At 46.6% G+C, this 62,500-nt stretch overlaps 2 protein-coding genes across 3 annotated transcripts in view; one reads left to right on the plus strand and one right to left on the minus strand.

Annotated features, from left to right (window-relative positions):
* The window catches only part of wwc1 (WW and C2 domain containing 1), a 77,336-nt gene extending 75,491 nt beyond the window's left edge, over positions 1-1,845 (plus strand). Inside the window, exon 23 of the mRNA XM_063203134.1 lies at positions 1-1,845. This exon is cut by the window's left edge and continues 558 nt beyond it. The gene's annotated coding sequence lies outside the window, so the exon portion shown is untranslated.
* An 11,857-nt stretch (positions 1,846-13,702) lies between these two features.
* Positions 13,703-42,997, minus strand: nfrkb (nuclear factor related to kappaB binding protein). 2 transcript variants are annotated; one of them, XM_063203129.1, is made up of 26 exons: positions 42,802-42,997; positions 40,506-40,654; positions 39,425-39,626; positions 38,690-38,817; positions 37,995-38,175; positions 37,366-37,470; positions 34,938-35,011; positions 34,603-34,687; positions 30,719-30,956; positions 29,964-30,078; positions 29,393-29,519; positions 28,952-29,029; positions 28,711-28,790; positions 28,553-28,593; positions 26,913-26,973; positions 26,277-26,451; positions 25,248-25,354; positions 23,834-23,957; positions 22,878-22,957; positions 21,810-22,009; positions 19,266-19,542; positions 18,488-18,667; positions 16,734-17,732; positions 16,023-16,129; positions 14,503-14,638; positions 13,703-14,093 (listed from the first exon to the last, which is right to left on the minus strand). In XM_063203129.1, exons 2-26 carry the CDS (start codon positions 40,632-40,634, stop codon positions 13,968-13,970), a joined length of 4,155 nt encoding a protein of 1,384 aa, XP_063059199.1. In that variant the 5' UTR covers positions 40,635-40,654; positions 42,802-42,997; the 3' UTR covers positions 13,703-13,967. The 2 variants fall into 2 exon arrangements, with proteins under 2 accessions (XP_063059199.1, XP_063059198.1); XM_063203128.1 differs by having other exon boundaries at positions 37,366-37,473.
* Between the last annotated feature and the right edge of the window lie 19,503 nt (positions 42,998-62,500).

Below are 62,500 nucleotides of genomic sequence, written 5' to 3' on the forward strand. Positions count from 1 at the left end.
CTCACGCACCAGTACATTTGACCTTTGACCTGTAGGAAGAACAAGAAGTGCTGCTCACGCGTTGTAAAGCCTTGACCAGGGGCGGCATCACGTTCACGTTTAAGCACAAAGATGTGAAGTTGGTAATCGATAAGGTACTTAGGCACTGTTTCATGACGGAGCACTCTGTGGTGCTACTATTTGGTTCATCGAATCCCTCTCTTTCTTCTCTCGGCTAGTCTTGAGCACATACACACAGGGTTCATTTAGCTTGTGCTAACACCAGCTAGTCTGGCGCACACTCACTGGGTTAACCACAAGCTGTTGCTAACGGCGATTAGCCTTGTGCACATCCATTCAGTTCAACCTGAACGGGCAGTCACGCTAGTTGGTTTTCAGCACCTTCATTGGGCGTATCCAAAGATGATAAAAAGAGGAGCACTAAACTGTGAGTTAGCATCTATGGGCGCCAAGTGGGAAATCTTCCATCTTTGCTGTATCCTGAGCTCATGCTAGCACTAGCTAGTTTTCTGAGCACTTTCAGTCAATTTATCCTTAGATGATGCTAATGCTGGCTAGTGTTGAGAGCATACTTACTGGATAGCAGTTTGAGGTGTTCCTAGTGTAAAGAAGCTCCTCTGGGCTCAGTCTGCTGCCTGTGCTATGACGGAAATGAGCGGTCTTGCACCGTTTAAGGATCTTTGGTTCAATCTGAGCTATGGCGAATGAGCGTTGGCCAGAGCCAGCCCAGAACTGGCCGAGATGCTCAGAGCTATGCTGGAGTGTGTTTCTCTACAGCCTTGTTGCTTACTGGATTAGCGACTTACTTGGTTGCAATGCAATTTCCCATTGGTAACCTACTAAGTTGTTAAGTGATTAGCAATGGCGATGCTGGGGTGTGCTTCTCAACAACATTGTTGCTAAGTAAGATAACAATTTACTTGGCTGCAATGCTAATTGGTTAGCTACGATATTGCTAACTGGTGAGCAACGATACTTTTGAGAAACCTGTTAGCAACAATGCTTTCGAGAAATGGGCTCCTGGTTGTGTCCTCAGGCCCCTGTCTGACACTATATCTGGAAATGATGTGTATGAGTGTAGTAATGGGATGAGAGGGGTGCACTGTGTAATCCTCCTCTCCTCTCCCCACCCTTCTCTACCCCCCTTTCTATGACCTTTCACCTTCGACCTCCTGACCTCTCACTGACTCCCCCTGAAGATCCCTCTTGGTAGCGTCCACTTTAGTGCACTCGCTCACTCTCCTCCTCCTCCCTCCATCCTCAGGTAGAATACGGGATAGTTCATGCACTTTAAAAAAAGAAAAGAAAATTCCAGAGAACGAGGGAAGGGGTACAGGGAGAAAATGTGGACAAGTATGGATTATAAGCAATACTATGAAACTACGGAATTATCTTAAAGGTCCAAGAAAAAGTCTATTTGCTTTAGTCTAAAACGTTTCGGCGAGTTTGACCTGGATGAATGAGATCCTTCACAGGGATACAACCGTATGAAACCTAATGACATCATGAAGCATGACAGGTTATATCTCACCATGTGAACTTTGCCCTTTTGTACAGTGTGTTGACCTTTTGACCTTTACGTTGAGCTCCTTTTTACTTTTGCCCCTTTGCTGTAATGAAGAGCTCCCCCATCGTGTGTTCCCAATGGACGCTCAGGAGAATGATTGATGAAGAATTCCAAGCACCTACGCTCTATTCCGCTGCTGACAGGCATTCCGGAATACAATTCCACTGGCATTCCGCACTCCCACCAGCATTCCTGATGCTCACACTGACATTCCTTTTGCTCTTACTCGTGTGTGTGTGTGTGTGTGTGTGTGTGTGTGTGTGTGTGTGTGTGTGTGTGTGTGTGTGTGTGTGTGTGTGTGTGTGTGTGTGTGTGTGTGTGTGTGTGTGTGTGTGTGTGTGTGTGTGTGTGTTGGTTTCACTCTCTTTCTTTCACCCTTCACTCTTTTTTCTTCTTTCGTGTTTTTTTCTGCCATGCTTCATTGACACTTCAGCAGAACTCAACAGAACGCTACCATCCATGACTCACTCACAGCAGCAGTTATTGAACACACACACACACACACACACACACACACACACACACACACACACACACACACACACACACACACACACACACACACACACACACACACACCTGCAGGAGCAGTAAGACTGACAAGTCTCATAACGTCTGTGTGTGTGTGTGTGTGTGGGTTATTACATGTTCTCACACACACCCAAACATGTTCCTTCTGTCAATCACACACACTCGCATGTTCTAGTACTGAGTGTGCCACTCAATATAACCCACACGGTGACACCACAAAGTCGACTGCTAGATGAGGGAGTGTGAAGCGGTCTGAAATGATATGAAGTTTCTCACCACAAAGCTACAGTAAACACTGTGGATTAACATCACATTGCTGGGTGCATGCGTGTGTGTCAATGGTTTCCGTGTGTGTGTGTGTTAGCGTGCATGCGTGCGTGCGTGCACATGCACGTGTGTGTGAACCTGTGCGTGTATGTGCATGCATTTAACAGAGACATGGGCACAGATAAGAAGGGTTAAGTGTGATTCTTGTTGAGTGTGAGAAAGAAGAGGCAGCTTGTTGTCGTGTTGGAATGTAAATGTATGTGTAAGGAAAATGCTGAGGGTACATGTCTGTGTTCGTAAAGGAGAAAAGGAGCAGGCAGGCGGTGTGGAGAGCTGGGATGTAGATGTTTGGATGTAGTATGTCTGGACTGGTGTGCATCTGTGTGTGCAAATGAAATCACTCACAGCACTGTGTTGTGATGTTATGTGATGATGATGTGAAGTGTGTGCTTGCATGCGGCTGAGGGGAAAAAAGACTAGCGGTTGTCATAGAAAACAGGGGAGTGTTTTATGTCTACGCCTACTTGTCCTGCCTTGAAAGTGCATTGAATCGAAGGTATCTATTGTCCACATGGAAGTGGTCCATGCTGAGATGGGTCTGCTGTTCCCTCCAATGCTTAGTAGCTCTACAGCAGGGATGTCAAACTCAGGCCCGGGGGCCAAATTTGGCCCGCGGAGCCATTTTATTTGGCCCGCGAGATCATTTCAAATGTGTACTGTATTACAGTTGGCCCACATACACCATTAATATATGGAAAATATGACTTCAAGGCAAAATTGTGTGCATCACAGGAATTATGAGTCGGTCCAGATTAGTGTGTAGGCCCTTACTAGCACATTGCAGTATAGTTTGAGTACATATGATGGGAAGGTGTTATTTGCCTAGCTTTACGTCTACTGTATTCACAATTTCAGCGTATTTTAAATATTGAATTCGGCCCACGACTTCATTGCCGATTTTGTTTTTGGCCCGATTTGAATTTGAGTTTGACACCCCTGCTCTACAGTATCTGGGTAGCGGACTGGAATAGGGGTCTACAGACAGCACCTGCACTGGGACTTAATTATGTATGTGGGCGCCACACACACACACACACACACACACACACGCTCTCGCTCGTTCACGTGTGCTACATGCTTGTGCGTGCATGCACACACACCACTCCAAATAGTTGCTTGCTTTTGACGGCTGTCCGGGTTTGGTTGACGGTGTGGAAATATGAATCTGAATCTTTTATCCCCACAGATGTCGCAGTATTATTCGTCAGCTTCATGAAGGTTGACTTTCTAAGGTTAGCAGCATATTTTACAGAACCAAACTGGGACCCAAAATATAAGCATTTTTAATTGAATTGATGTTGATGACCAAGTTTTTTTTATTTATGGATGTATATACAACAGCATGCACCACAGTTCAGGTATAACCGTAATTTTAATTGATTGATTGTGGTGTAGATTGGTGTGGAACCATAATTTAGACCCATAATAATTATTTCCTTGTAGCAGCTTTTGTATTCAAAATTCACAATGTATCTTTTTAAATATTTTTAGGGCTTTCTCTTATTTTTGACAGGATAGTGGAGGAAAGACATGAAATGGGTGGAAGAGAGAGACAGGGAAGGATCTATAAATGAACTTGACTGGAATCAAACTCGGGTCGCCAGCGTAGTAACCCAGTGCCCTACCATTAGGCCACGGCAGGGCCCACAATGTGACTTACTAAGACTTGATTTCGACTTGACTGGGCTCTAAAGCCATATGCTGAAGATGCCCTTTGAGACGAGTGCTGCTAGCTGACTCGCATAGCTTCTCAAGATCGTCCAATCAGAACACAGACAGAACACATCATACTGTTGCCAGGCAACCTACACCGTGTGTCGTTGCTTTAAGAGACGCTGGTCAATTACTAGTCCCTTTATGCCCCCATCTCACTGACCCCCTGGGCACCTGCATGCATATCAGCACTGCTGTCTGACAGAGCCCCAAGCCTGCTGAACTCACACAGCACATGAAGGGCAAATCTGGCAACGCGGAGTGTCAAAGCTTCACATTTTTATCAGTTTGGCCAACCTTAATGTTTTTAGCTCCACCACCAATGAAAAGGGGAACACCACGCATAGGTATGGTATGCCATCAGAATATGTGTGCCAACTGTTTGTAGCTCTGTGCAGTAATGCAGTGATAGACAGACACCCATTGATCTGACCTCTGAGCACTTCCTAATGGTTAGTGAATTGGTGTTGAGATCGGACGGTTGCCAGGTTGGTGTTGTAATCTGATGGTTGCAGGTTTGAATCCCATGATAGTAGGAGGAACGTGGTCTGCTACACCTCCATCCATGGCTGCAGTGCCATACACACAATACACACAATACACACTGAGTGCTAGCAATCATTATTATGGACCAAAACTAGAGGAGGCAAAACTTCTTCCCTGATATGTTTTTAACTCTCTTCTTACGACTTAAAGAAGCCAAAAAGTCAGCCAGCTCTGTCCCCAGTGCAGGTACTTAGGTAGGTTAGGTGTTATGATCTTTGTGTGTCTGGAGAGGGCGTGTGGAGGGCTGAGCTGACCCTGGGTCAGTGGCGACAGGGGACGCGGTGCTTGACGCAGGCAGAACCGTATCATATAGTCAGTCCTGCTGACTGGGGAGGGTTGCTTAGCAACCACACTGACCTTGCGGCATTTGGTAGCTGTGGGACTTTAGATAAGTTGCTGGGGGAAGTTGCGTGCGTGCATGCGTGTGTGTTTGTGTGAGTGCGTGCGTGTGCGTGCGGGTGCATGCGTGTTTGACTCTGCCAGACTGTTTTTGAATGGAGAACTGGTTGTGAAAGTATGTGGGTGTCTTATTGCTTTGTACTGCATGGATTGGGTGTTTAAGGAGCTGGCTAAAGGCTGTTAGTCTGTTCCGTTGGTGTGTGTGGGCAACTAATGAGAAAGTGTTTCCGTCGCCTTGTGAGTGAAAAGGTTCAGACTCCCTCAGCACTTGAGAATTCGTATCCACCGGTCTGACTCATCACACTCACACTCACACACACACACAGACACACACAGACACACACAGACACACAGACACACACAGACACACACAGACACACACAGACACACACAGACACACAGACACACACAGACACACACCGCACCGGCTGCCTGCCCATATTGACCTGTCTTTCTGTCTTCTACTTAATTCCTGAAAGCTTCACATCATTCTCACCCTGCACAGCAGGGGCCCCATCAGTCAGAACAAGAACTCAGAAAAGCTTTACAAATGACCAAATACCTATCAAACAAATAAACGGACAGCCAGAAGTGGTATCGTTATCGAAAAGAAAATCCTTATCTCAGTGTCACTGGTAGTCTTTGTGGAATGATGTCTCCATCTGTCGGTCTCTCAGCCTGTCTCTCTTTCTGGGTCACTCTGCCTGCCTATCTGTCTGTGTCTATGTGCCTGCCTGTCTTCCTGTGTCTTCCTTGCAGATGTATGTGTCTGTCTGTCTGCCTGCCAGCGTGTCTTGTCTTTCCTGTCTAATCTGCCTGTCCGATTGATCCTCAGATATATATATATATAATAACAGGAATCGGCGTCCCTGCCGTCTTCTGGCATTAGGTGCTATTCTCTGCCAGTGTTGTCCATTGTGTTGTTCTATTGCCTCCTAAAACCAACATGGGCTGCGGCCAGCCTCAATTTTTCAAGAAAGAGGCCGCGCCTTGCGCTTGTGATTCTCTATTGCACATTTTGTTATTGTGCTATTAAAAAAAACACTATATGTAAGGTGCAGCCTTCTTTTTTCAAAAATCGAGTAGAGCATTTGGGGCAGCACCCTCACAATCGAAGTATTGGAAGAGTGAAGCCTTTTCCACGCTGAAAAATGGACTCTGCTGGACTCTGTTGCCAGCCTGCCTCACCCCAACGCAATAAGATCCCTCTGGTTCCACTTTCAGATCCCTCTCAGGGACGAGAGGATAACATCTCCCCTACTCAGCAGTTCTGGAGAAGGGCAGGAAAGCTGACGAGAAAAAAAGACCCCCGGCATAAAATAAAAAAAAACCCAAAAGCAAGTCCTTGGGGTCGATGGACAGATGGTCGGGTGGTTGATGACTAGAAGTTTGTGACTGGAAAAAAAAAGACTAAATGTCATATATACTCTCACATGTACCGCTCTGAGCGTAACTCACATCCAAACAGATGGGTTGTGTTTCCATGAAGGCTGCCTAAAAATTGAGCACCACATCCGTCTCCACTCTCGACATGTCTGATGTTGGTGATTGATGCAGAACTGGAATGTATGGAATTCTTTTTTTTTTGTACCTCATACACTGAGTAGGACATTGCAAGGTTAGCTATAGGACAACTGTAAATCAACATTCCAATTTTAGAGAGGTTCAGCTGTGACCGGCTCTCTCTTTGCCTAAAATCATCTCTCTTTTTTGTTTTTTTTGCTTGTCAGTCCGTTCAGTGTTTCTGCTCGTATTGTAAAATAACACACAAAAGTATAGACCCTGAAATCGCAACTCATTTAGAACACTAAGCACATACAATACAACAGTACAAGAGAACACATGTAGAGCACAACGGACACAGAACTAATAGATGGGAGAACGTGCTCACTACATGCACACATGGAGGATTTAGACCTGTTCTTGGGGATGCAAGTGGAACACTACACAAGTGCAGAGACTGTTCTAAATGGAGGAAGACGGACTGGCCTGCAACCAGCCATGTTCTGACTTCCATGAAACTGTAGTATGACGGACGTGATGAACTGCACATGCCTGAGCAGGCCTAATGACTGTGGCATGACGTGCCAGTAAGATCCAGATTGATTGATGTGATCATTAGAACACTTCAAAGCACATAGCACACGGTCAGTGTAGACTTTTTAAAAAAACTGATTCAAATGTCTCTTCACAGCATACTGTATTGTCCAATGTCCACAGAATTATACTAAAAGAGTACAATTCACAGGAGCATCCTGGGTTTTTTTTTTTTATTATTTTTGTTTTTTTACTTTCTTTTAAAAAAAAAAAAATATTGTTTTTTTTTGGGGGGGGGGGGCATTGTTTTCTTGCCGATGACTCAGAGGTTAAGGTGTTTGGAGGGGAGATTTTGGATTCTTATGGTGAAGGGTCCCTCAAAGTTCTGGTTGAGGTGCCTACTAGATGACAATGTGGCAGCGATATAACCCGCCTCTCTTGTGTGCTTCTGTCAGGACAGGAGCAGATCACCTTCTGGTTGAATAGGGTGGCAGCAGGCCAGGGTTGGAAATGTTGTGTGTACCACTAACGTCAATGACGTCTAGCGTTGCACCACAAGGCCACAGGAAGGAGGGAACTAGTTTGCCCATAGAATGTGAGCTTCCATTCCAAACACCCTGGCCCAATAGAGGCCAACAGAGGCTTGTCCAGTGAGAGTGAGCCACTATCTTTCCAGTTGTCCCCCTGCATTCTCCCAACTGATGAAGAGCCACCCAGAACATGCAGATGGAGTGTGTATGTACTACGTACGCACATTACCTCTGAAGAGAACAGTTGTGAAGGACAGGGTTTGAGTCATGTCTCGGGTCATAGGATGTTACTTGTGTTAAAGTGCGCTTATCCCAAGTGTACAGTTCTGTTTTTTTGTTTCTTTTTATTATTATTATTATTATGATTTGATTATCTTGGTTCCATCAACAGTCATAGACTTTAAAGGACCTGAGACTTTTTCTTCACTTTTGTCAGATTAAAAACAAAAAATAAATAAATGGAATAAATAAAACAAATTGATCATCGTCAGATCTCATTCTGGTAGTGCAAACAAATGATTGTCCTTATTAGAGGTTGATCTAGAAGTTTCCGTTTGTTGTCAATATTATTTTTTTAATCAATTGTGTTAAAATGGTGGCAAAGACTTCGATCTTTCCATTCAGACCGACAGGTGTGAGAAACGCGGCATGTATTTATTGCACTTTTGTGATTTGGGTTTGTTGTCCTTTTTTCTCATGAGACTCCTAAAAGCTGTGAATGTGTTTTTGTTTTTTTTGTTTGTTTGTTTTATTTCCTTTTTTTCCTCATCGACACTGTACTGTCAAAGCAGAGTTGTACATAAGTCACCAGCACAAGAATGTTTTGTAGTTTCACAAGTATAAAAATGTTCTTTTCTTCTAGTTTATCTGAAGTCGTGTCATTTGTGTGTGTGTGCGTGTGCGTGTGTGGTGTGTGTGTATGTGTATGTGTATGCGTGCAGGGCTTTTGATGGCTTTCGCCAGGACAAGGACAAAGTCATCTGAAAGGGCTCCCCATACAATATAATGAAAACCTAATTTTGGCCCGTGTGTTTGCCCCATAAAGCACCAGGGTTTGAGTCTGACCTTTGTCCCTTTCCCATCCTTCCCCACTGCTCTCCCATTAAGTTCTTGTGTCTCATATCAATATAGCAATGCCAAAATCTTTTTTATAAGAGGTTTCTGGGTAATATGGTACCTGTGCTCTACTTTGCTGGTTTATATCTGTGCTATGCTGCATCCACCAACGTAATTATATCAAAGAATTTCAATATGGTAAGCAAGATACAACAGTTAAGTGTCGTCAGTGCAACAAAGCGTGATCAATTCCAGTCTCCTAAATGGGCAAGACTTCCCCACTGAAATCCAGTCAGACTGAACCTCCGCTAGTCTCCTAAAGGGAAGTCATATGACAACAGCTTAGAACTTTACGTCTCATCACTGTATGCATCTCACTGCGTCTTATGGAAGACACCAAGGGCACCGTGACGAGTTTTAAAATGGTGGTGCATTTTTCCTAGCCTGGGCGAAAGCAACTGTTGACTCCGTCAAACACAGTTTCCCCCCCTCATTCTTTAATAATGTTACTGCTGCTGCACTTGACTCATTGGTAAGCAGTAAGAGTTTAGAAAGCCTCATTTAGGAAGTTCAAAAGTGGGGATGCAAATGCACCACTGCATCCCCCTTTCCAGCACCAATGCAAGACACTTCTTATAAACCGCCTCTTCATCGATCGTCTCAGGTTGCATTGTTCTTCAGTCAGGTATCTACCCCTGAGCACTGGCCCGGGGCACTGCCAAAGCCCTAATGCACTCTGGGTAAACCCATCATCAGATATAGATGTATTAAAGTGTACACAGCTTGTGGAGAGATTTCACTATACTCAAACATGATGTTCAGTATGCATGGACTCCAGAAATTCACTTGATATTTTTTGTAAAATAAAGACTGTGCTGTTGACTGAATAGCTCATTGTGCTGTTCGACAATACCTTCCATATTAGGTATAAAGAAAAATGCAAGGTAAGTTAATGCCAAATCCAATTGTTTACAGCTGCAAGCTGTGTTCCTAGTCATTAAAATTCACACAACGTAAAAAAAGTGACTATCCCATCTCTCAAAAATAAAATTGTGTCAAGGCAGCAGACGAGGGAAATAATTGGCTTATTTCCCTCCAAAATCCTCCCAGATCAAGTCTAAGCCAGTGGTTTTCAAAGTTGGGGCCGGGGACCCTGGGGGGGCCACAGCAGATTGGCAGGAAAAAGTATAGTAAAGCAAAATGAATAATTGAATAAGCAACGTACATCAAAATAAAAATAAGCTACACAATATCCCCACTAGTTAAACTGCTTTATAACAACCCGATTGCATTGTCATTCTCAGAAAATGCTGGAAGTGGGCTTGCCTTTTGGGGCAGAGATGAGCAGTTTTATTTTTGATATATCTATCCCCAAATTAAAAACAAAGTACTATTGAGAAAACAAAGCTAAAAGAAATGTTGGGAAAAATCCATCCACCCAGTCAGAAGTTATGGGCCAAACAATTCAGCCATCTTGAAAGTGTTGTAGCTCCGCGTTTTGGGGATATACTAAATGACATACATGGTATTTTAAGTTGGCTAAGGAACACTGCATATGATATAATTTAGAAAATCAACATGGGTCCGAGTGAGATTCGAACTCACAACCTCCATATCTGTAATCCAGCACCTTTGCCATTGATACTAAATGACATACATGGTATTTTAAGTTGGCTAAGGAACACTGCATATGATATAATTTAGAAAATCAACATGGGTCCGAATGGGATTCGAACTCCCAAACTCCATATCTCTAATCCAGCACCTTCACCATTGAGCCAAGCAGCTGGCTTTCTTAAACATTCCAGAAAGACATCAGATTGCATTGAAGAGCTGAACAATAGACTTGTAGAACTGTAGTTGCAGGTGCTCGTTAAGAATAGAATGTTGAGATGGAACCCTATATTGGCTGCACCTGTTCTGATTGACTGTATGGCAGTTATTATGGTGCTATAAGGCAGAGGGCAGAATCAAAAACAGTTTCTAGGTCTTTAGCAAAGAGGCTTGAGACAAGAGGGCTTACTCACGTCATAACAGCGTGGTACGAAATGATGGCGAGGGGAGTACGGAAATTTTATTCTTCTTCTATGGTCAGTATTGGAAGCATCAGGGAAGCATGCAATGACACTTCCGCGAGGGTTGGAGTGTGGAACAGGTCATAGAACAGCGTGAATGTTTGTCAGCTGTCCTTAATTACACCCAGCAATTACTGCTGACCAACAGCTGCCGTTAATTTGGCCACAAATTATCCATCATGGTGCCGCCCCCACTGACCATGCGCAAGGGAGTACGGAAATTGTATCCATCGCACCCACTGACCAATGACCATGCGCAAGGGAGTTAATTTTCCATCCACTCGTGTCCTCAGGCAACGCCCCCGTACTACACCGTTGCCAATGCATTTCCCCCCCAAGAGATTGTTCTTCTGTTGAGTTCTTCTGATTTGGGCGAGCCGGAGGCCGTCCTCTGCTGAAGCTGCTGAGCAGGTACTGTCTGGATGCGCACCTACACACGCACACACACACGCACACACACGCACACACACCAATACAGCAGTGTTACCTACCCATGCATGCGCAGCTACTGTAGCCTATACACACACATTTGAATAGTTTCATTTGGGATGACTAATAGTTTTTAGTTTCGCACAATGCAAATTATGTGTTGGCCTACACCCAAACGTATACTGTGTGTGTGTGTGTGTGTGTGTGTGTGTGTGTGTGTGTGTGTGTGTGTGTGTGTTTACCTGTGTGGCCTGTCTCTGGTGTGTGTGTGTGTGTGTGTGTGTGTGTGTGTGTGTGTGTGTGTGTGTGTGTGCGTGCGTGTGCGTGTGTAAATTCCCTGTCCCTGCCTCTAGTGCATGTGTGTGTGTGTGTGCGTGTGTGCGTGTACCTGTGTGGCCTGCCCCTGCTGCTGGAGCTGCTGCAGCTGCTGTGCGGTGACAAAGCTGACGGGTTTGTTCCCCGCTATCAGCTTGGTGCCAGCAGGCATCGTAGTCAAGATGATGTTCCTACCCAGAGTACTCAGGCTGAGGAGAGAGAGAGAGAGAGAGAGAGAGAGAGAGAGAGAGAGAGAGAGAGAGAGAGAGAGAGAGAGAGAGAGAGAGAGAGTACGGAAATTGTATCCATCGCACCCACTGACCAATGACCATGCGCAAGGGAGTTAATTTTCCATCCACTCGTGTCCTCAGGCAACGCCCCCGTACTACACCGTTGCCAATGCATTTCCCCCCCAAGAGATTGTTCTTCTGTTGAGTTTCTTTGGTCTTTAGCTTGCTGTTGTGCAGTGCACAGAAACAGTACAGTAGTGTGGCACGACTCATGTAAGAGGGCCTTGGAAGGAAGCTACCGGACCAATGTATTGTCATGGAAGTCCATTGAACGTGCAGGTCACCCTTTTTTCTGTGTGTGTGTGTGTTGTAATTAACTTAGCCTAATACTGGGATTTGCCTCATTCCATCTGCCTATTTATGGAACTGGCGGCCTTTCCTGGCTATTTCTCATGTTTAGTATAGGGTCCACCCAGATCATCTTGCTTACAGGCCCATCGCTCTGTTGTTACGCCACTGACTGGTATTTGGGGGGCCTTGTCATGTAAAAGTTTGGGTAACACTTTACTTGTCGCCGGTGTCATAAGCATATCATTACAGTGTCATAATAGTGTCATAGCACAGTTATGCATGTGTGACAAACATTATGTCCATGTCATAAACATTTTATGACTGTTGGCGTTAAGTGACATTTGGTTATGGCAAAGACAATCCAAGGTTGTCTCTGACATAACCGAATGACACTAATGGCCAACAGTCATAACATGTTTATGACATGGACATAATGTTTATGACTTATCTATGACTGTCAGAAAGTCAAAGAATGCATCAGTGGCACAGGTGCTGGACCAAACGTAAGATAACTGAAAAGAAAATAAAGGTCCGCAACACTGTAAATGCTCCCAGAAGATTTATTGGCACTAAATAGTGCCAATAAATCTTCTGGGAGCATTTACAGTGTTGCGGACCTTCATTTTCTTTTTATTTTCTTTTCAGTAATCTATGACTGTGTCATGACACTATTATGACACTGCAATGACATGCTTATGACACCAGCGTCAAGTTAAGTGTTACCAAAGTTTGGGAACCACTGGTCTAAGCCCCCCTCCTCCTCCTCCTCCTCCTCTCTGGCTTACCCAAACTGTATCCGTCCAGCAGAGGGGGGGTGCAGTTCCAGCCATCACACAAACTGTAAATAACTTTGCTCCTCTTTTTAGTCCCCTGTGATAGAGGCCAGCGGCAGGAGTGCCCAGTCAGCAGTTGGGTTTCTTTAGTTTGCAGTTAATGATTGTGCACTTGGCGAACGGGACACTGTGGTGGGAATGGGATTGATGACTGCACTGTACAAACCTTTAGAGTGAAAGTGAGACAATGCAACGCAATGCAAGATGCTTTTTTTTCAACCAGGGGCCTCATGTACAAAGACTTCCACAGATTTCCTCCTGAATCTTTGTGCATGTAAAAATCTTAGAAGATGCATGTGCAGTGCACCTAAAATTTCAAATGTATGTATCAGTCCATGCATAAGCAGGTTTTCATGCTGATTTGTGTGGTGTAGTCAGCCTCGGTACATCTGAACATATGCGTGAAAGGTTACTTGCAGAGATTTTTTTGCGCACCAACAAGCTTTATACTGTACATGAGGCCCGAGGGCAGTAATTGAACTTGCCTGGTTGTCATGGCTACCAGAGCTTGCATCACACTTCAGATGGGCAGGCCTAGGCTATCATTGAACATCCATAAATGCTTTCTACAGCAAGGCGTGATTCTGAAATTCCACATTACTTAAGATTCTAAAGCGAAATTTGAAATATCCATCCATTTATCAACATTCCCTGATGTTCAACATTCCCTGATGTTAGTTGGTTGGCTGGTTGTGTTTCCACAGAAGTGTGACTTCCACACTGTGTTACGTTTCATACCACAAAAAAGGCTCACAGGTTTAATCATCTGAAATGATTGGTATTTATTTCTATTATATCTGCAAGTCAGTTGGACATCAATAACAAGCTCTTATTGAAAAATGTGTTATCACAAAGGCCTTCTTTTACACAAAAAAACTGAATTCTTCCAAGACTCACAAATTCACACACATACACTCAAAATACACACTCACATACTCATTCAAGTACACATACACACACACACACACACACACATACACACACACACACACACACACACACTTTTTTCCAGTGGTGGCTGAGGGGTGTCACTGGGGGTCTGGCGTCTTCTTGGGCGAAGGTGCTGTTGTCACGACGACCGTAGAGACTGATTTGGGCGAGCCGGAGGCCGTCCTCTGCTGAAGCTGCTGAGCAGGTACTGTCTGGATGCGCACCTACACACGCACGCGCACGCGCACACACACGCACACACCAATACAGCAGTGTTACCTACCCATGCGCAGTTACTGTAGCCTATACACACACATTTGAATAGTTTCATTTGGGATGACTAATAGTTTTTAGTTTCGCACAATGCAAATTATGTGTTGGCCTACACCCAAACGTATACCGTGTGTGTGTGTGTGTGTGTGTGTGTGTGTGTGTGTGTGTGTGTGTGTGTGTGTGTGTGTGTGTGTGTAAATTCCCTGTCCCTGCCTCTAGTGCATGTGTGTGTGTGTGTGTGTGTGTGTGTGTGTGTGTGTGTGTGTGTGTGTGTGTGTGTGTGTGTGTGTGTAAATTCCCTGTCCCTGCCTCTAGTGCATGTGTGTGTGTGTGTGTGTGTGTGTGCGTGCGTGCGTGTACCTGTGTGGCCTGCCCCTGCTGCTGGAGCTGCTGCAGCTGCTGTGCGGTGACAAAGCTGACGGGTTTGTTCCCCGCTATCAGCTTGGTGCCAGCAGGCATCGTAGTCAAGATGATGTTCCTACCCAGAGTACTCAGGCTGAGGAGAGAGAGAGAGAGAGAGAGAGAGAGAGAGAGAGAGAGAGAGAGAGAGAGAGAGAGAGAGAGAGAGAGAGAGAGAGTAGAGATACCAAAGAGAGAATGGAGAAGGGGGGGGGGGGTTCAAGAGGCGAGAAAGAGCAAAGTACAGAATAAAACAGATAGATAGGGGAAAGATGGAAGATAGTGAGGAAAACAGAGAGAGTGAGCAAGGAAGGGGAAGAGAGAGAGAGAGAGAGAGAGAGAGAGAGAGAGAGAGAGAGAGAGAGAGAGAGAGAGAGAGAGAGAGAGAGAGAGAGAGAAGATAGAAGGGGGAAAGATATCAAGATAGAGAGGGAGACAGAGGAGAGGGATAGAGAGAGAGGGATCAAGGGAGAAGAGAGAAAAGACAAAAAGATGAATAGTCCTTCATTAGATCGGGGCCTAAATTTCCTCAGTGATTACACCAATAAAGCATTGTTAAGTAGCCATCAATACAGAACACACACGCACACGCACACGCACACGCACACGCACACGCACACGCACACGCACACACACACACACGCACACACACACACCAAGGGAAGGGGGAACTTGTGAGAAGAAAGCACAGATCGATTTGAGGGGAGAGAAGCACCGAATAGGCAGATTAACGACAACAGAGAGGACACAGAAAGTTAGAGAACAGACAAACTGGAGGAGGAGGGAGGGAGAGAAACGGAGAGAATAGACAGATGAAAGAAGAGAAAGTGAGGGATGACTGGAAAGAGGGCAGAAGAGGACACATCTCTCTCAGCTCCACTTCATCCTCGTAATTACTTCCTAGACATTCGTCTGTTCTGCATGATTGAACACGTACGCACACGCACACACAGTCTCAATACACACACACACCTGCACAAACACACGCACGTCACACACACACACACCGTTTCAAAAATAAGCACACACTCGCAGTCTCAAAACACTCACACAATCACACACTCACACTTCATTGCCCTCACATTTCCTAGCTGAAGGCCTTACAGCTCACATACAAGGAGACATCCAGGAGACTGCCGCCCAAACAGATTTCCAAACCTGAGTTCAATTGACTACACACACACACGAACACGCACACGTACACGCACACACAAAATCTCTCATCATGCATTCTGCACTCACTGCAAACATTCCCAATTAAACCTGTTCAACTGTAAAACCAAAAATAAAGTAAACAAAGTACTTAAAATGTGATATTTGTGATGCACTCTGTATATAATAAACACAGAGGAAGCGAAGAGAGTAAATGTGAAGAAGACAGACAGACACACACACACACATACATCTGTGCCCACACACACACCCACACACACCCTCCTTATGCATTCAGCATGCATCTTCTAACTACAGTGGGTCCTCACTTGGTGCTGATGTTGCCTTTAAGGAGGGGCGTGGTCACCACACTCTTGCTCTTCAGTGGTTGGCTGAGCACCGAGAGGGGCACTGTGATGCGAGCAGGAAGCTTGCCCTGGATAGGTCAGACAGAGAAGAGACAAAAACGCACGCACGCACACGCGTACACACACGCGCGCAGACACACACACACACAGAAAGTTAATATGATTATGAACGTTATGTAACAATTACAACGTTATGTCCACTCAAGTGCCTCATTAACTAGGATGCAACTAGGATGCCACTGACACATTACATTAAACTTCCATTCAGAGGCACACTGACAGACAAGAACCAAGAAACCAAGAAATGAATGAATAACCTTCATTACATTACATTTAGCAGACGCATTTGTTAAAAAAAAAAATGTGACATACAAAAGAGGAAAAACATCAAGCCGACGTTCAATCATAATTTTGAATACTCATTGACATGTATACGGCATTCAGTTAATTTGATCAAAGATTTCACATGCTTTCTATACCTCACAACCTTATATTAAAAGACAGACAGACAGACAGACAGACAGACACACACACACACACACACACACACACGCGCGCGCGCGCGCGCGCGCACAGATAGAGACACACACACAAGCACACTAATGGAAACACACACAAATGAATAGACACACACACACACACACACACACACACACACACACACACACTTACTGCTTGCGTGGCGACCACGGTGGCGCTGACCGGAGCCTGGCGTACGGTGACGGTCCCCGCGGCTCCTATGGACAGAGGCGTGGCCGTGACCCCCCCGGCAGCCCCCGCCGTCACCACCCCCTTAGCCCCTCCCACCACCCCCACCCCCGAGCTGGTGGCTATGGCAACGCTGGCCGGTTTCCCGGCGACAGACACCACGTTACCGGTGGTGGTGACGTTGACGCTGACGGTGCTGCCGGCTGTTATGCTGATGCCCTGGACCCCCATCCCCATGGCGCCCATCCCCATGGCTCCCACGGAGGAGGTGGCCTTCTGCGGGGAGATGACGCCCAGTCCGGGCATGATGCGGATGGTGGTGCCCCCTCCCGGCCCCGGGGCCTTACCCACCGTCACCTCCGCCCCACCAGGGGACACCGAGGTGGGGCTGACTACCGTAGCTGTCCCTGCGGCGCTGGCGAACCCGCGCCCCTTCTGCTGCTCGCCGCCGGGCACGGTCACAGCCAGTGCGGGCATGAGCCGAATGGCAGCCGTCGTCGAAGACACCGCGTCCGACGACGACACTACGTGACCTTTCACCCCTCCTCCTCCTCCCCCAGGTCCCGACGCCGCCCCCGCCACCACCACCTTGGCGTCCACGGGGCCCGTGATGGTCGTGGAGGGCCCCGTGACGTGTAGCGTGGCGGAGAGCGCCTTGGGGGCGGTGCCCGCTGTGCCTACTGTGCCGGCGGCGGTAGAGACGGCGGTGAGCATGTCGGGGGTGAGCTTGACGGTGGCCATGGGGCTCTTGGTGAGCGTGGCCATCATGTCGGGGGTGATGCGCAGCACCGTCTGGCCCTTGGCGTCCGTGGTGATGGAGGAAGGGGGCAGGCGCAGCACGTCCTTGCCCTGGATGCGCAGGTTGGTGGCGGTCAAGGGGATGCCCGCCGGCGATGCCGTGGAGGTGGCGACACTAGTGCCGAGACCTGCTGCCTGGGCCTTCAGCTGACCTGTGATGGCAACCTACGGAGAGAGGGAGGCGGAGCGAGGAAGAGAAGGAGAGAGAGAGAGAGAGAGAGAGAGAGAGAGAGAGACGGAGAGAGACAGACAGAGACAGAGAATAGAGAGAGAAGGCAAAAAGAGGGTGAGCAGTTAGAGAGAGAGAAACGGCAGTGAGGGCAGAGAGGACGATGACCATCACTTTAAAATAAACAGATGAAAACTGAAAGAAGGAGATGTGTGCTGTTGTTAATGACAAACTAGTATGGCGGGTGTGTGTGTGTGTGTGTGTTTACCTGTTTGAGTACGGCGGATGACGTGTGTGTGTGTGTGTGTACCTGTTTGAGTATGGCGGGTGTGTGTGTGTGTGTGTGTACCTGTTTGTGTATGGCGGATGACGTGTGTGTGTGTACGTGTGTGTGTGTGTGTGTGTGTGTCTGTGTGTACCTGTTTGAGTATGGCTGGTGAGGTGTGTGTGTGTGTGTGTGTGTGTGTACCTGCTTGAGTATGGCTGGTGAGGTGTGTGTGTGTGTGTGTGTGTGTGTGTGTGTGTGTGTGTGTGTGTGTGTGTGTGTGTGTGTGTGTGTGTGTATCTGCTTGAGTATGGCGGGTGAGGTGTGTGTGTGTGTGTGTGTGTGTGTGTGTGTGTGTGTGTGTGTATGTATGTATGTATGTATGTGTGTGTGTGTGTGTGTGTGTGTGTGTGTGTGTGTGTGTGTGTGTGTGTGTGTGTGTGTGTGTGTGTGTGTGTGTGTGTGTGTGTGTGTGTGTGTGTGTACCTGCTTGAGTATGGCGGGTGAGGTGGGTGTGTGCGCGGGGCTTCCCGGGCTGCTACAGGGGGGTTTGGTTGCCATGACGGCGGAGGCCAGGCCGGATACGGTGAGCGTCTGGCCCCGACTCGTCTGCACCTGCACAGGGCTGCCCGCCGTCTGGGTCCTCAGCGGGAGACTCACCACCGTCTGAAATAGACACACACACACACACAATTAGTATACTTTCACATTACAACTCTACTCTCATTACCGTCTGAAACATACAGAAAATGAATGTACTTTCGCATTGCTATTCTACTCTCTGATACACATAGACACCACTGGGTGACCAGAGCGGATTTCAGTAATTGAATGTCAGCTAATGTGATGGCAATAAGCTATGATGCTATATCAAACCAAGTTATTATTATTATTATTTATTATTAACTTTGGTCGTTTCTAGGGTACAGTAGTACAGTTATTCTTACCAAACTGGATCCCACTTTACAGTACCGTACATCCTCATTTTCAGGACCAGTAAGCCCACCTACTCTCAAAATTCTTTGCTGTTCACATTGTGACACTAATCCACCACACCACATATACACAAAAACAAGACTCTATATTAACACCAGCCAGCCGGCCAAATGCTGGTGACATTTTAGTTTGGCTGGTAGAAAAGACCAACTTACTAGCCACTTTGACCCATTAGTGAGTGTGTCTTTGGCTAGTAAGATTAACATCTACTAGCCATTTTGACTGATGGTGAGAAAAAGTTCATTTCCAGCCCTGCCCCAAAACGTACCTGTGTGATGCCCTTGCTGTGTGCCATGCTGACGGGCACTCGTATGTGCTGCGCTGCAGAGTGCACCAGCGTGGGCGTCTGGTGATGACCAGCAGCGGAGGTCTGGAGGCCAGGCTGAGCCGTCACCACCCGCACCTGGGGCAGGGAGGAGGTGGCCGGGTGGGCCACTACTCGAGCCCCAGGCTGCGCTGAGGCCTGCGGGGCCTGAGCTCCGGCGGGACCGGCAGACAGCAGAGTCCCCAGCTGAGGCATGGCGGGAGGAGACACCAGCAGAACACTATGGGGAGGGGAGAGGAGAGGAGAGGAGCAGGAGGAGAGGAGAAAAACAAAAGGTAGGAAAGAAAGAAAAGAGATAAACAATAAGGGTAAAAATACAGAAGGGAGGAGAGAAAAAAAGGTTTGTTGGTTTGAGAAACAAAGATCAAGTCAAGTCAAGTCAAGTAGGTTTTATTGTCAATTTCTTTACATGCACTGGTCATACAAAGAATTTGAAATTACATTTCTTGCTTTCCCATACAGACATAGACTAATCTAGGTAAGGACATAGACAGTATAGACATAGACAGTACTTATACATGGACTTAAGACAGTATGGACATAGACAGTGCTCATACAGACATTTAAAGTGCAAGACTGGACAACAGAAGACTTGTAGAGGACATACATTAAGAGGTATTTGTTGTGCTTTTGTGCTTTTCCTAAAAAAAAGTCCTTTATAGCGTTCTGACATGGTAATAGTAGCATTTTGAAGAAAAATAAATATTAAAGAGGTCTGTCAAGTACACCAGCAGCAGTGTGTGTGTGTGTGTGTGTGTGTGTGTGTGTATGTGTGTGTATGTGTTTAGTGCAGGTAGAAGGTGCGGTGTGCGTCTTGTGTGTATGTTCGTGTGTCTGTGTGTGTGTGTGTGTGTGTGTGTGTGTGTCAGTGTGTGTATGTTTGGGTTTAGTGCAGAAAGTGCAGTGTGCTTGTGTGTGTGTGTGTGTGTGTGTGTGTGTGTGTGTGTGTGTGTGTGTGTGTGTGTGTGTGGTGTGTGTGTGTGTGTGTGTGTGTGTGTGTGTGTGTGTGTGCGTGTGTGTGTGCGTGTGTGTGTGTGTGTTTTGAGTTAGTGCAGGTTGAAAGTTCAGTCACAAGTATAGTAGTGCAGGTGGAATGTTCAGTCGCAGATATGGTGGTGGGGGATGGGGGGGGGGGTTGTCAGTGGCCTTGCTGGCTAGAGGCTGACAGTGGAGGGAGAGTGGGTTGAGTGTTCAGCATCTTGATCGCTTGGTGCATTGTGCTGCTCGCCAGCCTGGTGGTACGGGAACGGAGGCGCCTGTACCTCTTTCCAGAGGGCAGGAGGCTGAACAGTTTGTGTGCAGGGTGGCTTGTGTCTTTGATGATCATCAGTGCTTTCCGGGTGAGGCGTGTGGTGTAAATGTCCTGCAGGGAGGGGAGTGGTACTCCAATGATCTTCTTCGCTGTGTTCACAACACGCTGGAGTGTCTTCCTGTTTTTCTCCGTGCAGCTTCCTCCCCACACTGTGATGCAGTTGGACACGACGCTCTCTATGGTTCCTCTGTAGAATGTTGTCATGATGGAGGGTGTAGCACTTGCCTTCTTTAGTTTGCGCAGGAAGTAGAGACGCTGATGGGCCTTCTTCGCCAGTGATGTAGTGTTGGTGGTCCAAGAGAGGTCGTCGCTGATGTGCACTCCAAGGAACTTGGTGCTGCTCACTTTCTCCACAGCATCGCCGTCGATGGTCAGTGGTGGCAGTTGTTTTTGGACCCTTTGGAAGTTGACAACAATCTCCTTGGTCTTGTTGACATTCAGCAGGAGGTTGTTGTCTTTGCACCATCTGGCCAGCAGGTCTACTTCTTCTCTGTAGTGAGTCTCATCGCCCTTGGTGATGAGGCCCACCAGTGTTGTATCATCCGCAAACTTCACTAGATGGTTAGTGCTGTGGGTCGTTGTGCAGTCGTGTGTCAGCAGCGTGAACAGCAGGGGGCTGAGAACACAACCTTGCGGAGCCCCCGTGCTCAGGGTCAGGGTGCTCGAGGTGTTGTTCCCTACCCGTACTGCTTGTGGTCTTTGCATCAGGAAGTCCAGCAGCCAGTTGCAGAGGGAGGTGCTGAAACCTAGTTTGTCCAGTTTTCTGATGAGTTGTTGTGGTATTATGGTATTGAATGCTGAACTGAAGTCAATGAACAGCATTCTCACATATGAGTCTTTATTGTCCAAGTGGGTGAGGGCTGGATGGAGGGCAGAGCAAATTGCATCCTCCGTGGATCGCTTGGCTCGGTATGCGAACTGGTAGGGGTCTAGGGTGGGGGGTAGGGTGGCTTTGATGTGTGACAGGACTAGCCGTTCGAAGCACTTCATGATTATGGGCGTCAGTGCTACAGGACGGTAGTCATTGATTCATCTGGTTCCAAAAGAAATTCAAGACTGCTACCCTAGCATTGTTTAGCGTGTGTGTGTGTGTGTGTGTGTGTGTGTGTGTGTGTGTGTGTGTGTGTGTGTGTGTGTGTGTGTGTGTGTGTGTGAATGTATGTATTGACGCTCACCCAGGGCTGGTCTTGACAGCGTCAGGGATGCCTGCCTTGGTGGGCGTGGAGGTGGGCAGGGGGGATTTGGGGGTGTTGGACGGGGTGGTGGGGGGAGGGGGCAGAGCGCCGGAGGGTAAGGCAGGGCCCTCCCCACTGCCACTCGAACCCGCCTCCGGTGTCCCCGGGGTCTTAGAGCCGCCCTCTTTACCCACACCCTTCTGCAGAGACACACACATACACAGAGAGAGTTGGGAATTAGTTGCAATACATCTTCTACTGAACGAGTGAATAAACAAATGAATGAATGAATGAAAAAAAATGTATGCATAAAAGAACGGAAAATGAGCGAGGAGTGAGAAAATGAGTGTGTGTGTGGTATTGTCTATTTAAACAATAAGCCACGAGAGGCTGTGGGTTATGCTCGATTGATAACGGCCAAGGGGAGTGGGGCACGACGTGAAGCGGAGTGCCGTAAACGTCCCCTTGCCCGTTATCATCAATAGAGCATAACCCACGGACTCAAGTGGATTATTGCTTATCTAAAACTGTTACACTTAATTGCTGACCAAATTTCTTTAAAAACGCTTTAATGACAATTGATTTCATGCGACAAGTTGACAAGAGGAAGTGATTGTGGTTACCCCGGCAACGTTACTCTGCGTGCGTGCATGCGTGCGTGCGTGCGTGCATGCGTGCGTGCGTGCGTGCGTGCGTGCTGCCAGAAAACACACTTCGCTACAAAAACTCAGCAAGAGGCGATAAACACAGCAGGAATGAAATGTCTTCGCAATCACACTGGTACCACCACAGATGGTGCAATGATGTGCTCTTCTTGCAAACTCCCTACCCCAACTGCAACATATTCTCATTACCGACGTAGATGCGCTGGGTCTAACTTAGACGCGCATAGAATCTTCAGGTGGAAGGTGTAGGTTTACGCTCGATTGACCACAGCTATCAGCCAATCAGAATCGAGAACCGGACCGCACAGTGTTAGATACGTAGGTTGTTCATGTGTGTGTGTGTGTGTGTGTGTGTGTGTGTGTGTGTGTGTGTGTGTGTGTGTGTGTGTGTGTGTGTGCTCACAGGTTTTGTGGCCGGTTTGGGTTTCTGCTGCAGGGCTTTCTTGGCTTTAGCTGCTGCTGCCTGGGCCTGGTGAATACGCTCTGGAACAGAAAACAACACTGTTAGTTTCAAAACACACACGCGCGCACGCACGCGCGCACGCACGCACGCACGCACGCACGCACGCACGCACGCACGCACGCACGCACGCACGCACGCACGCACGCACGCACGCACGCACGCACGCACGCACACACACACACACACACACAAACAGTTTGCAAATACAAACCACAGTTTCACAGACTTACAGATACACTCACATTAATGCATCAAATATGTGTGCAAACAACTAAGTGTACACAAACAGCCGTACTCTGTGAGCTCTGGGAAGTGGTCCAATTGCGTACAACAAAACCTTTTTAGATAACATGACCTGTGGGGCATTCCAAGAACATGGTTACGTGGAAAAACCTGGCAACGTTAACCTACAGAAAGTAGTAAACCTAATAATAGGCATCCTGCAAGCATCATTTAGCTAAGGGAATAAGGATTCCAGGCTCTTCTATTAGATGATTTACCACTACCTCAAAGTTAACTTAAGCTGCTTTAGTACGGAACCAGGTTCTTGGAATTTACCCCCCTGGGTAGGACACATCTCAGTAGAATTAATATATCCTGTTTTTGCCCCTTGTGTTATATTTAGATTCAGGAAAGATCATTCAGATTCTATTTTACACCTCTCTGATATATGGTAAGGTAGTTTCATGTAACACACTATGTTCCTCAGAGCACCTTGTTTTATTACTTTAACACATTTCCTAAGCTTAGATGTATCAAGGTAAGGACCTTGATACACTTATAATAGTGGAAAGGCTGAATGGCTGAGGACTCCAGTGTGGCCGGTAAGCAAGTAGTGAGCAACAAGTGAATGTCAGGCGCTGACAGCAGGTGAAGCGAGCAGCATTAAGACTCACCAAACTCCTCCTGGCTGCGGTCCCTGTGCAGGTAGATCCACAGCTTCCTGCCGATGTCGTACTTCACACACGGGTCCTTCTCATAGTGCAGCCGGTCCAGAGCACCACTCACCACCGTGTTCACCTGAACACACACACACACACACGCACACACACACACGCACACACACACACGGGCACACCCCCACGCACGCACACACACACACACCTATGAGCTCAGACTTCCTTACTTGGTATGTAACTTTCCAGACATTCATTTCAACCTAATTTGTGCGCATAAGTAGGGGTCGACCGATACAGGTTTTATTAATGGCAGATGCGATACCGATTTTTTTTTCCATCACCCTTAGCCGATACCCAATTTCCGATACCCGATATTTAGGGCCGATATGGGTTAAAAAAAAGGGTTTAAAAGTGACAAATATTCCAGGTCTCAAGTTAAAAATAAACATTCCTTTAACATTATCAAATTGAGGTAGAACTTGTAACATTTAAACAGCCACTCTAACAATCAAGTAATAAAAAAATTAAGTGTCTTGGTGCTTTAAAAAAAAAAACAAATTACATAAAATAATAAATATTGCGTATCGGCCAAAACCACACGTGTATTGGCCGATACCAATACACTTAAAAAATTAAAATATATATATATATATATATATCGGTCTATCCTTACACATAAGATTATCTTTTAAATATTTTTGGAGGTGTACATGTATTACTCACTGGTCATACTGTGTACACTCATTCATAAATGACACTTAAAGGATGAGTTCAGCTAATTTCAACATGCAGCTGTAATGCTCACACTACCCTGGACTTGTCTGTACCTGAGATTCTGGTCATTGTAATGGGGGCAGGTGTTGGTTTACATTTCAAAAAAACATCTTGATTTATTCCCAATAACATCCAAAAGGTTATGCAACATCAGCAGACAACTAGCAAACAGTGCTACCTTTTGGAAAAATATTCGGAGTAGGCCTATGTTAAGATTTTTTAAAATGTAAACAAAATCTGTCCCCATTAGAATACCTCAGGTCTCGGAAAGGGCTGAGCCGAAAAATGTAGCATCACCTGGTACTGACAAGTCAAGGGTAGCGTGAGCAATACAGGACCATATTGAAATTGGCAGAACTGGTCCTTTAACTGGCAAGACTGCAGTTGCAACCTGTGGTGCTTAATGACATGCTTGACTTGAAAACGTGAAAATGGTGTGGTGTGGGTAAATACAGGGCGAGATATAATATCGAGTGCGCACATTTCAGCCTATTGAGTGTGTTTGCGCAAGTGAGAAAGAGATAGTATTGAGAGTGTACATTTCTGCGCATTGACTGTGTGTGAGAAAGAGATGCATTTCTGTGCATTGAGTGTGTGTGTGTGTGTGTGGTGTTGATTAAGCATGTTCACTGCTGACCTGTGCACTGGTGACATCGGGGGCGAGGAACTGGGAGTCCTTGAGCAGTTCACAGATCTCTGCCCTCGTGCCCTCCCCATTGGGCAGCCTGGCAGCCGCATCTCGCACTGAACGCGCACACACACACACACACACACACACACACACACACACACACACACACACACACACACACACACACACACACACACACACACACACACACACACACACACACACACACACAATTAGTCTAGTGGACTGTGTCAAGTAATGACCTACCAAGTCATTTCAATTATGTGCCTACAATCTGTTCACAATTAGTCATTATGGCCATCTACTACCAATTTCTAGACCAAAATCACGGTTCCATGTCGGATTCTAGATCACAGATGTTATTATAATGAGATTCTTCAGCCTGGCGTAAGACTGAACTCAAAGTCCTCCTCAGTCCTCACCACAGGGCAGAGGTGGGCAAACTCAGGCCCGGGGGCCACATGCGGCCCGCTGAGCCATTACATGTGACCCGAAGAGCCTCTACAAGAAGGACACATTTTAAATCCAAATGCACTAAACATTCTTGAAATGGCTATCTAAAACAAGGGTCTTGTGAACTTTAGATTAACCATGTACATAGACTACATCTAAATACATTGTCTTATAATGTGCAGGAATGGCAAAGCTGAGAATTTATGTCAGCGTACATCATTTCTTATTTTCGACACGGACAAGTTGTCTACATCATCTGGCCCTTCGGTCAATATTCTACCCCCAATCTGCCCACCCCTGCCCCAGGGGGTGTATTGGGTCACACTGCACTGCACTGCAAATTGGCTATGTGGACCCTTCCCCCATCTCCATCTTTGTCTCAGTCTCATTTCCTGCCTTGCACTTCACCTAAAACGTGCTGTACTTCAAAAAAATATATATATTATGTAGAAAAGCCACACTCTCGGGTGCGATTCTTGTATTTTATTTTAGTGGGTTAGCAGGACTTTCTGAAAGAAGACCTTCACAAAAACAAAACCAGGGACGGTCCTCCTCACTCACCCAGGGAGAGTATGGTGACGTAGGCCGGTCGGTCGGAGCGGAGGAGGGAGTGCTCGCGGGCCTTGTTGAGCGACGTCTCCTTGTCGAACACGCCCTTGACGGGCCCCACCACCGACTCGAAGCCGTGCATGCGGTAGGTGAAGGCCTTGTGCGGCTGGTCATAGCGCTGCTGCTCCTGTGGGGAGATACAGACACAGGCGAGGTGGAAGTTAATTACATCGGGAGAGATAAGGAGTTGTCTTTCCAGCTATTTCAAGGCATGATTTTGAACTCTGCATGACACAGACTAAGGGCAAGCACAAAATCAGAGATAGGAGGGATTTGAGGGAAAAAGAGAGAGAAAGCCAGAGAGAGAGAGAGAGAGAGAGAGAGAGAGAGAGAGAGAGAGAGAGAGAAAGAGAGAAAGAGAGAGAAAGAGCGTGTGTGAGAGAGAGAGAGAGAGACAGATGGGCACAGGGACGGAGAAAAAAAGGTCCATGAGTTTTTTATTTAAAGGGAAGTGGTGTTCAGGAAATCCTGACAAACCTTGACAGACAGTGCTCTAGAGGGAGACACAGGGGTCACAAAGTTTTAGGTGTTGACCAAAGTGGACAAAGACTGGCGAATGCAAATGATGCACATGATCTAGAGACAGACCTGCTCCTGGAAGTTGTGCCTCTCCTCCCCAGTGCTCGGCCTCACCACATAGTCCGTCCACCTGAGGAATCAAAACAAAATCAATATGAATATAGAAATTACAAAACTTAACTGTATGAACAGACAGTCGTGAATACACATAGCGTTCTGAAGTGTATGTTCTATCTCTTGAACTTTCACATTTCAACATCTTGTGTGACAGTCCTGTCCAAAAGGACATATCATTTCATAGTGCCACATCCAAACCCCTGGGTATGAGTGGAGGGGGTAACTGTGAGCAGCACTGCAGTAGTAATTAGCATCCGTAGGTTAGTGCTCCCTCACTGGGTGTATTCCAATAAGCATACTCCCTCCTCGGTCTGGGCTTGTGGCCTCGCATTTCGCTAATGTCCCACCTTCGTGGAGAAAACAATTAAGTTTCCCCGCTGTCAGCCAAGCCACAACAATTTTTGGGGGACTATTCTTCATTGAAAATGAGAAAATTACATTAGAATTGACCGAGATAGTGAAATACAACGCTTGCATATTTTGCGAGATAGTGAAATACAACGCTGTTGTCGGTGACGTCATCACGAGACCACGAGGAGGCAATTGAGCAAGGGGGGACGGGAGTGCGCATATTGGAATCCATCCTCTGAGTCCCCTTGGCTTCAGCACCTTGGACAGCAGCTTGCTTATTGTGCCCATTGGTGCTGCCCCTCCTGTGGCTCCCTATGGCTCCCTGTTGAGCATGGCTATGGTCTGGATGTCTACAGCAGGGGTGGGGAACCAATGTCTCGAGGGCCATCTAAGGCCCTTGAGGCTGCCTTATCCGGTCCCCAATATAAGCTGGATGTTATGCAGTTCCACATTTGTGTTTAGTGCTATCTTATACAGTTTCTTCTACAGTTTCACAAATATGACGTGTTTTGTAAAGAAATCTTTAAAAAATTACATTTGCAATAAAATGAAATTATACTTTCTGGGTACCTAGTTAAGGTGGAGTCTGTCGTGTCTGCCTTCAATACAGGCCTAAAAGTGCAGGGGGGAATGTGTTCATTTCTATGTATTCAGTACGGGCCCTGGAGGACTTTATAAAATCTGAAGTTGCCCCTCGAATGAAAAAGGTTTCCCACCCCTGGTCTACAGTGTTGAAGGAATAATACCTTTTTATTAGGAATGCGCTTATTATGCACTTTGGCTTTCAGGCATAACATTTTTGAAATACTTACACAAAGCTTAGCATAAGCAGCTTAGCATGAATATTTTTGTTGATGCCAGTGATCTAATTGGATTCAAAAATTGCAGAAACCCAAAAGTTGAACTGTAAGGGAGCAGGGATTGTGCATGCGAAGGTCAATGAGTGAGGGCACAGTAGTGAATATTGTCTCATTCTTTTGAAACTCAGTAGTCGGAAACGCCAACCTCCGCCTCTGGAAACTGCAATTCAACAGGTACTCAGCTCAGGGTTCCAAAACACAAACTCGGAGCAGTTGGGTGTACTCAGAGTACATTAAACATTAGTGTTTCCACACATTTGTATTGTCCCTAACTGTTGCAATAGAACACATTTACAATGGATGTTGGGATAATGAAATTGGGTCTACCGACGACTGAGTTTCAAAAGAATGAGCCATAAGTAGTGAAGTAAGGTAGCTTACACTCTGGGGGCAGGAGGAGTCCCGTCCACACCATCTTCCTCCTGTGACAAATACAGATACCGATACAAATACAAAAAGCAATACATGTAAACAATACAATTAGATATAAACAATCAAAACAAAAATGATAACCAACACATCAGCAAATCTGTACGCACCTTGGTGGTCACGTGGTCCTTAGACTCCAGCCAAAGCTGACACAGGGCGCTCAAGTCCTTCTCCCCGTCCTGTACAGGTGCTACACGCACACGCATATAGACACATACACGCACACACACACACACACACACACACACACTAAGTATCTACCATTCCAGTAATCCATACATTGAAAATCACAGTGTATACCAAATATATATTCTTCATTTTTGGAGAAATGAAGTGGAAGTTTGAACTCACCTAGCCACTTCCACTGCTGCGTGTGCTCATGGAAGTCCACAAACGGAGAGAACCCGCTGGGCAGCCCAATCACTCCAGCTGGGGAGAAAAAAAACAGCAGCCATGTCACCAACCCATCAATCAAGAAATATTTAAAAGAATTCATTACCAGAATTCATTACCACAATCAAGAATGAATAAAAAAAAGTCATCAGCGCATCCAAGAGGTCCAAAATACTTTAATACATTAATTAATGATTTTCACATGGTTAGTACAAATTAGTAGACAAGATATTAGCATTTAAAATAATAGATATTGATGGCCAGCCCAACATCAATCAACCCAAAAATCGACCCAAAAATGTTTCAACGCTAGTAATGTAATACCATATAATGTAATGTAATGTACCGGCGGTAGGCACAGTCCTGTACTGACCAATACCGTGCTTTTATCTGACTCACGTTTGGTCTCTCCTGCCAGGAAGTGCAGTGCCGGCTGTACCAGGTCAGACCAGCAGGGGGCCAGGGAGTACCAGGGGTTCAGGGTGCTGGCGGGAGACGTCTGCCACTGCTGAATGCGCTCCTCCAGCTACAACACAACACAACACACAAAACACACACACAGTGAGCGTGTTTCAGTCATTCAATTTCAGGCACAGAGTTATACAATCATACTCCAGTAGGTCAAATGAATGTGTGTGCGAATGAATGTGTTCAAGAGTTGTTTTTATTGTCATTGTCAGAAAAGGCAATGAAATTGTGTTTGGAGCGCACTGCACTCCGGGACACTGCGTCTCTGCGCACCGCCACCGTGTGTGTGTGTGTGTGTGTGTGTGTGCGTGTGTGCACGAATGTGTGTGCGTGTGTGTGTGTGTGTGTACGAATGTGTGTGTACGAATGTGTGTGTGTGTGTGTGTACGAATGTGTGTGTGTGTGTACACGAATGTGTGTGTGTGTGTGTGCGTATGCGTGTGCGTGCACGTGCACGAATGTGTGTGTGTGTGTGTGTGTGTGTGTGTGTGTGTGTGCCTACCAGTGCGGAGGTGGCTAGGTTCTCCTGTCTCAGTATGTTCTCCAGCAGGTGGAAAAAGCTGAGAGCGATCTCCTCCACCACCGCTGGGCTGCTGATGCTGCCCTCCTCCATGGGCCTGATGGGGAGTGGACAGGAGAGAAGATAGAAGAGAAGCACCCCATTACATGACACTACTATGGCACTGCATTGCATTACATTATTATGGGGCTACTGATGCTGCCCTTCTCATTATTATGGGCCTGGGGGAGGACAGGAAAGAGGGAAGAGGAGAGCACCCCATTACATTACACTACATTACATTACATGACAGATAGACACACTAAATAAACTGGTGGAGATTAGAGTGATTCACCCCCAAGGTCACTTCCTGATCCTTCCCCATCCATCTCTCCTCCTCTAACACTCTCTTATGGGCAGTCATGAGGTGAAGGCGTCAGACTTGTGCAGGTAGGTTGCCGGTTTGACTCCCAACCCGTCAGGTTGGTGGGGGGAGTAATTTAACAGTGCTAACCCATCCTCCTCCATGATTGAGGTACCCTGAGCATGGTACTGTCCCGCTGCACTGCTCCCTTTCGGGCACCATTGCGGGCTGCCCCCTTGCACGGGTGACGCATAAATGCAATTTCGTTGTGTGCAGTGAACACTTGTGTGCTGAGGATTACTGTGTCACAATGACGATGGGAGTTGGGCTTTCACTTTCTTCACTTATGAAGCCCCAAAACATTTTTTTCAAAAAGTAATATCAGTAGACATACTCCTCTTTGACGGTGGCAAGGGGCAGGGTTGGGGTGGTGGGGTCTATGGAGCCGGGGCCAGTGCTGGAGCCAGGGCCTGGGCCGGAGCTGCTGGTGGTGGGGGTGCTGGTGCTGCTGGCGGTGGGGGGCATGAGCAGCTCCGAGGGGTCCTCCGCCTCCACCTTGATGGTCGGCCTCATCTTCCTCCTCTTCCTCTCCTCGCGCGCTCGCTTCTTAGGCAACGCTAGTTCACACAGCGCTGAGGACCAGGGAAGACACACGGTCAAGACTCATGCATGCACACCAGGGCTTGACACTGGCACCTGTCAACCGGCCAAATGCTGGTACAACTTGGCTGTGGCTGGCTGTAGTCTCACTAGCCATTTTCACAGCTACTGTAACTTAGTCTTTGGTGTGAGAAATCACAGGAGTTCCATCAATTGTTTGTATTTAAAATGCAAGAATATTCTAAAGAACAACAAAAAAACTTAACAAAACAAAAGGCTAAATGGCTAGTGACTCAGGAAAACCGCTAGCCACAGTAGCCAGTGACCAAAAAAGGTAACGTCAGGCCCTGATTCACATGTAGGTAGACCAGGGAAGACACACTGTCAGGAGTCATGTATGCACAGTAAGGCTGTAACGATACACCCAACCCACGATTCGGTTTGTATCACGATATATGACCTACGGTTCGATAAGCCCCACGATTTATTTATTTTTTTTAAAAGGAAAAAAAAAAAGAAAAGAAATTATATATATAAATATAAATACAGGCTATATATAGGCCTATATATGCTTTCTTTTTGCATTTAGGCTACCTGCCTACATTTAATGTAACATTAATTTTGTAGGTGTACTAAATGATTTTGCAGATATAGGCCTACCACTGCAACCTGTTCCCCAGGTGTTGACATCAAAGCACAACACAGAGAAATATGGGATATTAGTTCTCCAAGGAAAAATAGGCTTATTATTAATAGGCTTAGATCATATCATGCTGAGATGCTGACCGTGTGTGAGAGAGACAGAGACGGAGAGAGAAGGGTCAGGGTTCCAGTAGGTAGCCTATAAGAACTGTCTCACATTATCAAACATTATCCAATTAATATCCAAACATTAACTGAAAACAACACTGATCATATTTCGTCAGGAAACATGTTGTTTTACAGTGCCCTCCATTATTATTGGCACCCCTGGTTGAGATGTGTTTTTTAGCTTCCAATTATTATTATTTTTCTCTAAATAATATGGGACCTTAATGGAAAAAAAGAGAAAAATCCAACCTTCAATACAAGTGCATTTATTCAGTGGGGAAAAAATCCCACATAAAGAAATAATTATTTGACATCAAATAATGTGTGTCACAATTATTAGCACCCCTGTTGTTCATATTTTGTACAACCCCCTTTTGCCAACAAAACAGCACCTAATCTTCTCCTATAATGTTTCACAAGATGGGAAAAGACAGAAAGAGGGATCTTCAGCCATTCCTCTTTGCAGAATCTCTCTAAATCATCCAGAGACCTGGGTCCTCTCCTCTGTACTCTCCTCTTCAGCTCACCCCACAGGTTCTCAATGGGGTTGAGGTCTGGGGACTGAGATGGCCATGGGAGGAGCTTGATTTTGTGTCTGGTTAACCATTTCTGTGTAGATTTGGCCATATGTTTAGGGTCATTGTCTTGCTGAAAGACCCAGTGACGACCCATCTTCAGCTTTTTGGCAGAGGGCAACAGATTTTGATTTAAAATGTCCTGGTATTTCAAAGCATTCATGATGCCATGCACCCTAACAAGCTTCCCAGGGCCTTTGGAAGCGAAACAGCCCCACAGCATCACCGACCCACCCCCATACTTCACAGTGGGTATGAGGTGCTTTTCAGCATGCGCATCTTTCGTGGCACGCCAGACCCACTTAGAGTGTTTGTTGCCAAAAAGCTCAATCTTGGTCTCATCTGACCAAAGCACACGGTCCCAGTTGAAGCCCCAATACCGCTGGGCGAACTCAAGACGTTTGCGTTTATGATTGTGGGTGAGGAAAGGTTTTCTCCGTGCATGCCTCCCAAACAGCTTGTTGGCGTGTAGACAGCGCCTGATGGTTGAGTGGAGACTTTGTGACCCCAGGATGCTACCATTTGTTGTAATTCTGTAACAGTGAGCTTTGGAGATATTTTGATTTCTCTTACCATCCTCCTCACTGTGCGTGGTGGCAAAATAAACTTGGGTCCTCGTCCAGGCTTGTTTACCACTGTTCCAGTTGTTTTGAACTTCTTAATTATTCCTCTCACAGTAGATATGGGCAGCTGCAGTTGAGTGGCAATCTTCTTGTAGCCTCTGCCTGACCTGTGAAGGTCGACGCACATCTGCCTCACTTGTATGCTGTGTTCCTTTGTCTTTCCCATGTTTAAGAGTGGATAAGAGAAATGGCCTCGGTGTCACGTCATAGTTATACCCCAGGGAAACAGGAAGTGATGAATTACTAATTAAATGTTCCTACATACTCTGGTAAACTTTGTAAACTACTGTAGAAATGACAGAAATGCTTCAATTATATTTATTTCCTGGGAATTGTTAAGGGTGCCAATAATTGTGGAACAGGTGATTTAATGAAAAATAATTATTTTTTAGTCAGGGATTTTTTTTATTTTCCTACAATTCATTTGAGTTGAAGGCTACATTTTCCTAAAATTTTCAGTGTGACAGTATTCTTCTGCAATAAACACTGAATTTATTTTAAGGCTTTTAACACATCTCAACCAGGGGTGCCAATAATTATGGAGGGCACTGTATATTACTTACAGAAATGCAACACTTGATTTTGATGTTTAATATTTTTGTAACTTTTTTGATGGTGCAGCAGCGCGCCACGCTTATACAAACAAAACTCGAAATGTACCTCAGTTATGTTCTCATCTCACTTTGCAACACGCACGTTGTCCTTTGTTTGGTTTTGTGATTTGACATTTTGTCAAGAGCGGGAATGGATGCAGAGGCTGAAATGGAGCATGTTTTCGCTAGGCAGGCGGTCAATGCGGCAATGCTGCCTAATATCCACATCGACCTTAACGTTCGCCCGACTTCAGACACTTCCCTTATTAGAGCGTAGCGTGGTTTGAGAATTTGGGCAGGCGGAGCATCTCGCTCTCTCGCTCTCTTTCTCTCTCTCCGCTCAACGTCAGTCCCCACTCAACATGCATCGGCGCATGCATGAATCAAAAAATATTCACACGTTTGATAAAGCCTTCATGGTCAGTTGTTCATTTCATGCTTTACCTTCCGACGTTTGCCCAAGTTTTTCGTCTCGCGGAGGTTTCTCAGGCAATTGATAACAACAAATGCACGTGCTGGTTGGACGGAACATTTTATAAGAGAGGGGTGAATGGGTCTACTCGTCTTTTTTAAGCGCATATGCAAACATTTGTATCCTGCTGTTTTCTAGACTGAGGGGTAGCCTACATTTTAATGGTTCTCGCGCCAAATGCGCCAAAGTGCGCACGTTAAGTATGCAGAGCCCTTAACAACTTTGAAAGGGCGCATCGCGATTCTGCGAGGGAGGTTCGCGATAGGGGTTCGTGGGTCTGCGTACCGCGATCCCTCGGTTCGATGCAATATCGTTACAGCCTTTATGCACACGTAGGTAGATCAGGGAGACACAGAGAAAAGAATGAGAACATTCAAACGTGCAAAACAAAGTCAAACACGCAACAAACATGCAACTCAAGCACTCAAAACATATCGAGGGCAACACACACACACACACACACACACACACAATGTCTATGTCTGCATGAGAAAGCAAGAAATCAAAATCTTTGTATGACCGGAGTGCATGTAAAGAAATTGACAATAAAGCTGACTTCACTTGACTTGACACACACACACATGTTGATCAGGGGTGCCACTTACCCATGGCGGAGCCCTTCCTGCCGATGTTGACTCGAGACATGATGTCACCCAGGTGGAGATCACGCGTCATGAGGTCAGGGTGGTCCTGAAATACCAAACACACACACAGACAGACACACACACGCACGCACACACACAAGCACGCACACACACAAGCACACACACAAGCACACATTTGTAAAACCATCAACTTACTTTTACTAATGACCCATCACTCACCTAGTTCTCTGTATGTGCATGCTGTGATATTTGAAACTAGTGTGAATGCAGAATGCAGGTACAAGCGCACTTGTACAAGCGCACGTGTGTGTGTGTGTGTGTGTGTGTGTACTAACAGGCTGGTGTTTCCTCTTCTCTCGATGTCTCCTCAGCAGAGCTCTCAGATCCTTCTCTACCAGCTCCACTTTATCTAAAAGACCAAAACAACAACACAAATATGACCAATCGCAAACATAAAAGCAACAGTGTTTAAGCCAGAATTTCTCAAAGTGTGTCGCACGCACGGAGGCATCGCAGGGGGAGCGTGTGAAATCTGATTTTGTTTTTGCTTTTTTCCCAAGGAAATGATTTTCTGTCTCGCCAATAAGCCAATACATTTAAAGCCATAACCAACATTATATTATTATCATGAATTTGAATTGTATAGGAAATTAACGCTTTATCTCCAGGATTGGGGGGGCACGGAGGCATCCAGGCCCTCTGAGGGGGGGAATGATGGAAAAAGTTTGAGAACCACTGGTTTAAGCAAACACATACAGTACCCAAATATGAGACAAGATCATAAGTATTTAATCTGCAGTGTTTCCCACAGAAATTTTGGAAACTATGGGGGCAGCCGGGATTTTTTTTTTCCGGGGGGGGGGGGGGGCGTCTTTTCACGCGGGCCTTGTGTGGGGGTGTCCTTTCACGCGGGGGGGGGGGGGGGGGGGGGGGGGGGGTGGGGGCGGGGGGGGGGGGGGGGGGGGTGTATTCACGCAGTGTAAATGCAAAATGGCTAAACAATGAGTACAGTATGACATTGGCGCATGGAGAAACTATAGGCCTAGGCCAGTCATTCTCAAAGTGTGGTCCGGGGACCACTGGTGGTCCGCGACAGTGCTCAGGTGGTCCACGAGGGGATTTCTACTTTTCCAAGACTAGCTAGAAGTAGGCTATATATGTAACACAATTACAAAGCTAAACACAGCTGAAGTATTATTTTCACCACAAAAAGGCAGGCTTGTAATGTGAATACATTGCATCGAAATTAGCACTGTCAAATAAGCACCCTTCAACTGTCAATTCAGTTCACAGGTGGTACCTGAACATTTTTGGGGGGGAGTGGTCCTCAGCATGAAAAAGTTTGAGAAACACTGGACTAGGCCTACATTTCAGCCATTTATATTTTGAGAAAGAAGGCTACATAACATTTTACCCATGATATTAGTAGTACATTGTTATTTATATTTGTTTAAAAATGCAGTGCAGTGAATCATTTCTGTTTACAACACAGTTTAATTCGTCCCTCTTGCAGGGGTCTATGTAATAAAAAAAATAAATAAAAAAAAATAGGAGCAGAGATACAGTAAGAATTTAAGAGTAGTATACTGTGAAATTGTTAACGCATAGACAAAAAGGGTCTAGGGTAGGCTGTGCCTTTTCCCCACACACACATAGGCGTACACATTCTACATGAGGGGTGCTGCTCACAGGGCCAGTTTTTCAAAATTCCTCCCATTAAAAGGGCTGAACAACATATTACACATTTATGTCTATATTCACATTCATTACACATTCATTTCTATATGCAGCCCGATGTCTCCTCTGCCGTGTCAATGAAGGCCTGTCACCTAACTCATTACAACTGTAAAACAAAGCCTGGGGAGTGTTAGTAAACTCATCCCAACTGTCCCTAACTACCACAACTTGACTAGGCTTCTGATCCCTCTGTCTTTCAAGCACTTGTGGTTTTCTCTATAGGATGTATTTACTCCAGGAGGAAAATGCGAAGGAAATCGTAATTCAAATCGTTTTTAACAAAAACGGAAATCGTAAAAAAAAAGTACAAAAGTTAAAAAAAGTAAGTTTTTTTTTTTACATTTTCGAAACTATGGCGGCCAAATTTAAACTATGGCGGGCCGCCATAGTTTCCTCAATGTATGGGAAACACTGATCTTGCTAAGCTATGTTGTTAAGATTGTCCTATTTTTATGTACAGAGGAGATTAAAATGAGTTTCATTATTATTCGATTGTCAAACACTAAAAGGCTCCAAGCCATATTTTGTACTACAGACACAAAATAAATACAAATGCAATGATACAAATTATAATAATAAAAAGTTGTCTAATTTTATGTAAACAGAAAATGGACCTCATTTTTATTCCACTGATGAAAACTAGAATGCTCCAAACCATATTGTAAACATGGCACTACAAATTATATGAATACTAATGATATCCTATAAAATATCTGTAAACCGTAAACAATCTCCTGCCCAGTGAGTGATGCTGTAGCAGTGCTGTTCTAGCCAGGCCACGACCGCCAAGTAACGAAACACCTTCAACGTTGCTTCTAGTCAGGCCAGGAGCAATACAAATATCGTTTCTGAGCTCCAGAAAAATAGGGAACCCCTCCCACTTTGTCGGGAAGCAAACAACCAGTAGCAAAATCAAGGGAGGCGGGTCATCCGTGCCATTTGGAAAATGTTAATTGTTATGCTCTTGGTCAGACCAAGTCTGGAAGAAATTTGAAAGTGGATGATAATCAGGCTAGTGCTGCTCACCCCTGCTCTTCATGTCCTGAGTGGAGAGGCTGGGTAGCACCTTGAGGGGGACAGACAGGGTCGGGGAGGAAGGGGATGGAGGACTCTTCAGCCAGGGACCCACTTCTGCTGAAACACACACGCGCACACACACACACACACACACACACACACAAAAACCTTAATACCAGCGCGAGTTGCCTAAGAAAGACCAGTTGAAAAATAATGTGTTCACTTTGGCAGTGTTATATAACTTAACAGCAGATAGTGGCTATACAGTATATGCAGGATATTCACATGTATGAGAGGTTGGTTGGAACAAGCACAATAAACAAGATTAGTGTACATGAAAAGCCTTGTGCACAAGCCTTCAGCGATACAAGTGCAGATGTAAGGCAGAAACACTTCATCAATCACAAACTAGAACTGTTTGCTCCACAAAATCATTTTTAAAAAGCAGTATTCAGTGTGAGGTGTCTTCTGAACTTTCAGAATTAAACGAGATTAGTACTATGTTCAGCTTATATGTGCAGTGCACACACACCTCTTTCAGTTGTAGTAATGTATCCAAATGAACAGCAAATACCGCCTTAGTGTCCCTGCACGTGGCTACAAATCAAACGTAGTGTATGTGACACTCTGCTACTCACCGTCGTCATCGTCGGAGGAGGGCGTGCTGTCTCCAGCTCCACACTCGCTCCTCACCTCCCTCAGTATGCGCTCCACGCGCCTCCTCACGCGTCGCTCCCGCGTCTCACCCGCATCCGGGCCACTGATGCGCCGCCTCAAGGCCAGCTCAGGACCCCCCCGCGCAGCACACTCCAACAGCTCCTACAACACAGGGAGGGAGGAGAGAGGGAGGAGAGGAGGAGAGGAACAAGAGGAAGAGGAGGAGGAGAGGAACAGGAGGACGAAGAGGAGGGTGAATAGGAGGAGGAAGAGGAGCAAGAGGAGAAGTTGAAAAAGAAAAAAAGCAGGAGACAGGTTGGGGGAGGGGGAGGAGGTAGAGTGTAGAATTGAGAAGATTACAGAGAAGGAGGGGAGAAAACAAAGCAGAGCGTCCCAGGGAAGGTAGAAAGGGACAAGGGACAAAAACACAGGAATTAGAAACATGCTGACAGGTGATACATGGTGACAAATAATCAAAGACTCTCTCACACACACTTGCTTTCATTTCAATCATGGTTTGACATGGTTAACACACTGATTCCTAGTCCATCTAGCGCGCGCACACGCGCGCGCGCGCACACACACACACACACACACACACACACACACACACACACACACACACACACACACACACACACACACACACACACACACACACACGTCATGTGCTTACCTTCCTGGATATGAGGATCTGGTTGAGGAGTTTGTGGTAGTACTGCTGTAAGCAGTAGAGTTGTCTCCTGCGCTGGGACTTGGCCACCAGGCGTCTGTACTTAACCACCTCAGGGTTGAAGTAGCCATCTAAAACAGAGGAAGAGTCGTAGCCAAACACCCAGTATGAAAGAATGTGGGAAATATGTGCAAACACGATAGAAAGGTAGGGCAAATGAGACAGAATGACAAGAGAGAGTGAGAGGGCTACATACTCAGCAACAGAAAGAAAGACTCAGAAAGCTAGACCAAGATAGTAGAGTGTGCAGTCATACCAACACAGACAATTGGAGACAGCAGAAGCTAGGAAAGTGCTCAGAGAGCGCACCTCCGCCCACACGTACAGTGCTGGCTATTCATCACAGAAGCCTGATGCACAAAATGAAGAGCAGAGTTGCACACAAACCCTATTTATCTGAAACTGAACTAGCGTCAGATAATCGGTGTCTTTTACTACCCTCTGGTGGACAGATACACACATGCAGAAGTTTCAGCAGAACACACAAACACACACACACACACACACACACACACACACACAGACGCACACAGACGCACACACAGACACACACACAGACACACACACAGACACACACACCAAAAAACTTGGACGATCACATAACCTGCTTGGTGGAGGTAATGAGAGACAAATTAAGGTGTGACGGTGACAGTAACAAGTGAACGGTAGTCGGGGTACCTCTGAAGAGCTTCTGTGCGAGGTGCAGGGGGTTGCCGAAGCTGAAGTTGTGGTTGTTGAAGAGGCTGGTGACGGTGCGCTGCTGTTGAGAGCTGTTGTCCTCGGGGAAGGAGGGCAGGAACTGAGACAGGTGCTCCCTCTGGGCCTCCGACAGGACGTCTGTCCACGTACTCTCACTCAGCACAGAGAAGAAAATCTCAGGCTGCACACACACACATAGACAGACACACAGACATAGACAGACACATACACACACACGCACACGCACACACCAGAAGTAAGCAAATGTGTGCATTTGGCCAGATCAATCATCACTGCTTCTCAATCTCAAACAGGTTTTATACTTTTCTATAAACTGACCGCGGGTCATTTCTACTGTACACCTGTGTAAAAAATGCAGGCTACTGCACATACAGGAAACAATCCTGTAGGTGGCACAATTTAATTATCTGTAGGTCTTTAAACAAACACTGAAAAAGTCTTGGCAGTATGGGGGCTTTGTTTTGAAAACAGCGTGCAGCCAATGAGTTAATGATGTCAGTGTGCATGACCAAAACAACAACTGACAGGGTTCTTACCATTATCCCAACTCCCATCCTCCACCTGTGCTTGTGGCCCCGTGCTTTGCTTTGTAGTATGTCGCTAAGCTAGTGAAAGTCAATGGATCCGTGTAGCATGTAGCAATGCTACACGGATCCATTGACTTTCACTAGCTTAGCGACATACTCCCTCTTTTAACTTGTCTTAAAGCAAGACAACGGCTTACATGAAAAATAAGACACTTTACCACCTTTATAAACCCTGGCCAAAATAGTGGCATACCCCTTTAATGTCAGCTTGGCCACAGCAGCTTTTGGGAGACTTTTCCCCATTCAACACTCCAATTGCAAATGAAAAAATAACCTTTGAATTGTGCCTTTGCAAGATATTGAATGAAACTTCTGTAGTCAATGACATCATCACGAGGCCACAAGCACAAGGCAGGACTGGAGTGAGGATAATGGAAAGAACCTGCAGACACAGAAAGGTTATGATGTCGTTATGACCTTATGACCCCTGTGACCCCCCTGTGGTAACCTACATCCTCCAGCAGGTCCTCAGGCAGCCGTACGCAGCTCTTTCCCAGCATGCACTCCTCCATGATGCCGCCGTTGGTCTCTGGGGCACCCGGCTCCAGGGGGTCGGTCAGCATGTGGTCCAGGGCCTCCATCTCCAGGCCACCAGGGGGCACTGAGACACACACACAGCAAGAGAGACAAGAAGAGCGGCTAAGAAACAAGCAAACACTCCTTACAAAGAGCAGCAAGGAAACAAGCAGACGCTCGGCTCCACATATTGGACCATCTTCGCATATTCTTTTGTTTGTATATTGCATTACACTTAGCTGACACTTTCATCCAAAGCCGTTTAAATACAGGGTATTGTTTACAGTCCTGCCTGGAGCATTGTGGGGTTAGGTGCCTTGCTCAAAGGTAGGGAGTGGAAAGGTGGCATTCGAACCAGCAACCTTCTGATCTAAAGCCCATCTCCTTCAGCAATAGGCCTTGCCTGCCCAAACCTATTAACCTACTTTGTATACAGAATGGGTGTATTATGTGTGATGCGTTGACTTGAGTTATATAGTATATATAATTATGGCCGTATGCTGTTGATCATGTTGGTGGACACCTTAGGTCCTTTGTAGGGATGCACCGATACCGATACTGGTCATTATACATGCTCATTATACTCGTACTCGTACTCGTCAAGCACTTGCCGATAACAGGAACGATACTGCTATTACACAAAAAAAGCAAAATCTTGTCACGTTCTGTGGACTTGAAAGCAGCATGGAAAAAAGTGCCACCTCATACATTTAAATGTACATGGAAATGGACAATAAAAATATCACAGGTGGAAAAAAACAAGGCCATCCATTTATTTTTATTGTATTTTGGTGGTAAAAGGTATCGGTATCGGTACCGGCAAGTACATACATTAATGTACTCGTACTTGTATCGGTTTTCAAAAAAGTGGTATCGGTGCACCCCTATTCCTTTGGGACTAAAAAAGCATTTGTAGTCTTTTCGATCTCACCCAGACGCCCACTGTGGACCTCTAAGACACAAGTGAATAAGAGAGCAGAGAGGCTGAGAAACAAGTAAACACTTCTCTTCTCACAAGAGCAGCTAGGAAGCAAGCAGACACACCTCACATTTGAGTATGCCCATATGCACTCATGTGTAGATGGCAATGTGTGATATGTGGGTTTTGCGGAATGTGTGTTGAAGTATGCTGCTGGACACTTCCTTTAGAACCAAGCACAGTGAGACGAGATCAGCTGAGAAACAGCCAGACATTCCATGAGTAAATGTGTGTGATGCATGCATTGATCATATGATGCATAAAGGCATGCAGCAGCATCACATACATTTACAGTTACATACATTTTCATTGAAATGTGTCATGATGAATGTATGTCGTGGGTCACGTTGGGACGTATAGAACATGTATGCGGTCTTAGGTTCAGAATGAGTGATGTTTGGGATAATGTGGTTGCACAAAAATAGAGTAAGTAGAGTTATTGACATCCCTGCTTAGGACATGAAAAACACATTAACTTATTGCTTATTGTAAGGTAGTAGGGAGGGACCCGGTTTGAGAAATGGATGGACATGCACAGTTCCTTGCACCCTGCCTAAGTAGAGAAACCATTGCTTGTTTGAAGTCACAGGGCTGTGATGCAAACAGGCCTTGTGTGTCATGCTTCTTGGCTCTGAGAAATGTGAGGACAGCTAAAAAATGATTTCACCATAAATGTTTTTAGATGGGGTAGGTAGCAAATCTTAAGCCAATGGTAAGTAAAGGTCCCAAACACTTGGTGAGGGCGGAATGTAAGCACCACTTCCAAAACCAAAACATCCTCCCATCAAAGAAACCAATGACAGCCAGCCAAATCAAAAAGATGCTGTACCATTCGAATAAAGCTAGCTAAGCAAACACAGCTGCTCTCTCTTTATCATACTTACTTCTAAACCTGTTATTTGCGTGACTAAAACGTATTGTGCCTGACCCCAGCACTCCATTCAATGTCCTGACTTGACCTCTACACAATGACAACTTATTCCATCATTAGGCAGATGTAGCAAAGGGTAGCACTAGCGCATGACACTCAGAATCATTGCACTTCTGTGCCTAGCTTCTTGACCATTTTAAATCTGCAAACACCATTACCATTTCACCAATTCCGTTCAAACCATTACATTAACATACACACTTCAAGGATCTATAACAACGCGTAGAATAGTTGCCTACTTGTACAATTGGCACACACATTTTCACACACTTTCAAGAAAAAACTGTTAGCCAGCTGCTAGCTTAGCTAGTTTAGTGCTTACCTTACGTTTAGTATCCAACCCTGTTTTCACGTGACCGGGTTAACAACAGTGCATCATTTTTTCCTGCACATTCTGAGCTCCTAATTTAAGTTTATTCTCTTGAAACTCTGGCCCAGGTTTTATAAACATCATTCAATTTCTGTTGTTTGGGGTATTGAACAATTCAATAATCAAAAAAAGCTATTTCCGCTGTTAGTACTTCCGGTTCTTCTTCGTCAGTTTTTTTCGCGCACGTGACAGTAATGACCGCCATCTACTGTGTAGAAAAGGTAATGCAGTCCAAATAATGCTGTCTGATACACCAGCATTCTCTCATCACTGATTTGTTCTTATTGATTTCACTAGGCTAAATAATTGTATAATATCCTGCATTATTCATTCGACGGTTTTTGAATCATTTCATTAGTTACAGAAATGGACATGCATATACAATTCTATTTGATTCAACTCAGTGGCAATATGTCTGAGGTAAGTTATATTTTTGGATGTAAGGTGTCTAACATTTCACTGATTTCCCATGTGCCACCCTCTTAAGTCCTGCAGCACCAGAGCAGAGTGCATCATCACCTACACTCAGAGATCGTGATCACGGTCATGAATAAACATGATGAAACTGCGGAGGACGTGTAGTAGGCAGACACACCACTAGGTGTCAGTGAAGCAGTGCTCTGTCTGGAAGAAAGCAAAACAGACTAGGCCTACGCCACTTGGAACTCTGACACAGCAGGAGCAACAAACTAGGTCCACGTCATGAGAGGAAGCACGGACGTGACCACCAGGTAAGATTGTACTCAAAGGACTGACGGTTTATTCAGAACGTAACCCTATGACATCACACGTAAGCCACTACGGTGGCCCATACATATCATATCATCACATCTCCCCCTTTTAAGTTGAATAAAAAATACATTAAAACTCATCATCATCTCTCCCGCTTTTAAGACGAATAGAACCCATTAACTACACAACACAGACAGACAGACAGACAGACAGACAGAACAGGCAGAACAGATAGGACATAAACTAGGATTTTGGGGTAGACTGCCCGCCATCCGCAGCAACGTAGGGATTTATTCTGCCCTCGATAGTTGCTGTTCCTATCACACAAAAGAAGAGTTAAGAGTCCATGTGTTTAACTTCGGCAACAGCCATGCAGTCCTTGCCAACAGTCCCGTGGCATGCTGAAGAATGCATCATTCATTATAACTGTTAACACCACACAACTGTCAGTATAAAATTGTTAGGCATACAAACATAAAACGCACTGTGAATGTAATTATTTAACACATTTTTTTTTTTTTTCGAGCATCATAGCAAAGGGGAAGGCCTAACTAAGTGTCTCTATACCTGCATGGAGGTCTGACCTCACGGCCCCTGGAAGTCACCTGTACCCCACTGCGTGCTGTATGCGGGGTTGCATTCCTCGCCGCTCCGTCTGGGGCCCTCTGGTCTGCTGGCTCGTCGCTGCGCGCGGGAGTGGCTGCAGGTGACGGTCTAGCTGGCAGCACTGGACTGGCTGGAGGTGACGGTCTAGCTGGCGGCGGTGTTGGTCCCCCAGCTGGCGGCTCTCGGTCAGATGAATCTGAAGACTCTGGCCCGGCTTGTAGATGTCGCCGATTGCGACGCAGCACTGCACCGCTGTCCGTCTTCACCAGGTACGACCGGGGCTCCTGGCACCGGCCAATGACTTTGGCAGGAGTCTTCCACCCCTTCTCTCCGTCGATCTTGACCCTGACGTCCTGGCCCTGAAGAAGCGGTGGAAGGTGACGAGCAGAGTGGCGTCGATTGTAGTAGAACTGGTAAGATGACTTTGCCTGTGCGTCTCTCTCGAGGACCTGTTGCCTGTCAACAGGTGCCGGCTGCAGCTGCCCTTCCAACATAGGAAGAGTAGTTCTAATGCATCTTCCAGTCATGAGCTGAGCTGGGCTCACACCGGTTGCTGCACTGGGGGTTGCTCTGTAGCACATCAGGGCAAGATGTGGATCTGGCTGCTTCAGAATGTGCTTAGCCGTCTGCTGCACCGTTTGCTTGGGGATAGTGAGGGCTAGTCGTGGTGTGAGCAAAGCCATATTCTACACTAAAGTCTTTGAACTCTGATGATGAAAAATGCGTGCCATTGTCACTCACCAGTTCGAGCGGTATGCCCCATCTTACGAACATGGCCTTGAGCCTATTGATGACCTGGGAACTGGATGCTGCAGTGATGTGAGCTATTTCAATGTCTCTGGAGTAGTAATCGGTCACTATGAGGTAAGTCTTTTTCCCAAGTTCACAGAGATCAGCTGCTATGCGCTGCCAAGGGCCCTCGGGAAGAGCTGTGGTGAGTAATGGTTCACGTCGCTGAGTGGGCTTGTTTTCAATGCAGAATTGGCATTTTGTCACCTTCTGTGTTATCTCGCTGCTGATGGATGGCCACCACACAGACATCCTTGCACGTGCACGGCACCTTGTGAGGCCCTGGTGGCCTTTGTGGATCTGCTCCAGTATGGCAGGTCTCAGGACAGCAGGGATGACGATCCTGTCCTGGTACAGCACTAGCCCATCGGTTTCAGAAAGTTGCGCCCTCTCGGAAAAGTAAGGCAGCAGGGATGGCGGCACTTGTGACTTGCGTGGCCACCCATGTCTGATGAAGGCTATGATCTGTGGCAGCTCTTCGTCTTGCTGAGTGACAGTACGGATCTCACTGAGCCTCTGTGATGAGACTGGGGCATTTGCAACAACAGAGTTAATATAGGCCTGTACTTCCTGTTCCAGCTCTCCATCGCTCCCCTCAGACAATGGCAACCTGGAAAGTGTGTCGGCGACGACGAGCTGTTTCCCTGGGATGTGCTCTGCCACTACATTGAAACGCATGAGGCGCATGAGGAGTCTCTGACACCTGGGGGGAGCCTTGTCTAAGTCGTAGGAATTTATAAGTGGCACAAGAGGTTTGTGGTCTGTGTGTACGTGGAAGCTGGCCATACCTTGGACGTAGCGGGCGAACCTCTCACAGGCCCACACACTTGCCAGGCACTCTTTTTCAATCTGTGAGTATCGTTTTTCTGCCTCTGAGAGTGTACGGGAACAGAATGCCACTGGCTTCAACTCACCCCCATGTTCTTGCATCAGAGCAGCGCCTAGGCCATAGCTGCTCGCGTCTGCACTAACCACAGTCTTTCTGTCAACTTCGTAGTATGCCAGAGCAGGGGCAGACGCCAGCATGGTTTTGACGCACTGAAACGCTCTGTCTTGTGCGTCACCCCAGACCCAGTCATTCTCCCTCTTCAGCAGGTCTGTGATCGGGTGTAGCTTTGAGGAGAGATCTGGCAGGAATCTCCCGACGTAATTGATGAGCCCCAGGACTTGACGCAGCTCCTCGACGTTTGTTGGACTGGACATGTTAGTGATCGCTTTCACCTTGCTGGGGTCCGGTCTCAGCCCCTCTGCACTGATGAGGTGGCCAAAGTACTGGAGTTCTGGTTTGCCAAAGTGACACTTGGCCTTGTTCAGCTTCAGCCCACTCTCTCTGATGGTCTGTAAGACTGCAGTCAGACGACGATCATGCTCTTCAGTCGTGGCGCCATACACCAGGATGTCATCCATCACCACGACCACCCCCTCGTGATCCTGCAGCAGAGTAGACATCCGTTTCTGGAAGATCTCTGGCGCTGACGTGATTCCGAATGGCAGCCTGCGGAAACAGAACCTTCCCATAGGGGTTATGAATGTTGTCAGCTTCCGGCTGCTCTCCTCCAACGGGATCTGCCAGAACCCACTTGTCGCATCGAGAGTGGAGAATATTGTTGCTCCGGCCAGCTTTGGAGCTATGTCTTCGAGAGTGGGCAACATGTACCTCTCACGTCGCACTGCTCTGTTCAGGCGTTTCAAGTCTACACACACTCTAACTTGCTCTTTGTTCTTCTTCTCAACAGGGACCATCGGGGCACACCAATCACTGGGACCTGTGACTTCCTCTATTATGCCATGGGACAGCATTCTTTTCAGTTCCGCCTCCACTTTTGGAAGGAGGGGGAATGGGATGCGACGTGGTGTCGCCAGGGAGTAGGGCTCTGCATCAGGCTTTAACTCAATTTTCACTGGGTCACATTTAAACAGTCCAATGTCCCCAAACACATCACTCAGCTGTTCTGATTTGATTGCATTTACTCTCATCACTAGACCCATTCTCTTGGCAACACTGCGCCCCAGGAGATTGTGAGAGTATGGCCCCTTGATAACAGTCACCCAGTACTTGTACCGCTGTCCCTTGTATGGAGTTGAGGCGAGGAACCTGCCCACTGTCTGCACTTTGCCTCCTGGGCTGGTAATGTGGGGCTTTGGGCCAGTCTTGATCAACCGTGGGCATTGCAGTAGTTTGTTGAATGCAGACTGCGACATTACTGTTATGTCTGCGCCGGTGTCTATTTTAAACTCCACTATGCTGCCATTCACATCCAGGTCTACTAGCCACTCGTTGTCAGGGCCTGGCTGCGCAATCACGTCTGGTGTAGCCTTTCCTACAGCCCCGACAAAATATTCATCGTCCCCATATTCACTGTCGGACTCAACTGCTACTTCTTTCAGTGCTCTACTTTGGCAGACAGCCTCGAAGTGCCCCATTTTGTTACATTTTCTGCATCTCCTATTCTTAGCTGGGCAGGGGCGTGCGTTTCCATGCCGGCCATTGCATCGTAAACAGGCAAACTCACCCCTGTCGTCCCTCTTCGCCCACTGTGGTCTGTCTTTCCCGCCATCTCTGCCACTGAATTGCCGCCTTCTATGTCCTTGCCCCATAGCATCCACAGAACAGTCCGCGCGCAAGCCCACATTTTGTTGTTTAATTTGTTCATTTTGGCGAGCGATTTGGATCGCCTTTTCCAGTGACAGGTCTGGCTCCAATTGTAGCTTTTCTGACACGTCCGTGTCAGAGATGCCAATCACAAGTCTATCCCTGATATGCTCATCCTTGTTAGCTCCGAACTCACAGTACTGTGCTAGCTCGTACAGGCTTCGAATAAAGGCTTCCACTGACTCGTCAGGCTTTTGTGATCGTCTATGAAAACATGCCCGTTCATGAATTACATTTCTCTTGGGTACAAAATGCTCGTGGAACTTGTTTATCACTATGTCATAGTTCATTTCAGGGTCTACTTCCTCACCATCCCAATCTTCGGCCCGTTGAATCTGGTCATACACGAACGACTCGTAGATAGCCTCGGCTTCCTTCCCCATAGCATATAGCAACGTGTTCACTTGAACTTCACCGCTGTCCTGGTCCAGCTTCGTTGCCACTCGATAACGATCGAAACGACGGCGCCACATCGGCCATTCTGACGGGCGAGTGAAGTCAAACTTCTCCGGAGGTCCTAACTTTGCCATTCTTAAAACTTGTTCGCTAAATTGTTAACTTCTGACACCATGTCATGAGAGGGAGCACGGACGTGACCACCAGGTAAGATTGTACTCAAAGGACTGACGGTTTATTCAGAACGTAACCCTATGACATCACACGTAAGCCACTACGGTGGCCCATACATATCATATCATCACAGTCCACGTCATTCATTTATTGCTTGTTCATTTTAGTCCTCCTATTCACGTCTGCTTTATTTCATTGTGTCAACTTTCTGTGTGCTATTGCAGCTGTATTTCGTTTGGTTGGTGGTCCTTACTGTAAAAGTATAATCAAGTTAGCCAATAGGGGAACCAACGGGGTCAATTGTCCCAGGCCCCCAGGAAAGAGGGACCAAGAGTTGGGTTCTCAATACATTTTATGTATTGGGTGGGCACTGGGGCCCTTTCAGATGACTTTGTCCTGGGCCCGGACAGACAGTGGCTCATACTGTATAAGGGGGTAACACGCCGCTGTTTCAAGGTCACCACGTCAAACCCAGTTACCCCAGTTACTACATATCGCTCCATATCTGCTGTTGGTAGCCAGGGACGGATTATGATTCCACGGGCCTCGGGGCCAGACTACAACACAGGCCCCCCTCAATGATTGTGGCTAGTTTACAAAACAATTCTGGATTTAAGGCCAGGTGTGAGAGTCTAGATTGTGGGGGATTTAGGGGTTTGTCTGTGAAGAGAATTTCAAAATACAGGTGTTAAAAGTGGGTGTGAATACGTGGGTGTGTGTGTGTGTGCGTGCGTCTGTGCGTGCGTGTGTGCGTTTGTGCGTGCGTTTGTGCGTGTGTGTGTGTTTGTGTGTAAAAACACTTGTTGGCCATACATGGGCACTTGCATCTCATTAAAAGTGTGTGTGTGCGTGTGCGCGCGTGTTTTCATTCAGTGGATGCAGACAAATTAAGAAACACTTGTTGACCAAATGGAAAAGCACTTGCATGCGTACCTCATAGTCTGTGTGGGTGAGCGTCTTTGAATGATGAAGTATGTTGTATGCACCTGCGCTTTGTGAATGAAGCATGTGTGTGTGTGTGCGTGTGTGTGTGTGTGTGTGTGTGTGTGTGTGTGTGTGTGTGTGTGTGTGTGTGTGTGTGTGTGTGTGTGTGTGTGTGTGTGTGGCGTGGGGGGTGGCAAAAAGGATAAGAGGAGGAGTAGGCATGTGTTAAAACGAAGGATAGAGGAGCGAGATGAGTGAGAGAGAGAGGTGAGTCAGAACTTGACTAATGAGTGTGTGTGTGTGCGTGTGCGTGTGTGTGTGTGTGTGTGTGTGTGTGTGTGTGTGTGTGTGTGTGTGTGTAAGAGGGTGTATGAATGGAGAGAGGAAGATGAAAGGAGGTTCATCTGTGTGATCAGTGTGTGTGGGAGGAGAGAGTCAGGGGAAAGCGGAGAGACAGGGGAACAGAGCCTATATGAGAGAGAGGGGGGGGGGGAGAGGGGGCAAGAGACAGAGAGAGCGAAAGAGAGAAAGGAAGAGAGAATGGGAAAGAAAGAAAGAAAGAAAGAAAGAAAGAAAGAAAGAAAGAAAGAAAGAAAGAAAGAAAGACAGGCATAGACATGAGTACTTACAGTCCCCTTCTGCACCTTTCAGTCCTTTTCACAGCTCTCTGTCTCTCTCTCTCTCTCTCTCTCTCTCTCTCACACGCTCTCTTTCACTCGCTCACTTCTTTTCAGACTCGTCTATTTTTACTCCTCCTCTTCAACTGCACAAGGACAAGGTGAGAGCTAGCTCGGATGAGCTCTACAAAAACAAGATTTCTGAGTGTGTGTTTGTGTGTGTCTGTGTGTGTGTGTGTGTGTATGTGTATGTTTGTGTGCGCGTGCGTGTTTGTGTGCGTGTGTGTGTGTGTGTGTGTGTGTGTGTGCGCTCGCAAGCGTGTGGTGTAAAGGGACGGAGAGATACGTGTGTGTTTCTGTACTGTCTGCGCTGTGTGTCCCTTGAAGCCAGGGCCTGTGACAGCTTTAGCCAGGCATAGAACAAAGTAGGCCCTACAATGTAATGAGAACTCAATTCTGGGGCCCCTTCTACCTGGGACAACTAAGCCCTTTGCCCCAACCCCCCACACACCATCAGCATCCCTGCTTGTAGCTACAGTTTCGTACTGTATTTCAGATACTGTATTTCATACCGTATTTCATCTGTTGAGATACAGATGTCAATATTCCAGTCCAGCAACAGGTGAAGGGAGAACAGCTGCCCAAGTACTACTTGCTCCACCTAAAATATCCCAACACATACTTACCGGTCCCCAGGGCCGGATTAATGCACAGGCTAGATATGGCTGCGGCCTAGGGGTCCCCACATGCCAGGGGACCCTTGATTGGCCCAAAAAAAGGCAGAGTTGTGATAGGATGCAGTATTGAAAAGAATCAGGTGTCGTGTGGCGCACAGTTGGTAGACATGTTATCCTTAATTCCTGCATTGTAACATAGACACTGTCTATGTAAATCTGTCACGAAATGTGCCTTCCAGAGGGCCCACACCAACCTGTAGCCTTGGGGCCCCAGACTATCTTACTGTGATCTGCCGCTGCTGGTCCCCAGCCCTACTGTAACCCCAAACTAAGACAGGCAATTGCAGTTGTATGCAAACAAGCAGATGGCAGACATGCAGAAAGACAGTCAGTCATAGATAGATAGATAGATAGATAGATAGATAGATAGATAGATAGATGTTCCTAATTGTGCCTGATAAGAGTTCTGATAGATAGATGGATAGATGTTCCTAATTGTGCCTGATAAGAGTTGTGATAGATAGATAGATAGATAGATAGATAGATAGATAGATAGATAGATAGATAGATGTTCCTAATTGTGCCTGATAGTTCTGATAGATGATAGATAGATAGATAGATAGATAGATAGATAGATAGATAGATAGATAGATAGATAGATGTTCCTAATTGTGCCTGATAAGAGTTCTGATAGATAGATAGATAGATAGATAGATAGATAGATAGATAGATAGATAGATAGATAGATAGATAGATAGATAGTGCAGTGTCTCGGAGAGGAGAGATGATTGGAGCAGAGCGTGAGACAGGAAGCTCCATTTATGGCCTTCTGTTGCACAGCATCCTGCAAAAGAGCTGGTGTAACAACTCAGAGTGGGCTGAACAGGAGTGTGTGTGTACGTGTGTGTGTGTGTGTGGTAAGCGTGTATGTGTCTGCCCGCGCGCTTCCGTTTAGTGTGGGAAGATGATTGTGCCCATGAGTCAAGGGTGTGTGCGTGTGACGGGAGTGTGTCGTGTACTGTGTGTGTGTGTTTGTGTGTGTGTGTGTGTGTGTGTGTGTGTGTGTGTGTGTGTGTGTGTGTGTGTGTGTGTGTGTTTGTGTGTGTGTCTGCAGGCGCGCATGCGCCAAGGCAGACTGGCTGTCAGCATGTGCGTCAGCCCTCAGCTGTGGGTTCTGGTGAAACCATGGAGACCAGTGAGGAGCAAGTGAATAGAAGGCAAGCAGGGAGGAGGACATGATGAGGGGAGGAGATGAGAGGAGGAGAGGAGGACAGAGGAGAGGACAGCAGAGGAGGAGAAGAGGACATGATGAGGGGATGAGATGAGAGGAGGAGAGGAGGAGAGGAGGCAAGAAGAGAGGCTAGCAGAGGAGCAGGAGAAGAGGAGAGGATTGGAGAGAATAGGAAGGGAGCACTGAATAGGAGAGAACTGGTGAGGATGAGAGGGGAGGAGAAGAGGAGTAGAAGAGGGTAGGACAACAGAAAAGATGAGAGGAGTGTAAGTGAGAGAATAGCATAGGAGGAGCAGGGGAGAGGATTGTTAAGGATAGGAGGAGAAGAGAGGAGGAGAGGGCCAGGGGAGGAGATGAAAGGAAAGACGAGCAGAGGATAGCAGAGGAAAAAAGGAGAGGAGAGAATGGGCGAGGGTAGGAGAGCGGAGAGGAAGGGGTGAGCATAGGAGGAGAAGAAGAACTGTGTGTAGAGGAGATGAGGGGAGACGAGCGGGGAGGGAAGGAGGGAATAGGAGAGAATAGAGGAGAGGAGCAGAGTGCACAATAACCACACAGCCACTTCTCACCCCCATAATAAGCTTTAATCAAGGCCCTCGGCCTTGGTTTTCACATAGACATGGCACATCCTACGCCACAGCATCACGCACAACACTCAGCAAAGCTGCCCTCTATGGGCCGGTAAGAAAAATAAAACTCATTTTCTTCTCATGAGAAAATACAGCTCATAGGAATACAGTCAATACACTCTCCATGTCAATACATACTTCATATTTGAATCAATAAAATATATCTTGTGACACGGCAAATATATCATCAACATATCATTGAAAGTTATTCATGTACACATACTTGTACACAGAATTGCACTTTGACACATAAATATAATACTTCTTGTAATCAAGATGATCAAATATTAAATATTCAAAAACCATAGGAATCATCCTTTACTTAGGCGTAGAGAACTCTACGTTGGTATTTTGGAAACACTGTGGTTTACGACAGAACGAGATCAAACAAGTTCCTCTCGGTTGTATATGTAGTGCATCCATTAGATAAGCATCTTCACATTAGTGAATACAAACCCCGCGCGTCATATATTTTTTTATCCTTCCGCGTACAGTTCATTAAGTCAAGTCAATAAACAAACAATTAAGAAATGTGATTTGAAACACTGTCATATTCACTATACAGTGTATATAAGAAATTGTCTCTTTTTTGTTTGTGTGCTCTTTGTACATGTTGTACAGACATTATACAGCAATATTTCTGAGAAATGTAGCTTCAATAAGGATGGCAATATGCCATACTCAATTAAGTCATAGACTTATTTCAAAACGTGTGATCACTGGTTCCATCTGAAAGACAAGAAGAAGAGAGAGAAGCAAAACATTAGACACACTGTAGGTCAATCAATAGGAATATTTTTCTACTATTTTGTACTATTTGTATGTATGTATGTATGCAGGTATGTGTATATAAGTAGGTATGTGTATGTGTATGTGTGTAAATGCATGTGCCATGACAATGTAACATATATGTGCATTCAGGACGGTGTGTCTGCTTACCTGGGAAGATGGCATGCGGAGAGGTGCGGTGAGAGAGTTGATACAACTCAGAATGTTGCCCCACTGCGGGGGCCATCGGGGCATCAGCCCCAAACACGGTTTCCATGGCCACCAGCTCCTCCAGGAGGAGGGACTGGGCACAGGACGGTCCGGGGGCGGGCAGAGGAAGTGAGGCGCTGCCGACGGCACCGGTGGGAGGAAGAGGCGGAGCCAGTGTTGCCCCAGTGGCTGTTGGGATGCTGGAGGTTTCCACCTCCATATCCTCTATAAGCCCACTGAAGCCGCTGACCCCCTCCTCCTCCTCCTCGCCCAGGCCTGTTACTACGGCGCCCACTGGCCCGCCCCCAACTGGGTGGTTACAACGCGTCGACTGGACGCTACTGAAGTGGTATTCACCAATAGGGGACTGAGCTCCCTGGCGCTGGCAGGGGGAGGTCCAGGCCTCGGGAGCGGGATGGGAGCACTCCATGGAGTAGGGGGAGGCGGAGGTGGAGGTGGAGGTGTAGGTAGGTGTGGAGGTTGGGGAGGAGGACGGGGAAGTGTTGATGGAGGAGTTTTTGGGGGAGGCGTCCACTACGATGCTCTCTTCGAACAGAGAGATCTCCTCTGGGACGTGTTGGTAGGCAACAGCCGCCCACGCGTTAGCTGAATACAGCTCGCATGTGGGCACAGACTGACTCTGGTGGTGCGAGGGGGCCTGGGTCTGGGAGGGGCTTCGGGAGGCTGGCTTCGGGTGCAGGGGGTTGTCATAGAAACCCTCGGCCACGGCACTGATGTACTGGGCCAGCAGAGAGATCTCCAGCCTCTCCAGCTCCTTCTCCCAGGCCCCGCCCCGCTGGGGGGGGAAGGGGGGCAGCTTGGTGGTGGGGGAGGCGTCGGGGGTCAGGAGGCCCTCGGGGGGTAGTAGCGGGGGGTAGTGCCCATGGGGCACATCCACGTACAGTGGCCCCCGGATCTCGGGCAGTGCCATGGTGGTGTACTCGCCCGTGCTGCCGCCGCCGTGCCCGAGAGGAAGCTTGCCGTACTGGGGCTTACGACGGGCACCCTGGGTGGGGAGAACCAGGCCCAGGTCGGGGGCGGCGCCACTCAGGGTTGGGGGCTCCACTGAGGGTACCCCTGGGCCGGCTACAGTAGTAGTACCACACCTCCCGAGAGCAGCAGAGGGGTCGAACCCAAACTGCTCGTCCCCAAAGAGGAAGCTGCCATGGGCAACGAGACGGGGGGTGTAAGGGGGTGTGCACACCAACTCCCCCTTCTGCTGGGGGTTGAGGGGCTGGATTAGGGAGAGGGAGGGCAGGGTATGAAGCGGGGGCAGGTGTGGGTGTGGAGGGGAACACACTGTGGAGGAGGAGGAAGGGGAGGAGGAGACGGTGGTCTCCAGCTTGGCTTGGAGGGGGGCAGTGAGAGCGCTCCACTCGCCCAGCGGGGGGAAGCCCTCGCTGGGGTGAGGAGGCTGCTGCTGCTGCTGCTGCTGGGGCTGCTGCTGCTGGTGGTGGTGGTGATGGGGATGGTGTGGGTCAAGAGGCCCGATGCTGCCCAGCTCGTCTGAGGAGCTCTGGCTGGAGGTGGTGGGCAGGTTGAAGTCGAAGGACTGGGCCGAGAGGCCGCTGCTGCTGGGCGTGAACACCTGGTCCGACAGGGGGCTGGACAGGGGGTCCGACTGGCACGACAGGCCCAGGGGCTCCGGGTAAGGGTAGCTGGTGGCACCACTATCGTCACCGCCAGCAGCACCACCACCACCGGCACCACTACCCAGGTACAGGGCCAGCTGGTTCTGCTCCAGACACAGCTGCTGCCGCACAGACCAGGCCTCCGACTCACTGAGAGAGAGAGAGAGAGAGAGAGAGAGAGAGAGAGAGAGAGAGAGAGAGAGAGAGAGAGAGAGAGAGAGAGAGAGAAAGAAAGACTGTTACACAACCCCTAGAATGACCTGTAAGTCCATGTTTATTTCTTACAAAATCTAAATGAACTACAACAGCGAGGTGTGGCTCACCTGATGATGTAGTTGAGGCAGGTGATAGGCTGGTCTCCCATCTCCACCTGCAGCACCATGTAGAGCCACACCCACGAGCCGTCCAGCGCCTGCACGCGCACCACCATCTCCGCACGCCTCTCCCCAGGCTCACGCACTGCACCGCGGGACAGGTGGAGGAGGAAGAGGAGGAGGGAGGAGGAGGAAGAGGAGGAGGAGGAGGTGATGGAGGTGATGGAGGAGGGGAAGAGGAGGAGGAGGAGGAAGAGGAGGAGGAGCAGGAATAAGAGGATCAGGGGGAGGATGAGCATCAGAGGAGGATGAGCATGAAGAGAAGGAAGAGATGAGGAGGAGGGGGGGGGTAGAGACCAAGGGACAGAAAAAGGAGGGAAACTTAGTTAACATTTCATCCATTTCAGCTAAAACTGTTAATGTACAAATTGCGTCTGAGGAATTGAACTGTGTTTATTTTAAGTGGACAACTAATTTATATGTTCTATTTGGCTTTGCATGTGTATGTGTGTGTGTGTGTGTGTGTGTGTGTGTGTGTGTGTGTGTGTGTGTGTGTGTGCTTGTGCGTAGACGTGTATGCGCGTTTTTACTCACACAGAGCGCAGTGTTTTGCTGAGGCATGAGGGAGGTCTCTGGGGTGCAGCAGGCTGTACCAGGAGCGCGAACGCAGCGTCTCTACGTCATAGCCCAGGTACACGCTGACGCTGCAATAACAACAAACGGAATAAATGATAAGTACAACTCGTGTGTAAAACGGAACAGTAGTTAAAAAAAAACAGCAACAAATGATCAACTCAGCAGGTAAGGCAAATGAAGATGTATAGGAAAAATGTGACTCATATAGGCTATACCTGTCCTGCGCATCCAGCAGTTTCATGTCTCGCGCGTGTCTGGAGTGGAAGCAAGCCAGGAAAAAAGACTGGTCGGGGGGCGGAGTGAGTAACGGGTTCTTGGGCGAGGCTGGGTACGGTGTGCGGGGTTCTAAGGGCGAGCAGGAGCACATCCACACGGGGTTTGAGGACCAGTAGGAGGAGAGGGAAGGCGGGAGAGACAGGCAACGCGCGCGCACTAGCGTCAGCTTGCTCCCACTTCCTTGGCGACGGATGAACTTGGAGGTGTTGAAACGGCAACGAAAGAGGCGGTCTGAAAGGGACGGAGAAGAAAATGTCACGGTGAAAAAACACATTTGTTTACTATGCTTGTTAGAGTACGCAAACTAATTTGTGAGGCCAGGCCAAGTCAATCCACATAGCCCTATTAATTTACCTGTGTCTGTTGTTGTTGTCGGCACGAGATTGCTTCTGAGAATAAAATGGTCATTCGGGTCGATGATGTCGAACACACTGTCACTTTGGGCTACCAGGTCAACCTGAAGACACAAAGAAACAATTAACCAATTAATAACCAATGTAATGGGCAACCACCATATCGTAACAACTTGTTGGCGAATAGCGGTAAAGACGAAAATGGCTAAATGCTGCTCACCATAGAGTGTCCAAGATGCTCCGTGACGTTGTCTGACAGATACAGAAGTTTTCCCTCGCTCGACATGAGTAAGAGGAATGCCGGCAGAGAGTTCATCAGCTCCGACAGTTCTCCAAGAGAGAGCAAGCTTCCGCTCTCGCGCTCCTCGTCACGACCGGTGAGTGCCATCTCTGTAGAGCACAGATCGTGATGAATGAAATCAATCCGGCTAAGGAACGCGTTGGTGTATTGGTGTTATGTCATTAAAACATAAACTAATCAGAACTAAACAATGATTTTAATCGAATCAAGCACTCAAGCCCATGCTGCGCAACTTTCCCTCATGTACACACTAGCACCACAGACAGCGACAGATACATTTCAGAACCATGGACAGAGGCACGAGCCCTGTGCACGCCAACTTTACAAAACTTCAAGGCTTACTTTTTGTCAAAATGGTAAACAAATAAAACTGGTTTTCTATTGATCGAGACAACCTCACAGGAGCAAACAAAGTAACATATTATCAAGGGTTTTATTTACCTTGAGAGAAGAAGACGGTCTTTCTCGTGTACATGCAGGCGAGTGACATGATGTGCAGATAGGAGAGTCGTGCCTTGTCTGCATCGGAGATGGGCAAAAGTTCTTTCAGATTACGAATCTCCGCATTTATTTGGTCCCTCCGTGCCTTCGAAGCCCCCTTTGTCGAACGGTACATTTCTTGAGATAGTCTAACTGTCCTCCTTGAGGTGTTGTCGAGGCAAACTTTTGGACAGACTAATATGTTGCTCAAAGTTGTATTGTTCGTCTGTCTACACCATCCCACTTTGAATCTGGTAGGCTATATGTAGTGTAAACTTGCGTAAAGTATTGAGCACTTCCACGAAAGTGGTAAGAGCTCTGTTAGTGTCGTTATTGTTTCCCAGGCTGAGAGTTTGGGTAAAGGCAAAAGTGCTAGAATATCAGCGTGCTGTCTCCTTATATAGGCTCGCTCTTTCTCGAGATGGGAAAAAAAGAAAAAGCGGAGGGGGAGCAATACAAAAACGCTGTTTCTACCTCTCAGCATCTTTGCCAGTGACGTAGGTTTTTCATGGGAAACCTCAGCAACGCAGAGCGCCAGATTTGGGTATAAAAGAGCCTGGGCGGAGACAGCATGCCGCGCGCCTGGAACTACTGTAGACTCGTGGCGCGCATTGGCACAGCGCGAGCAGCCTATCCTACGCCAGGACCAGGAGGATCCGACTGCCTCGCTCTGATTTACTCATTTTCTATTAACTTTGCAGTGTTTTTGCTGTAACCATTATCCAAGTATTCGTGACTGATCTGATGCAACGTTTAGAAGTGGCTCGTAAGGTGTTCATAATTTGGATGGCCAAACAAACCGCTTGTTGGAGTAAACAAATGTATTACATCAAAACTGCCTTAGCATTCACAGGCATCAGTGGTTCATCTCCTGGTTCTCTCTGAACCTCAAATCGGTTGTTGTGTCCCTGTTCGGAAATTGTGGCGTGGTGAGGAGAGCATGCTCCCGAGAGAGCGCGAGCGCTAAACTCTCAGTTATTCTCTCAGCATCCAACCAAGCGCCGCATTTGCCACTTGTCGTGACTGCGCCTTGACACAGCAACAGCAGCAGAGGTGTGACTGGTTGATAAATAAAGTATTAGCTGTGCTTTCTGTGGACGAAGGTGCCTTAGTGTAAAACAGCCTTAGAGCTGTGATCTTTATCAGATAGGCCTATTAATTAAACCAGTTAAACCATACTGATGGATTCTCAACAATGTGTGAGGATTATTAGCAATATAAGCATATCAAAATGTGTCCAAAAAATCTGTCAAGTAACTTTTCAGTCAACTTTTCAGTGTTTTGAGTGGGACATTATGGGTGCATATGTTGGGTATAATGTGCTGTTGCTAAATATACTGTCACCGGTCAACGCCAATTGCTGACTGAAAATAGACCCGAATAAAGCACAACGCCAAAACAGTCCCATCAATTTACTAACCGTGGTCCTGTCAGAGAAGTCATATTATTCAGCCATCCAATAAAACACCCCCTAAAAAGTTGAGAGAGACAAGTATCAGGATTTTTTTTTTCTTGCCTGAAAACCAGGAGGAGGAGAAATGTAAACAGGCACACCATTTACAAACATGATGGGTTGGTATTTGATTTTTTTAATGACCCACTAGTGTGACATATGTGGTTATATGACATATAACTGAAATATATCACTTCATATATTACTGAGATATATTGGTTTCATTATATGCTTATGTTTATGTCTTACCTGAGCCAGATCCATGCCAGTGTCGGCCCAGATGTTACCCTGCTCCCCCCCACCTCAGCTGTGGGCTTTGAACAGACCTGTCGCAACCAGGCAAACAAGGTAATTGTGTAGGGCCCCCATGTATTTTGCAATTGTCTAGGCCTATGTATTTTGTGCTTAAATGACAGCAATGAAAACTTTGTGAGTGTGGCAGCAACTCCCTAAAATCATTGACAAAAAAGTGTCAAGACACTGTTATCAAAATATCCCTGGAGGTGCCCTCTCCTCAATAGTTTGAAGAGAAGAAGAAAAAAAGGGGGGGGGCTGCTTAGCCCCTCTTTGCCTAGGGCCCCCAATTACATACCTTGAAACGACCCTGGCTGTGTTCTTGAGTGAGCTGGAGGCTGGGAAACAAACGGTGTAGCTAGCCTACGTAACACCTCTTATGCAAATAAGACGACCTCCGTTCATTCTTTCAACAATGTCGACGTAATTGTTAAACACAGAAACACAATATGATCATACATTATATTGTAATGATTACTATGAAAAGTGTGCCGTTGGCTTGACGGTGTGTGACACAGCCATGTTGGGATCTGTGTGGTGCTGCAGAGACCTCCGAAATTGGAAAGTGAACTTACATAACTATGATGGAATAAAAGACTCAGCTTCAACAGTTTGCTTGTGTGTGTGTGTGTGTGTGTGTGTGTGTGTGTGTGTGTGTGTGTGTGTGTGTGTGTGTGTTTGTTCGTCTGTGTGTAAGATAGAAAGTAGAAGGGTGAAGGGGGGAGGGAGATTAAGAAAAAGGGGCACGCATTTAGCAAGGAGTCTCATTCTGGATTGAAGGACACTCGTCTGTTTTTTTTTCTCCCTAACTCCCTCTCTTTTTGTTCGTGTTTATTTTTACACCAAGAGAATCAAGGTCCCCTCGCCACTCCTTGAAAGAAAAGAGTTCATGTGTTGCTTGGCAACACACCCACTGAAATGCTTTAGCAGCGGAGAGAAAAGATGGGAGAGATAACAGCGAAATTTGCAACACACACACACACACACACACACACACACACACACGCTCAAACATACACACACGCACACATACATGCACATAACATATAAAGTTCAACTTGTTGATCAAGCAATGTCAGATCAAATATAAGTAGACGACACACAATGTATACAAAGCACTAAGAAACAAAGACGTCTGTATAAAAATGCAAAATGCAAGTGGTGCACAACTTGTTGCTCCAGCCTCCAGCTTATATTTGTTACAACTTTATTCAGTTCTATACAAAGATGTCCACCATAGCATACGTCAACACAAACACGCACACGCACACACACACACATACTCATGCGTGCACACACACACACACACACACACACACACACACACACACACACACACACACGCACACACGCACACACGCGTGCGCACACACACACACACTCACACACGCACACACACACACACACACACACACTTTCAATACCATACGTATTATCACTCGTTCAATACCATATTATCACTCCTTTTTCTACGCTATCGTCGGCAGTCACGATGGGTGAGAATGTTAATGTTTGTTGCGTGCCAGCATCAGGCCTCCATCTGCCATTGCTCGCGGGTGCGCACACACACATTTTGGTAGTGTGACTGACCGTCCTCTTGTAAAGTTTCGCAACAACCTTGCAAGGTACAGAACAGGGCTGATTGGAAGATAGTATTTGCTGTGCTCTCAAACATGTAACAGGCTTGTTCCACCATGAAGGAACTACAAACCCCAACTCCGGTGAAGTTGGGACGTTTGGTAAACTCAAAATGCTATCATTTTCATAACATTCAATATATTCCTTAGATGGAGAATAGTGAAAAGACAACATGTTAAAACATGTTAAAACCGAGAAAAAATATTGTTTTAGGGGACATATGTACTCATTTCTAATTTGATAACTGCAACACGTCTCAAATAAGTTGGGACGGGGATCAGTGAAATGTTATAAACATCCAAATAAGATAACACAAAAAGGAAGAACATTTCAAAATGAATTGTACTGATGCACAATTTGAGTCGAAAACAATCACAGAGAGGCTGAGTCACTCAGAATTAGATGCAGATGCAGAGGGAACAATCACCATAGTTATTACATAAAGTTTTGAATTACCTTGATTTACCGTGATTGAGTGTATATAGACACATATAGAGACATATTTTTGTCATTAAAATCATTGTATAGGTTCATAACATCATGAAATATATATTGGCTGTAGTCTGAGTGCTCTAGCACTCCGAGAATTACAGCTAGTTAAAACTTGACAATATTAAGGACGCTTCATGTGTGCAAATGATAGAGGGGTTTAACATTCCCCTATCCACCCGAGCTCACTTGAAATAGACCCAGAAGACATGGGAAACTGTAATTTGCTTACAGAAGTCAGCAGAAGTTGCAGAATTCAATTATTTTTGAAAATAATAGAGTCCTGTGCTACAGTGAAAATGGACCATCCAACTTGTGTTAGTGCTAACTTCAAAAGTCAGCCTCCATGATGCCATGGGGGTGCACTAGTACATTGGTTGAGCTGTTCTAACTCACCTGTAGAATTAAATACAGTACTGAATGAAATAAATAGGTTTTAAACAGCATGAAAAGCCACTCGTGCTTTATATTTTGAAGGGAGATCTTCGATAACTGCCACATAGTAAGGACAAATTGCATTCTCTACTGTGTTTTAACAGTTTAACTCCAACATCAGGACCAGCAGGCCATAAAATGGCAGGCTTTTGATCAAGACCTACCACACTGTAAGCACTACAGAAAGGAAAACATTGCAAAACATGACAAGGAATACACCTAGGATTTAAGCGGTTGAAATCATGTCCAAGATAGGAATCAACACTGTTTTTATATAAAATCATCTCATCGGTTAATGCTATTAACTGTTAAGTGTTGTCCTTTGTTTTGTTTTTAGTCTTACTTGACATTTGCTGCCTTTTATTGTCTCCGTCCCAACTCTTTTGAGACGCGTTGGATTTACATATTCATGAATATCCCCCAAAACAATCATTTTTGTCAGTTTTGATGGCTTATATATTTTCTTTGTACCGTTCTCCTATCCAACTAATGTCAGACCCAGTTTTTGAAAATGGCAGTATTTTGTTATTATTCACAATTAACCTTGTGTCCCAACTTCTATGGAGTTTGGGTTTGTATGTCAGACAGCAGTCTGGATGATAATTGTCTTGCATGAGCACTGCTGAACAAAATGTCCTGAAAGGGACAAAAGCACAGGGCTGGACTGGCCATCTGGCATCGCAGGCATTTCCCGGTGGGCCCGCACCCTCGTGGGCCTCCTATTTCCAAAAATGTAAATTTGTAAGTTTAATTTAGGCTATATTTTACATTTCTGAAAATAGGGGCCCTCGAGGTTGTGAGGCCCACCAGTGAGTCAGTTCTGCGCCGCTAATTATGAGGGGCCCCTTTAAGCCAAAAGTGCCCGGGCCCTATTTCTCCCTAGTCTGTAGTTTAGCCTTCAGAAAAGTACAGGCTGAAGTTGTGTTCTAGGCCTTGAGCTTTATTTCG

This window comes from Engraulis encrasicolus, chromosome 7 (genome assembly GCF_034702125.1).
Source record: "Engraulis encrasicolus isolate BLACKSEA-1 chromosome 7, IST_EnEncr_1.0, whole genome shotgun sequence".
In the NCBI taxonomy this organism is placed as follows: Eukaryota; Metazoa; Chordata; class Actinopteri; order Clupeiformes; family Engraulidae; genus Engraulis; species Engraulis encrasicolus.

Bases quoted from the DNA above. Each gene is read 5' to 3' on its own strand.
- nfrkb (XM_063203128.1), bottom strand. From the start codon at position 40,634: ATGGAGGCCCTGGACCACATGCTGACCGACCCCCTGGAGCCGGGTGCC. The intron at 30,079-30,718 runs GTATGTCTACTG...ACTCCCCATCAG, and splicing joins CTTGCCACCGTCAAAGAGGA to GCCCATGGAGGAGGGCAGCA. The intron at 14,094-14,502 runs GTACACGCACGC...GTGCGTGTGTAG, and splicing joins AGCAGGGGCAGGCCACACAG to GTGCGCATCCAGACAGTACC.